The sequence below is a fragment of the Ascaphus truei genome, chromosome 21, assembly GCF_040206685.1.
Source record: "Ascaphus truei isolate aAscTru1 chromosome 21, aAscTru1.hap1, whole genome shotgun sequence".
NCBI classification, from domain to species: Eukaryota; Metazoa; Chordata; class Amphibia; order Anura; family Ascaphidae; genus Ascaphus; species Ascaphus truei.
Window position 1 is genome coordinate 12746315 of NC_134503.1, and position 62200 is coordinate 12808514.

The following is a 62200-nucleotide window of genomic DNA, read 5'->3' on the forward strand; positions in this document are numbered from 1 at the left end:
TGGCCCCCTCCCTCCCTCCCACCCAAGTGCCCCTGGCCCCCTCTCCAGTCACTCACATCCGTCGTTGCCTGTAATTCACTGTTTGTGTCTGTGTGGGTATAGGGGAGAGCGAGTGTGTGTGGGTATAGGGGAGAGCGAGTGTGTGTGTGTGTGTATCTGTGTGGCTGCGTGTGTGTCAGTGGCTGCGTGTGTGTCAGTGGCTGCGTGTGTGTGTGTCAGTGGCTGCGTGTGTGTGTGTCAGTGGCTGCGTGTTTGTGTCAGTGGCTGCGTGTGTGTGTCAGTGGCTGCGTGTGTGTGTATCAGAGGCTGTGTGTATGTATCAGTGTGTGTGTCAGTGGCTGCGTGTCTGTCAGTGGCTGTGTGTGTATCAGTGGCTGTGTGTGTGTGTATCAGTGGCTGTGTGTGTGTCTGTGCAGGCCCTATAGGCGATAAAATTTTTAGTGGGTCACGAAGGAGAAGTTCAAAAAATAACCGGGTCACGGAAAAAAAAGTTTGGGAAACCCTGGTCTAGATAGATGGTTGATATAACACAGCAATGCAAAAAAGGACATGTACAGTAAATAGGTCAGGGGTTAGTGCAAGGGTGGGCAACTCCAGTCCTCATGGGTCACCAACAGGTCAGGTTTTAAGGATATTCCTGCTTCAGTAGAGGTGGCTCAGTCTTCAGCTGAGCCATTAATTGAGCTACCTCTGCTGAAGCAGGGATATGTTTGTGGCCATTGTGCTGGAGCTGCCCACCCCTGGGTTAGAGTGAAGATGTGATGTGTAAAGAGCAGGAGTTTATACAAGTACATTCAGTAATTACCAAAGTATATTGTATTTATATTTCAGTAATAAAGTAATGGTAGAATTCCTACTGGTGCCATATTTTTTTTTGCTTTTTATTCCAGGTGACTGCAGCATTAAATAAACACAAAGGTGTACTGTACTTGGCAGTTCACACGCTCCTAATTACAGAAATGAATGAAGCTTGAATAATCCTTTAATCCGTGAATTTCAACACTGGAAACTATTATTTGATTGTTGAGTGGACAAGAAGATAATTACAAAGGCTTTTTTTAAATAAAGGTTACAATGCATTCCGATTACACGCCAGACGGGTTTTGAGATCACTTTTATTTCTCTATACTGTAATCTTCCAGGAATCACCCGGGCTGATTTACCTCTGAGCAAAGTTTTAGGCAGTTTAGTTTCTGTGAATCTCAGCAAACCTATGTGTCTGTGCTTTGCTTGTCATCTTCTGTACAACCCAGTGCAATTAGAAGAGCAAAGTAGAACGTAGACGAAGCACTCTGACCCCGAGCATTGGGTTACGAACAACTTACCTTGTTTCAAAACTGCACAATAAGGTGATGGAAAACTGCGCGGCTTATGTTTGGAGTAACGGTAGCTCCTGACTATACACGGATCTTAACGGCTGCTTATTGCTCACGGATATCAGGTTGTATAATACTCTATTGGGTCCTGCGTTGTTCATATTCTCCGGGGACTTGTTATTGCGCACCTTGCGGTGTGCGCTACCCGGGACATACTACTTACAACGTTGGTAGTGCTATTGTTCTCTCTGTGTCTTGACCTTACCGAGCTGTTTTAGGTCTCCATAGAGACTAAGTTACATCATACACAGAGTTTACTTATAGAGCAATTGCTGGTCACATTACTTTTGACACAGTGGTTTTCATTGAGTCCACAGTTATCTTTCCTCCACATTGCAATATCCATTTACTATTTAGAATACCTGTGTATGCAATATTGCAGCTTCATATATATAGCGTTTGTTTCACTATTTGCTATATATTTGGAACACAATTTGTTCACATAGTTACCATGACCAAACACATTTGGGGATTTTATCTATGCACTGTTGTGCATTTTTATAGTGTCTCGTCGTTTTTACAGCATAACTATTAAAGTCTTTTTTATTTTATAATGCGTGTGACCTTTTGGTAGTGTATCCTACATCAGGATTTGGTTAAATATCCAGCCAGTTTTCAGTAGACAATCTATCCATTTTGTCACCTACCTTGAGTGCAATTACAGGGGGCTGTTTATAATCTTTTGATTATTTGTGTGGTTTGTATTCCTACAGTTGTAAGGTTCGTAATTCTGGTGTGATTATATATTTAATGATGTGCCCCAATATATATTCAACGAACCCAAAACTGATCTTCTTTTTTTAAAGAGAGCATGGAAGGAACGATGACTCACAGAGTAAACTTGTGTAAGTAAACATGCCGCAGGGGTTAGATGGCGCTGGAGAATTTAGTCAAATTCTTTATTTTTAGTTACAGCAAATGAAACAATATATATATATATATATATATATATATATATATATATATATATATATATATAAAGAAGAAAAAAAGCGCAGATTCCTAGTGCATTACTGTGCAAAAAAATATTTCATTTCCCAAAAAGGCTCATAAAATGAACAGGCAGATCTGCTGGAAAATCCTAGCCCGTTTGTCATTTACATCTACCGGGTGACGTTACTTGCAGTCCCACCACATCTATCGTCCCCGGAGGGAACCAAAGTTCATCTGTTGGTGTGTGACCGGGGAGAGGAGTTGCGGTGAGCCCGACTTCGTGAGTTCCTGCTGGCGGTGAACAACGAGGGCAAGATCTGACACGGTGGAGCCACGGAGCAGTTTAGCAGTGAAGCGGCGGTTGCTGATCCTTTGGAGCATGAGTATTATCTCATAACATGCTTTTCATTCATCTATGTTTGTGAGTTCATTTTATGAGCCTTTTTGGGAAATTAAATATTTTTTTGCACAGTAATGCACTAGGAATCGGCGCTTTTTTTCTTCTTTTTTTCTATGCAGGTGGAGAGGGAGGTCGTTGCACCCTCGTTGAGAAGCTGCCTGCTTCCTGATAGTGCTTGGTTTTATTCCCCTTCATTGGACATTGTTTTTGGACTCAAAAGGACAGCTTGTATTGTGCATTCATAGGAGGTTCCACAGCACCGTATATGTATTTATTAATGTATTATGGTTTAGATATCTCTTGGTCATGCTATATTAGTGTATATATTGGATAACATATATACGGTATTTATATCAATAATACATACATTATTTATATATTTATATATTTTTTTATTTTTGATTCAACCTCGTTCTCTGACATCTCCACACAGGCGCAGATCTTTATTGTATATAATTATATATATATATATATATATATATATATATATATATATATATGTATATATATATATATATATATATATATATTTATATATATATATATATAAAACTTGATATAAAATGAGACAGACAATATACGATCCATTGTACCTTTGTAAGGTAAATAAAAAAACTATTCTGTGACCGTTTTCCAAATTTTTGAATAAATTATAACAATAGTATAATAATTAAAAATTAACAAGGCAACTGAAATTAAAGTGAATTAATTAAAATGAACTACCATATGTTTCAAATTAGAATAAGGTACATTTTAATTGGGGTTGTGACGTCGGAGGGACCGCCCAAACTATCTAGGAACTGTCCCCGCCATGGACACATTTGATACATGGAAGAAATAGGTGTGATGGGGAAGTCAAGTTCATGTCAAATGCAGAAGAGAAGGCAGCAGTCACATGGGCGTTTTTTAGGGTGTTTATTGCTTTGGATCAGCGTTGGGGCCCCACAGAGGGACATATTGAGAAAGGCCCATGTGCGGGACCAAAATGTTAACCCACGGCAGTAAACGTCCTGAAAAACATCCAGCGTTGTCTCTTTTTAACATATACAGGGTTTAATGCAGGGGTGGCCAACCCCAGTCCGCAAGGGCCACTAACAGGTATTCAGGATATCCTTGCTTCAGCACATGTAGTCCAATCAGTCTAACCCACTGATTGACCCACCTGTGCTAAAGCAGGGATATCTTTTAAACCAGCGGGGCGCAAAAGGGGGGAGCAAGATTGTTCGGGGGGGGGGTTTGCGGCGGTTGCAGAGGCCCCGTGCTCTTCCCACAAGGCATTTAAATTAATGCCGGGGGATCGCGTGAGGCCTCTGCAATGGCACTAACCTTCTCTTTGGCGACCGCCATGGCAACGCGGCATCAAATGACACTGCGGGTCATGTGACGTCACGTTGGCATGAAAACATGACGTCACGTGACCCTGCCGCATCATTTGACGCCGGAGAGAAGAGGGGGGGGCGCGGGCAGAGAGGGAAGCAGGAAGAGGGGCGCACGCTGGAAAGATTGCGCACTGCTGCATTAAACCTTACCTGTTGGTGGCCCTTGAGGACTGAAGTTGGCCAGTCCTGGTTTAGTACTTTATGTGAAAACCACTCCACGTTACAGGAGTGTCGCAAATGCATTTTCCTGCGCCTGTACCAGGTTTAATTTGTACAATTGAGAATTCTCAAGACATTATTAACATTTGTAATTAAAGAGGCATTATATTTCCATATGGTTGTGTCTTTTATCAGTGATGTAAACGGTAGGTTTGGTTGCTTAGCCTTTCTGATGTGCTGCAGACCCGCAATATTACTGGAAACCTCTAGTTTTTCTCCATAAGCTTTTAAAACAAAGTGAACTGATGTTTGAATGACTTTCCTTGGATTGACTATCATTTTATGATTATTGTAGACATTGGGCTGCTCTGGTTCATAGTAAATATGTTGCAAAATATTGTCTCCTGATATATTTGTAGGAAATGACATACGGAACGTAGAGTCTTTGATGTTTAAAGGAAAGTAGTGGTTTTCAATCAGGAAGACTTCTTTGCTTGGATATTGCTTCTTAAGACTTTCCATCATTCCTTTCCAGTCTTTGTGTTTTTTCGGCAAAATGATTTCATCAATGTCGTTGAATGCTACATATTTACTTCTGTACATGTTTCTATACATACAATCGTTCAGTGCCGCAAGTTGTCCAAAGTAGCCAATTTCATTGTTGTCGTCCATGTAATGATGCCAGGAATCCGATGTCAGCAGGTATGAATCAATGGGCCAATGTATGATCTCTACCATCCCTTCCGATATGTAATAGTCTAAAACTTTTCCCATGGCAACGCTGCAGCTGTTCTTATAGATGACGACTCGTCGTGCTCCAAGAAGTCTGTACATTTCTATTGCCTGGATAAACTGCAAAACATTGCTAGAGTTCCCAAACATAGTAGAGATGCAGACTGTGAAATCGACAGAAAGGGGCCCAGGCTCGCTATTCTTTATTTCAAACACGGGAATATGATGTCGATCTCTTGTGGTGGACCAGTGGATGGAGACATATTTTGGATCACAGTTTAGGGGTTCTCTACAGAGCAGATCTGTCGTAGCATAAGGGAATCCAAATCTGTCTGAATGCACATCTATTTGTGCCCTGACAGGCATATAGTCGTCCTTATGTGTACAGTGAAACCAACAATAAAGTTCTGTCACTTCTTGAACGTGAAGAATTGCAATGACACGAACGCTGTTTGATTCTCTGTTGTCGTAATAGGCTGATATGATAAAGGTTCTGTTATCTTCCAGTGCTGTGATGCTGCCAATGGCTGTTTTTAATGGTTTGGGCTTTTCCAAGATGGTTTGGGCTTTTAGTAGATGATGATAATAGGTAGAGATCAGGGCTATAGAAGTAAAGTAAAAAGCAGCCAGACACTTCTTATAATAAACCTTGTTGAAAAGCCTGAAGCCCAGGTCCATCTTCTCTTTCTCCTGCAAAAGAAAACAAGAAACAAATCTAATATTATTCATTTTTAACTTGATCCCTGTACTACTCCTATATAATTTGCCTATCATAAGTGACGTTGACCAAATGGACTGCTCCTGCACCGTGCTACAATCAATTTGGTAAATAGTTTCCTGTTATAATTTGTTCCACTTGCTATTGTACAGTATCTTAGATAAAGTTCACGCATGCGCGAAACACGTCAGAGGTCTCTGCTTGTTCTTTGGTTTTAGCATGTTGCTGATAGCCCAATAAATCGTTTTTCTATTTTTGAGCGATCCAGCCTCCATCGTTTTCCTTCGCAGTGGACCGCTTATTCTTTCCCCCCATGGGATACCACTTCCTGTATTGTACTACAGTATATCAACTATCGATAGTTAACAGTTCTCCAAGTGGACAGTGTTTAACAGTCGCTAATGGCTTTAGCACTCATGTTTCAGTCTCACCGGTCATTTATCAAAGTTTGCAGACTAGAAAACTAGTGAAAAAACGACATCAAATTTATGAAGTAAAAGCATTGACTGTAAATCGATGAGTAAAGAAGGGTGGGTAGTCCTGTTTGTCCTTTCTTCCATATACTGTAGTAACAAAGGGGGGAGAGAGAGTAGCGGGTATGTGTAAGAAGTCCAATTCAACGATAATTATATTGCAATGTGTGCATCCGAGTGTCAGATTATGCAGTATAATTCTTATGTTTTTTATACATATTATATCTGATTTGCAAAGGTTCTTTCTTAATTGGTATATATATTGGGATATTGTCAGTTACCATACATTGGGGATTTATATTAAGGGTACATCTGTCTCTAAAATGTCTCTATAGAGAAGCCCTGTTTAGGTTGACACTGAGTGATTATTTACAACGGTAGGTCCTAAAAATAGGTAGGTAACCTAAAATAGGTTACTAGGCAGAATATACTAACCATTCCTTGATTCTTAAACCAATCATCTTACAGATCATTAAAACCTGGTTAAAACTGGATTAACGGAGCTCTCTATAGGAACCAGGTACTTTCTGATACTAGGAATGTGGATGTAAACTACAGACACAGTCGTAAATCTACTGTGAGCAAAACACATTCAAACCACACACTCATTCTTACACACAAAATGGAGACTGAAAACATAACAGACAAAATGGAAACAGAACATCGCCTTCAATCCTTCTCCAGAGACCCCCCCAGTCCATTTCAGTAATATATTAATTTCAACAGTATACTGATTTCAGCAATATTACTTAATTAGTCCCTTCTCTAATACTTTTCGAAATCTTCAGTGAGAAATGTATAACTTTATTCTTGGAAAACACGGTATCCTTTCCTGGTAGAGGGTATTTACTTGATGTAACCCTTGGTCCGGTACCTCAATCCCTTGGAGTCTCACCCGCTCCATATCCATTCACAATTGTCTTTCCCTCTCCTGCATTTATTTGTCATTGGATCACATCAGGAGGGTATTGTTACATAAGAGCGGTTTCTGTCTGTTCTTCATATACATCTTCTTGGAGGGGCATGGAGGAAAGACTTGAGATAACAATGAATATGACAACAAAAACACATACACGTAGAATCAGTTCTTGCACCAGTTTCGCTCCCAGTGGTTCAAACCATGTGCCTAATCCCAAATCCCAAATCCCAGCTAGATGTTATTTTCAAAGAGTCTTCCAATTTTGACACAATTTTTTCCCGTAGTATATCATGGGTGACATTAGCCACATAAGTACAACACTCTTCTCCCACTATTGCACAAACATTTCTGCTCTTATAGTTACATTAGTTTTTACTGTACAGGATCCTGCCTTTCCTGGACTGGGAATAAAATCTCCTGAGCTATTGTAAAAATTCTGTAATTGCCCAATAGTATTAAAAAGATCACAATACATAGTGTAATTGCAATTGATATGCCTACATATATCATAGTCAAGTCTGGGTACCTTGACTTGAGTAACCTGAACAACCAAAATGAACCCCTCACATATATCATAACAAAATATTTCTTTGCTATTTCATTGTTAAATATATGGAAATCCTCGACGGAATAAGTATACTTTTCACACATACTATCTCTCTGATTTTACGTTTGATGTGTATATATGTACGCATCTTCTGAATAGATATACGGTACTATATTGAGGGGTCTATCTAACTGTAACTTATATAAAACCATTGCCAGTTCAGCTTTTCTATATAAATGTTATAAACACATTGAATCTTGACATAGCCTTTAATATTAATAGGTACAGTGGTCGACAAATCCGGTCACCCGATCGCCAGGGGCGAATGGATTTTGCCCGCAGGCAATTGGCCCAAGCAGCGCACATGGTTCTGTTTAATTTCCCTTCCTTTTAAATCGTGATCCTGTGTGAGCAAGTAAGAACTTTCCCATGCCCCTCCCCTGCCTCTCTGATGCCCCCCATGCCTCTCTGATGCCCCTCCTGCCTCTCTGATGCCCCCCATCCCTCTCTGATGCCCCCCATGCCTCTCTGATGCCCCTCATGCCTCTCCGATGCCCCCCCCCCCACGCCTCTTCGATGCCCCCCATACCCCTCCGATCCCCCCATGGTTCTCCGATGTCCCTATTGGGTATGGTGATCGGGACCTGAAGCGGGACTCCCAGCGCCGGTTCCGCTTAGTCTTGTGGGATTTGGAGCGCTTCCTCACCCGCTCGTTCTCCATTTCTTGTTGTGTTTGGGCCCCCCTTGTCTCCTGTGAGTGTTTGTGTGAGTTTGTGAGTGTGAGAATGTGTGAGTGAGTGAGAGGAGTGTGAGAGGAGTGTGAGGTGAGTGTATGAGAGGAGTGTGAGACTGTGTGAGAATGTGAGTGTGAGAATGTGTGAGTGTGAGAGGAGTGTGAGTGTGTGAGAGGAGTGTGAGTGTGTGAGAGGAGTGTGAGAGTGTCAATACATCCATTTAAACCCTCTGGTATTAAATTGTTTAATTTAAAAATACAAAATGTCTCTATATCACAGGGATCTAAACCTGTCACCACCTAAAAGGGACGCAGGGCTATACTCCCATCCCATGACAGTTAGACTGTCCACATTTATGTTGTGGCAGCACGATCCAGACGAGGAACAACCGGAGCACTAAGAGAACAAGTGAGAGGGGGCTACGAACCTGGTATGATTAAAATGTCCTTTATTGATCCAGCGACATCAGAGGAAAAATATGCACAGCTCGGGAGGCAGCTACCTTCAAAGTCTTTAAGTGCTTTATTACTTGAAAGGGGTGAAAAAGAATAGAAGAAGAGAGGGGGGGAGAGGAAAGGGTAAGAAGGGAGGGGGGGAGACAAGGGAAAGAGATCGTCCCCTTTATCTCCCCAGCATCGGTTCCGGTATTAGGTTTTACCTTTGGTTGAGATAGATTCCGAGGCTCTATTCTTCTAGTTCTCAGGCCATGCGTCCCAGACCTTATAATGCTGGTCTGTTTTCTGGGCTAGGAGGGCTGAGAGGAGCTCCATCATTCTAACCTCCTTAATTCTGCGGATAACCGTTTGCTTTGACGGGGCTTTCAGTTTTTTCCATGCAGCTGCTGTTGAGCTCAGCCTACTCTGGGTTAGGTACCATTGAAATAGTATTTTATATATATTTTCTATTATAGTAGTACAAATTGAAGTTTTTGCTGCCGATTCCCAGATATCCTCCCAGTCATCTTTATCTATTTCCGTATTGAGGTCCTCAGCCCATTTTTTCATATATCTGTGATTGACGGCTACTATTGGCAGTGATATTCCTGAGTAGATCTCCGATATCAGACCCTTCTTATATATACCGCTTGTACATAACTTTTCACATTTTGTTGGTTCTGTAAATTTAGTTTTTTGGGATATAGCTAATATAAAATGTCTGATCTGAAAGCTAAATAGCGGAAAGTGGTGGGGATGGAATTTCTGTTGAAGATCTTGGAATGATATTATTGAGCCTTTCTCTATTAAGTCCGCCACCTTTATTACGGGTTTTTAATATTTAAAAAAAATGTTATGTTTTATATTGGCACCATAAATCAGGATATTTACCTACGGGGGTAATTTAGATTTCTCAGATGACTTATCTGTTGGGATTACTCATGTTATGTAGAGCCACTGAGACTGCCAAGGACCTTTGGGTTTGATCTTTCATTATTTGCTATTGACCGGATTGGAACTCTTGCTGATTTTTGGACATTGAGCACTTGTGAGTTATTGCTCTGTTTTGCTGGACATCTGATTATCCATGACTGTGGGTTTGGCTGGCTAATTACTGGTTGGGGAAAGAGGGAAAAGAGAAGTACCTTACTTTTTGGACCAGAGGGAACGGGCCTGAAGAAGGGTTATCCACCTTGAAACGTTATTTACCTCGAGCTCTATTACCCAGTGTGAGACATCTCTCCAAGTTACTGCTATCTTGTGTTTACATCAAATAAAATTATTTTCAGTTTGGCTTATTCCCTGGTTATATTATATTTCTTCTAGAGTCAGTGAGTTGTTCCATATATGGTTACCATAGGTAGCTGTCTGTATAACTGACAGACTCTGTTCCAGCTGCTAAAATATGTACCAGAAAGGCAGCCACACCAGAGCCCACCTTCCCACACGGTACCCATCCTCCCACAGCCAGAACGCCTTTCCGGTACGTATTTTAGCAGCTGGAACAGTGTCTGGCAGTTATAAAGACACCCCCCCCCCTCTCTCCACTACCCCCGCTCCCAACCCCGAGCCCCCCTCCCGACTAAACCTTGGTCTCTCGGTGCCCTGCTAGAAGCCCCGATAGACCTACAGTAACATGGAAGTTGGACCTAACACAGAAGTTGGGCCCAACATCCGCAATTGCCGCCTGGGAGGAGCCTCTCTGCCGTGCACGTGCCGCATGTAAGATCCAGAGGGAGGGGATGGGGGGAATTTTTTTTAACTTGAACCAGGGCCCACAGTTCCCTAGTTCTGCCCCTGCCTCCAAGCTTGATGGGGGGATCTAACAAACGGCTGTGCTTGCTTATGCCATAGTGCGATCTCTGGACTATTTGTAATAAATCTTGTATAGCGGGGAAATGGTTAAATCACAAAGCACAGAAAAACAATGCCATGCTCGTTTTACTCACATTTCTAATAAACCTGTTCTAAAAAAAAAAAGTGGTCTGTGTGCTAAAAAAACATATTGAGTTACAATCCCATGGCCAAATTCAACTGGCTGTGAATATTCCTGGATTATGGCCAGATTGCACAAATAATTATCCCCCAATCCGTGAACTCATGTCTAGTTCAACTGCAAATATTAGGTTTTGTAGTGTTAGTGTGGTGTTAATGTAATTGTGTTTATCTGCCTGCCTATATAAATAAAAAGGAATTATACAGTATTACTTGAGTTAAGGAAGGCGTACTAGCGGTAGGGCAATCTACTTACTTTTTGAGTGGCGAAGTAGGTACCGCGATAGGAGTAGATGCCAAGCAGTACATTGCCAAATAATGAATGCTAAAAAAAAAATCTGTATGTTTGCCCACAAAGCTTAGAGCTGAATTAATAATACAGGATTTTGTCATTGACAAAAAATTACATGTTTTCTTGTTAGTCACTTTCAACTATTTGATGCTTTATTAAGTAAGGGCTGTTATATAGTGGCCGCGCGTGCTCCGCCATGCGCATGCGCGGCACTTATAATTGGCTGTTGTTTGTCAGCCTTTCTATAATGGTGCCGCGCGTGCGCACACGGCAGTGAGCGTGGAGCCGGCTGATAGGGATGAAGACAGGAAAAAGAAAGATATTGCGCCGCTACCGCCGCTGTAATGTATGTATGTTTGAGCGACAAATGGATATCTGTCCCTTATTACCTGATAGACCTCCCGTGTCTGGCCTCATTGCATTCATCTCCTTGCCTCGATTCAGAAAGCTCTGTTCCCCTGCCAAACTCATACGGGAAGTGCATCTCCCCGAGCGGTAGCACTCCTGCTCAAACACATCGAGCGGGAGATGAAAAACAGCTCCAACTCGCGTTTTTTTTATAAAATAACCCTATTCTGGTATCTGTGATGAGATCATCGAGGCACTCAGCTAGCGAGCTCCTTGCACATTTCATCTATGCCACCACAAGGGCGGCGAGATGGGATTTGCGAGTAGGATTAGAATTTTTTTATTGCATCTGATTGAAGCCGGGAGTCTTCGGAGCTGATACACATTAATGTACCAGCTCCGGAGACCCCCCGCTTCCATCCTATGTAATAGAAATACATTTACAGTCATTACCTTGATGGTGCTTGTTTTTTTTAATTGTTGTGTATTTTTGGTGCTTAAAAGAAAAGAATGGTGTATATAGCGCTAAAAATAAAATAGTAATAATGACAATATAGTGCAAAATTATAAAATTACAAACCACAATGTGAAGTGTCATATAAAATATTAACTAAATATGGTACGGCTGCCAGGAAAAAACTAACCCAAACACAGTTAGTGAAAAGCACAGAAAAAACAACAATACAGACCAGCTCCTCAATGTCCAAATGGAAAATAATGAGTCCAAAGATGTGCTGCAATGTCCAGTAAAGGTGAACTCTACCAGGAGCAGACCCCTGCAGATATTCTCAGTCTCAGACGGCAGGAGAGGCAAGTGCGGCAAGCGGCTCCGCCTAGCGGGTGACGTCATTCCGGTCACAGACGGGAGACATCGCGAGAAGTGGCCTGCAGTGACGCCCGGCCTGATAGTGATCAGAAGAGGCACCTGCGGCCATTACGGGAGCACCACGCGCTCAAGATCAGCTGCTACCGGACAGAGCCTCTTTTATACAACTGCCTGTTATCTCTGGATTCCTACTGCTGTCTAACAACTGGATCACCTTTACTGGACATTGCAGCACATCTTTGGACTCATTATTTTCCATTTGGACATTGAGGCGCCGGTCTGTATTGTTGTTTTTTCTGTATTTTTGGTGCTTGTTTTTTTTTCATTTTTGTGTATTTTTTATGCTTGTTTTCTTTAATTGTTGTGTATTTTTTATGCCTGTTTTTTTTAATTGTTGTGTATTTTTCGTGCTTGTTTTGTTTGGTTGCCCAATGACTGCCATAGTGGCAAATCATACCCATATTATATGGGCATGGTGTACTAATGTGCCAATCAATGGGTACAGGGTGGGGTAGTTGCCCTGGGGAGGGTGGTTAGGTGGGGGGAGGGGGTTAACCCCTTAATTACTGTAGCTATTACTAACCACTAAGGTGATTAAGGGTTTAGTGGCCATTCATTTGTTTTTTGATTGTACTGTTGCAGCTCACGGAGGACATGGACGCGGAGGACGGTGATGAGGACGGCCTTCATCCTGGCAGGGGTAAGTATAACTTTTATTTACTTTATGCTGGCTGGATAATGTTTTATTTGTAATGGGCAAATGAGCTATGATCCAGATCTGGATAATAGTAATTTTGCCCATTATTGTAGTGTATGTGTTGAGGGGGGTTGTTGGGGGTAGGGGAGGTGGGTAGTAGGGTTATTGTATTTTAATGTTTCTTGGGGCAGAGGGATTGGGTGAAGGGGGTTGTTGCCCCAAGGGTGGGTGGTTAAGCCTCTTTGGTGAGTAGCGGGAGTGGTTAACCCCTTAATTACAATATCGGTTACCACTGCTATGGTAGTGAAGGGGTAAACTCCTAATGCGACCTTCCCGGCAGGCCTAACCACCAACCCTGGGGCAACTACCCCCTTTATCAACCCCCTGTACCCTCAACAAACCGGGTACTCAGGTTTAACTCCTTCATTGTCTTAGCGGCTAGCCGCTAAAGTAATGAAGCTGTTTTTATTTACATTTTAATACTAGTGTTACGGGAGCAGGGCATCTCCGTTCCTGAACCACATTGATTTCCGCTCCGGAGACACCCTGCATCCCGAATTACAGGCCCCGATATGGGGTCCCCGGGGCTGAAATCAATGCGTTTCAGCTCCTGAGACCTCCTGCTACAATACACTGTTATTAAAATGTAAATAATAACACTGCGATCGCCTGTGAGAGCTCTGCAGGGAGAAGCATCTCTCTCTGTGCAGCTCTTACAGACGGGGTGTGGAAGTTAAAGGGGAGCGCAATTAATTCAGTGGTGGATATGTGGAATGAAAAATAAATACAATAGTGCAACACAGTCTCTATAGATGTATCTCCAATTTCAGTAGACTTCTATAAATTCAGAATTCACATTTTATCTGAAATAAACCAGCATGTAACCCAAACTCAAGTGGGTAATGAATGATGTAGTGTATTCGTGTAGATCCTCTCTCTCTCTGTATCTTAGGGTTCTTGGGGATATCTGGATGTCACTTAGAATGATGTGATGGCAGCCGTATATACATGAGAAAACGGAAAGCCAAACATAGGGGTCTATGCAGTAAGCAGCGGAAAAAACCATTCGCCAGTTTTTCAACAAGCCATGTTTTTGGCGTGTTAAAATCGCTGTATGCTGTAAGGGCTGAATCCCTGGCGAATGAATGCGCCACCACCATTTGATAAAATGGCGAGTAACCGGTGGCGAGATGGCTGCCTGGCGAGAAGCTGCCGAGAAGCCGTCCCCTGCCGAGATATGTCTGCAGCAGAGAGAGATCCGCCACTCTTTCTGCGCAAAGTTCGGCATATTAAAAATTATTTTATAAACCATTTTTATTCATAGTGTACATGTGCAGGGGGTCTCCGGAGCTGAACCGCATTGGTTTCAGGTCCGGGGACCCCCTGCTTCCCGAGATACAGGCCCCTTTATGAGGTGCCGGTATCCCTCTGCATTTAAAGTTCCCGATCACGTGACCATGGAATGTAAACAAAGCAGAGGGATACTGGCACCCCCTAAAGGGGTCTGTATCTCAGGAAGCAGGGGGTCCCCGGACCTAAAACCAAAGCGGTTCAGCTCCGGAGACCCTCTGCACATCTACACTATGAATAAAACACACATATCAATACACATCAGTCTATCCCTACTCTGATTGGCTCTAGTACCATGTGACAGGCTTTCAATGACGTCACATCCGTTCTTCCCCAAGCCTCTGTCACATGGTATACTAGAGCCAATCAGAGTTGGGATGAAGTTCCCATGCTCTGATTGGCTACCGTACCATGTGAGGCCGGCCATGTTTCTTTTAATGACGTCATCTTAAAGGCAATTGAAGCAAAGCCATTCTGATTGGCTGTGCTTTCATTGCCTTTAAGTGACGTCATCATTTTTTTTTTTCTCGGCCAAAACACATAATTTTCACGGCCCAATCAGGGCCGTGGGAACCATGACGAAAATGTGACGTCATAGACCTTTAAAAGCCTATGTCGTTTCATTTTGAAGGCAGACGCCGAGGAGGAAGGACCTCCTACAGAAGAAGAAGACCAGGGCGTGGCCGTAGAAGACATGAAGACCCCGGAAGAGAGCCGCAGATAGAAGAAAGAAGAATACAGATGAAGATGGATTACAAATAGAAGACCCGTGGATTGTTTTGGATTTTTATTTTAATGTTTATTATTTTATGGTTTTTTATTTTATGGGTTCCTGTGCGTGGTGGATTGGTTCGAGAGTAAGCTGTTCAACGGGAGTCTGTGAGTGGGTCAAGTAATGGTAAGTGAACTAAATAAATGTATTTTATTTAACTTGTTCTTTTTTTTTAAAGCTTTTTTACATGTGTATTTATTTATTTTTGGTATATCATTTCTTGCCACTGTATGTATTTATGTATGTATGTATGTCTAGATCGATATATACATACAGGGTAAGAAAGGATGTTGTTTTAAAAGCTTGATTTGCTGTGTTTTAAAATATTTTGGCTATGCTGCTATGCATAAATGTGTGTGTCATGTATTTTAAAATTAGATAGTTGTAATTTTTGCTATTGTATAATGTACTTTAGGTCAGGGTGAGGCTTGCTTTTGTATATTTTATTTTTTGGTGTCCTTCTATTTTGTATGATGGTAACTTGTTCTCTTTAACGGTTGCTATAATTAATTGTGTAATTGGTATTGATGCTATTTTAATTGTTTGGGGATGTAATTAATGTCTGCAAATTGATTGATGGTTACTGGATTGGTTTAAATAGTATACTTGTTTGGATGTATTGGTATTTTGTTTGGAATATGTTATTGTTAACATTCATTTGCAGAATGTATATGGTGCGTAGATTGTATGCATCATGTATACAATGTAAATGCAATGTTTTCAGTGGCATTTGTGGCTTTTGATTGGCATTTGAGGATTTTGATTGGAAGATCAGATTGGATTATTAAAGGAAATTGATTTTATTGTAGTGTGTCTGTATGGAGAAGTGGTATTTGTAGTACAGCATGTTTTTGATAACCTTTCTACATTTATTTGTATATTGGTTCATCATGTGTGTGTATATCTCTCTCTCCCTCTCTCTCTCTCTCTCTCTCTCTCTGTATTATATATATATAGTTGCATGATGAAGCCACTGTACAAATGAATGGGTGAAGGGTGGGTATCGTGCCAGTGTGGCTTAACCCCTTAATTAAGTTTGCGGTTATTATCCGATAAGGTGTTTAAGGGGTTAATTGATATCTGAATGTAATGGGCAACGAAAGACAAGGATGTTGCTGGCGACGGGGGCTTCTTATTGATAAGGTCAGTAGTACTTTATTTATTTTAATATGCTAGTTAATGTGTTTAATAATGGGCAAATAATCTATTATGCCTATCTGGATAATAGTTATTTTGCACATTATTGTACTGTAGGTGTTGGGGGGGGGATATGTATGTATTGAATGTATAGGCCAGGTTTATTTTTTTTACATTCAGGGTTTGTTCCTTGGTTCTGCATGAGACCTCTGGAGACCACCTGCGGTCTCCTCGGGTATCTCACGGGTATCAGGCTGGTGGTTCCACGGGTGACACCTGCGGGGATGAAGCGGTGGTCCCACATCTGTGGGGGCACCACGGACCCGTAGTCTGCGGGGAAGAACCGGTGGTCCCACATCCGTGGTGGCACCGCAGACCCGTAGGTGCGGGGATGAACCGGTGGTCCCACATCCGTGGGGGCACCGCGGACCCATAGTGAGCACTCGTGAGTTCCCCAGACCCCCGTGAGAAACACCCGAGGCCCCGCAGACAGCTGTGGGTCTGACCCGGGGCTCCCAGACATCCGCGGACCTACTGTGGGGACCCAATTGTGGCCCACGGTGACCCAAGGAGACGGGGGCCATGGCGCTTGGTGGGACCCACCAACAGGCCTCCGGAACCTGTGTGAAACAAGTTGCTGGTACCCTGTAGGTCTGTCAGGTGACCCGCCAGCCCGCCGGGGACTCGCGTGGGGCTGGGGTATGAACCCTGTATGTAAAAGGATAAATCATGTATTTATGGGGGGGGGCACAGGGGGTGGGTAATGTATTTAATAAATAGAATGATGTTTAATGTGGGGCTGTGTATTGTTTTTATTGTGGGTACTTGGGGTGGGGGGAGGGGGTATTGGCACCAAGGGAATGTGGGTAGGCCTCCCTTGTGGGTAGTGGGTGTGGGTGGTTAGGCCTCACGGGGTGGGGGGTTAGTGTGGGAGGGTATGTAGGCCTCCCGAGTGGTGGGTGAGGGTGGGTTAACCCCTTAATGACTGTAGCGGTTAATAACCGCTATGGTGATTAAGGGGTTAGGGGACATTACATTGGGTGTTTTTATTCTTGTTTCTGTTTTTCAGAAGCGGATGGGGCATTAGCAAGATGAAAATTAGGATGGCCTTCATCGTGGCAGCCGGACAAGGGTGAGTGCAATATGTATTTAATGTATTTATTGTTCTTTATGTATTTTAAATGGACAACTGCACTATTATCCATTTGTGGATAATAGTAATTTTGCCCATTACTGTTGTAACCCTTCTCCCCCCCCCCTAGACTCATCTGACATATCTAGGGTGTGTGAGGGCGGATTACATGTACTGGGTGGTGCGTACCTGTGTGGAACAGGAGGGCCTGAGTCTCCCGCGGTGGTGTGGGGGATAACAGGACCAGGCTTCTGGGGTAGTAGCCTCCATGGTTTCAGTGGTGGTGCAGCGCCTCCATCCTCTATACCTTCCCAGGGTATGGGGTAGGACCCGTATAGAAGAGTGACCCCTGGTCCCAGGGTGAATGCTCCAGATCACACACATTCTTTTGTAAAACAGCAGCAGCTCTCTTTATTGTACTGTGATGGATTGGATAAAATGCCTATTTCTTCATCTGTAATACTTTGCTATGATTCCTTACTCAAAATGGCTACCGCAGTTACCCCTCCCTTCAAGTAAGGAAGATGGCACCGAGGAATTCCCCTCAAATGCTGATGTGTCCAAGAAAACCTACAATAACAAGACCATAAATCATAACAACAAGACCATACAAGGACTGAGACCTAACAAAGAACCACTGAGACAGCTCTTTTGCATACAAACCCCCTCCCATACAGCCCCTGTATATGAACGCAGGCTCTGTAGGAATAAAGTCAGACATTATCATACTGAACGTGTGTCAGCGTGATTTTTTCTCAGTGCACGCATTACCTACGTAGGAAACTAATCAGGACGGGGACAGATACTCTGCAGACGATTGTTCTGATCCAAATCAGTTGGCGCCCAACGTGGGGCTCTGGGTTTTGAACCAACGGACAGCTGTGCGCAGAGGGACCGAGGTGGACCAAATGCGGACGCGGCAGGAGACTGATCACCTCTGGAGTACGGTAAGATAACATTTATTATCTACCGATACGCACTGTCTCCGCTGTTGGTCTATTTCTGTGTCTCATACGGCTCTCCGAAGGTCACCTAAAGACAGGTAGATATCTTGCCCAGAGCCCGTTTTAAACTCAAACCTGTTACCTAGACTATCTGTCACCCGGTATATGTTTACATGTTGTATGTGTTAGTCAGTGCCGCAAGTGGGAGCCCGGAGTGGAGTGGGATTTTTGTCGGCTGACTAGAGGTCGTGTCATTGTACGTTGTAAACTTGGTGGAAGGAGGGGTAAAGGGGGAGTAAGGTATAGTCGGTTCAGAGAGGAAACACGGGAATCCCGGTAGTGACTGTGCGGTTTGGTGCTTTGCGAGGGAAGGAGTGTTTAGCGCGTTACGGTTGGTAACTGCGCGGAATCCTGCCGATTTGATCCCTGAACAACCTTTCTCTCTCTCGTAATCAAGTTGTATGTTATGTCCAAAATGTGTTTGTGTATTAGTGTTGAGAATTCATGAGGACGGGTGGGGATTGTTGAGAGTAGAAGAGATAGCCCATAGGTGCTTGGGCGATAACCCCTAGACGTTAAACTGCCCGAACTCCTGTTTTTTCCACGTTAAGGTACGCTTTGCAGTAGGAAAAAGAAAGTGAATAGGAAAGAAAAGGCAAGTGAATTTGCTGATAGATAATCAAGGCATATGATTGTGTTGTGAAAGTAAGTATTGAGGGTTATTTTTATGAAAGGTTTATATGCAGGAATTGGGACACAATTAGATACTGTGTATATTATTTGGAAGGGAAATAAAGTGTTATAAGTCAAGGGAAAGAAGAGGAAAAAAAAAAAAAAAAAAAGCAGGGCATTTTTGCTAGTAATTGCAGTATAGAGAGAAAAAAAAAAAAAAAAAGGTGCAGTTTTAACATTTGAGCACAGGCAAGTAAGACAGGGAAAGGAGTCTTAGCCTGCCACCTAGTGGCCGATTGAGAGAACAGAACGGAAAAGAATGGGACAGCCCTGGTAACATTTATTTTTTGAAAGATTTGTTCGTTCTGGCCACACGAATGGGTCTTTTAAAACCAGAAAATATTCTTTTTCCTTCTGTTCTAATGGCAACTAGAAAGAGGGGTCTTTTTCTGTGGGAGGGAGAAGTTCAGGGAGCGCAGTCTTGTGTGTTTTTTGAATCCCACAGGGAAACATACCTTACGTTAGTATGAGTCAAAATAATTCTGTTGAGGGACAGAAGGGTCCCTGCTGCATTTATTTTATCATTGCCAGGACAGAAGTTAATATAATAAAGTAAAAAAAGAAAGCAAATAAGCTGTTTAAAGTATGTAGTATTACTGAAGCAGAAGGCAGGTTACAACCAGAAGTGTGGCAAAAGATATTGAAAGAAAAGAGAGGAATTTTGAATGATAAAAACCTGCTGAAGATAGCAGAAGCCTGGTTTAATGTTACCAAGGCTGTCCAGAGAAAAATGGACCGAGCAGGAGATAGAAAAGGGAGGGAAGATTGTTTTAATTGTGGTGTGACTGATTTATCTATGCTCACTCCTTTGTTACCTTCGCTCCCAGCTCCAGCAGCACCCCCACCTATACAACCCACTACCCCGCCCACGAATGACAAACCAATTTTGACTGTTTATGTAGCACAACTATATCCTGTGATGCAGGCGGACGGTTCCTATTACACCCCGACTGTGCCCCTAATGCCAGCCCTTTCACCCCAAACAATCACTGCCCCAGCGTTAGGGATTCAAGTCTACCCTGACACAACAATAGCACACACACCCAGCAGCAGTGTCCACTACAGTGCGCCCTATAGTTTTGACTCAGATAGTGAGTCACAGGCCGTTGCACAGGAGGCAAACATGACCTGGAATACTAACCCCAGACACCCCCCAGTACCTGACCGCTGCCCAAGGTTATGTGGGCAGACGCCCAAGCAGGTAGAAGGCGCCCCAATAATGTATGTCACCTCACCCCCTTCCTGGTAGACACAGGTGCAGCCAGGAGTGTAATTAGAGCTGCAGACATACCTGACCCTTCCTATTTGTCTGATATTGATGTTTTATGTGTGGGGGTAGATGGCACTCCGCGCTCTAGCCCATTAACACGACCCCTACAGATAGGTCCCTACCCTGAACTATTTGCACGATTTGTAGTTTCCTCTACTTGCCCGCTTAATCTGTTTGGCGCTGATGTTTTATCCAGGTTACAGGCCTCCATAATATTCTCCGAGGACGGCACCATTGATGTAACCTCCCTGCTCTGGGAGTCAGATGTCTCTGCCCTTTGTTCCCTTCCAAATACTTTTGGCATTAGCGGACAAACCCTCAGCTGCCAGTATACCGCCCGCTGTCATGGATAGGATCCCGTCCAAATTATGATCCACCGGCCCTGAGGATATGGGGCACCTAAGGGTACCACCCATTGTTGTACAGCTCAAATAAGGGGCCCCGCTTCCCCGTAAACTGCAATACCCCTCTTTTCCCTGTGAAGAAACGCACCGCGAAGGGTGAACCTGATAAGTATAGAATGGTTCAAGATCCTCAAGCAGTAAAAGATGCAACCATTGTACGATGTTTTAACAACAAATCTTTTCCAGATGACCCCAGAGGCTTCCAAGAATTTCACTGTTCTCAAACACTGCCTTGGGCCTCCCAGACTATGATTTACCCTTTAAGCTTTTCGTATCAGAACGAAATGGACATGCAACTGGAGTGTTAACACAGCCACACGCGGGCCGATGTCGACCTATTGGTTATTACTCCAGCCGTCTCGATGCTGTGGCTCGTGGTGGACAGTCCTGTCTTCGTGCTGTCTTTGCTGCTCAAGCACTGCTGGATAAAACTTCAGACATTGTTCTAGGGCATGACCTCATTCTTCTGGCACCACATGACATTGCTGCTATTCTCAATCAGACACCTCAGGTTGCAATGCTTGCTTCTTATTCCAGACAATGTCACCCTTCTCTGGTGCCAAGTGCTTAACCCCTCCACTCTTCTTCCACTTCCCGAGGGGGGAGATGTGCAGGGACACGAACAAGAACAAAGCACAGCTGGAGTCGACCTACCCCATGATTGCTTCGAACTCATGAAGCTAGAAACAGCTCATCTGCACACGGTGAGTGAAAAGCCGATACAGAACCCAGATCTAATCCTGTTTGTGGATGGTTCTCGATATGCTGATCAACAAGGCACCTACTATACGGGTTATGCTGTCACCACAGACACTGTGGTCCTACTGGCAAGCACACTACCGTCAACAGCATCTGCACAAGAGGCTGAACTACAAGCCCTCACTGCAGCGTGTAAACTGGCAGAAGGACAAACGGCGAACATCTACACTGACTCTAGATATGCCTTTGGTGTAGCACATGATTTTGGCGTCATTTGGCAAACCAGGGGATTTCTGACAGCAGCAGGAACATCAGTGAAACACAGCTCAGCCATACAAGCTCTGATGGACGCCCCACTCCTTCCAATCCATGTGGCCATCCTGAAGGTAAAGCCTATGGGAAACTGAACACAGAAGAAGCCAGAGGAAACCATCTGGCGGATGCTGCGGCAAAACAAGCTGCCAGCGGGATACGAGAAGTGGAAGATCGAGTGGACACGACAAGGATGGTTCCGTTAATGCAGAACCTCCCAGTAAATCGAGAATATCTGAAGAAGTTGCAAGAATCTGCAACAAAGGAAGAAAAGGAAAGCTGGAAGAAAAGAGGTGCATCGCCCCAAGAAGGAATTTATGAGTACAAAAAGAAACTTTGTCTGCCACGTGCACTGTATCCTGCTGTGGTACAATGGGCACATGGAGCAGCACATCTCTCAAAGACTTTTATGAATGCACTGATCGACAAATACTATGTGGCGCCTGGAATTACCCCAATGACTAGTAATTTCTGCAAATTATGTACAATTTGTGCAAAGTGTAACCCAGGATGTGTGAAAAAACCACCGCAGAAAAATCTTGCAAGGCCCCGCTTTCACTGCTACGTTAGCTAAAGAAATTTGGTCCGCGCTAGGGACCACCCTTGCTTTCCACACCCCATACCATCCCCAGAGTAGCGGAAAGGTAGAAGAATGAATGGCACACTGAAAACTAGAATGTTGAAAATGGCCCAGGAAACAAATATGCCCTGGCCAGATAGTCTACCCATTGTTTTGTTCAGTGTTCGATACACCCCATGAGGGGAATATGCTCTATCCCCATTTGAGATACTGTTTGGTACTGCCCCCAAACTTGGTTGTTACTACCCACAGCAGTTACAGATGCAGTCTGATGTTTTGACCAAATATGTAACTGCCCTAGCGCAAGAACTAACCAATATGCATGGTCGAGTGTTTTCTTCTATTCCAGATCCAGATCTAGATACCGGGACTCATAAACTCGTGCCCGGAGACTGGGTGCTTGTGAAGAAATTTGTAAGGAAACATTCCCTAGAGCCCAGATATGATGGTCCTTTCCAAGTTCTGTTGACCACAGCGACATCAGTCAAACTAGCTGGCAAGAACACCTGGATACACGCCTCTCATTGCAAGAAGGTTCCAGCTCCCAACGAGGACACCTCAGAAGGAAAATGATGCTATATATCCTTTGCTTGTTGGGTCTAGGGGGGGCACAAGAGATTGCTATCACCCAACATGAAGGGGTAGTCACGTTTTGGTATAATTCATCCAATACTCATGTAGCTACCTTCTCCTTTGATTATTGTAATATAGTCCGCTGCCCCTCAACACATTGGCAATGTGTTCTATACAGCAATTCCGGTTTCAGGTCTACTTATATATGCGTAACGGATTTCTACTGGGGAAAGGAATGTGATTACTGGGGAGCAGTAGGATGGAACACAGGAACAGATTGGGGATACCGACCACAAAATGGTCTAGCAAGGAAAGACGGGATAGCAAAAGATTCTTGCCCAAATAGGCATCGCAATAGTTATTATTTTTGTTTTGTTTGTGATTATTGTCTGCTGTGTTCTCCCATGTTTTAAAAAGTTCATGACCAAAGCTGTTGACAATAGCACTCCTACCTTTTTTCTGCAGTCAGATAATAATACTCCACTCTTGGAAGATGGTCCATTTACTCCGTTACAGTCCCTCCCAGTTAAGTACAATAGTATAAATCCATAGGGACAGCATCTGACTTCCTTATGTGCAAAGTCTGTGGCAAGGGGGGTCATGGACAAGCCATGACTCGTCTAACGTACAGCACAAAAGAGTTCCCAGGCACATCTGGACAGATGAGTTAGTATACATCTAGGGACAGACTCAGAAATAGACATTTCAAGGGGGGACTGTGATGGATTGGATAAAATGCCTATTTCTTCATCTGTAATACTTTGCTATGATTCCTTACTCAAAATGGCTACCGCAGTTACCCCTCCCTTCAAGTAAGGAAGATGGCACCGAGGAATTCCCCTCAAATGCTGATGTGTCCAAGAAAACCTACAATAACAAGACCATAAATCATAACAACAAGACCATACAAGGACTGAGACCTAACAAAGAACCACTGAGACAGCTCTTTTGCATACAAACCCCCTCCCATACAGCCCCTGTATATGAACGCAGGCTCTGTAGGAATAAAGTCAGACATTATCATACTGAACGTGTGTCAGCGTGATTTTTTCTCAGTGCACGCATTACCTACGTAGGAAACTAATCAGGACGGGGACAGATACTCTGCAGACGATTGTTCTGATCCAAATCAGTTGGCGCCCAACGTGGGGCTCTGGGTTTTGAACCAACGGACAGCTGTGCGCAGAGGGACCGAGGTGGACCAAATGCGGACGCGGCAGGAGACTGATCACCTCTGGAGTACGGTAAGATAACATTTATTATCTACCGATACGCACTGTCTCCGCTGTTGGTCTATTTCTGTGTCTCATACGGCTCTCCGAAGGTCACCTAAAGACAGGTAGATATCTTGCCCAGAGCCCGTTTTAAACTCAAACCTGTTACCTAGACTATCTGTCACCCGGTATATGTTTACATGTTGTATGTGTTAGTCAGTGCCGCAAGTGGGAGCCCGGAGTGGAGTGGGATTTTTGTCGGCTGACTAGAGGTCGTGTCATTGTACGTTGTAAACTTGGTGGAAGGAGGGGTAAAGGGGGAGTAAGGTATAGTCGGTTCAGAGAGGAAACACGGGAATCCCGGTAGTGACTGTGCGGTTTGGCGCTTTGCGAGGGAAGGAGTGTTTAGCGCGTTACGGTTGGTAACTGCGCGGAATCCTGCCGATTTGATCCCTGAACAACCTTTCTCTCTCTCGTAATCAAGTTGTATGTTATGTCCAAAATGTGTTTGTGTATTAGTGTTGAGAATTCATGAGGACGGGTGGGGATTGTTGAGAGTAGAAGAGATAGCCCATAGGTGCTTGGGCGATAACCCCTAGACGTTAAACTGCCCGAACTCCTGTTTTTTCCACGTTAAGGTACGCTTTGCAGTAGGAAAAAGAAAGTGAATAGGAAAGAAAAGGCAAGTGAATTTGCTGATAGATAATCAAGGCATATGATTGTGTTGTGAAAGTAAGTATTGAGGGTTATTTTTATGAAAGGTTTATATGCAGGAATTGGGATACAATTAGATACTGTGTATATTATTTGGAAGGGAAATAAAGTGTTATAAGTCAAGGGAAAGAAGAGGAAAAAAAAAAAAAAAAAAAAAAAAAGCAGGGCATTTTTGCTAGTAATTGCAGTATAGAGAGAAAAAAAAAAAAAAAAAGGTGCAGTTTTAACATTTGAGCACAGGCAAGTAAGACAGGGAAAGGAGTCTTAGCCTGCCACCTAGTGGCCGATTGAGAGAACAGAACGGAAAAGAATGGGACAGCCCTGGTAACATTTATTTTTTGAAAGATTTGTTCGTTCTGGCCACACGAATGGGTCTTTTAAAACCAGAAAATATTCTTTTTCCTTCTGTTCTAATGGCAACTAGAAAGAGGGGTCTTTTTCTGTGGGAGGGAGAAGTTCAGGGAGCGCAGTCTTGTGTGTTTTTTGAATCCCACAGGGAAACATACCTTACGTTAGTATGAGTCAAAATAATTCTGTTGAGGGACAGAAGGGTCCCTGCTGCATTTATTTTATCATTGCCAGGACAGAAGCTAATATAATAAAGTAAAAAAAGAAAGCAAATAAGCTGTTTAAAGTATGTAGTATTACTGAAGCAGAAGGCAGGTTACAACCAGAAGTGTGGCAAAAGATATTGAAAGAAAAGAGAGGAATTTTGAATGATAAAAACCTGCTGAAGATAGCAGAAGCCTGGTTTAATGTTACCAAGGCTGTCCAGAGAAAAATGGACCGAGCAGGAGATAGAAAAGGGAGGGAAGATTGTTTTAATTGTGGTGTGACTGATTTATCTATGCTCACTCCTTTGTTACCTTCGCTCCCAGCTCCAGCAGCACCCCCACCTATACAACCCACTACCCCGCCCACGAATGACAAACCAATTTTGACTGTTTATGTAGCACAACTATATCCTGTGATGCAGGCGGATGGTTCCTATTACACCCCGACTGTGCCCCTAATGCCAGCCCTTTCACCCCAAACAATCACTGCCCCAGCGTTAGGGATTCAAGTCTACCCTGACACAACAATAGCACACACACCCAGCAGCAGTGTCCACTACAGTGCGCCCTATAGTTTTGACTCAGATAGTGAGTCACAGGCCGTTGCACAGGAGGCAAACATGACCTGGAATACTAACCCCAGACACCCCCCAGTACCTGACCGCTGCCCAAGGTTATGTGGGCAGACGCCCAAGCAGGTAGAAGGCGCCCCAATAATGTATGTCACCTCACCCCCTTCCTGGTAGACACAGGTGCAGCCAGGAGTGTAATTAGAGCTGCAGACATACCTGACCCTTCCTATTTGTCTGATATTGATGTTTTATGTGTGGGGGTAGATGGCACTCCGCGCTCTAGCCCATTAACACGACCCCTACAGATAGGTCCCTACCCTGAACTATTTGCACGATTTGTAGTTTCCTCTACTTGCCCGCTTAATCTGTTTGGCGCTGATGTTTTATCCAGGTTACAGGCCTCCATAATATTCTCCGAGGACGGCACCATTGATGTAACCTCCCTGCTCTGGGAGTCAGATGTCTCTGCCCTTTGTTCCCTTCCAAATACTTTTGGCATTAGCGGACAAACCCTCAGCTGCCAGTATACCGCCCGCTGTCATGGATAGGATCCCGTCCAAATTATGATCCACCGGCCCTGAGGATATGGGGCACCTAAGGGTACCACCCATTGTTGTACAGCTCAAATAAGGGGCCCCGCTTCCCCGTAAACTGCAATACCCCTCTTTTCCCTGTGAAGAAACGCACCGCGAAGGGTGAACCTGATAAGTATAGAATGGTTCAAGATCCTCAAGCAGTAAAAGATGCAACCATTGTACGATGTTTTAACAACAAATCTTTTCCAGATGACCCCAGAGGCTTCCAAGAATTTCACTGTTCTCAAACACTGCCTTGGGCCTCCCAGACTATGATTTACCCTTTAAGCTTTTCGTATCAGAACGAAATGGACATGCAACTGGAGTGTTAACACAGCCACACGCGGGCCGATGTCGACCTATTGGTTATTACTCCAGCCGTCTCGATGCTGTGGCTCGTGGTGGACAGTCCTGTCTTCGTGCTGTCTTTGCTGCTCAAGCACTGCTGGATAAAACTTCAGACATTGTTCTAGGGCATGACCTCATTCTTCTGGCACCACATGACATTGCTGCTATTCTCAATCAGACACCTCAGGTTGCAATGCTTGCTTCTTATTCCAGACAATGTCACCCTTCTCTGGTGCCAAGTGCTTAACCCCTCCACTCTTCTTCCACTTCCCGAGGGGGGAGATGTGCAGGGACACGAACAAGAACAAAGCACAGCTGGAGTCGACCTACCCCATGATTGCTTCGAACTCATGAAGCTAGAAACAGCTCATCTGCCCACGGTGAGTGAAAAGCCGATACAGAACCCAGATCTAATCCTGTTTGTGGATGGTTCTCGATATGCTGATCAACAAGGCACCTACTATACGGGTTATGCTGTCACCACAGACACTGTGGTCCTACTGGCAAGCACACTACCGTCAACAGCATCTGCACAAGAGGCTGAACTACAAGCCCTCACTGCAGCGTGTAAACTGGCAGAAGGACAAACGGCGAACATCTACACTGACTCTAGATATGCCTTTGGTGTAGCACATGATTTTGGCGTCATTTGGCAAACCAGGGGATTTCTGACAGCAGCAGGAACATCAGTGAAACACAGCTCAGCCATACAAGCTCTGATGGACGCCCCACTCCTTCCAATCCATGTGGCCATCCTGAAGGTAAAGCCTATGGGAAACTGAACACAGAAGAAGCCAGAGGAAACCATCTGGCGGATGCTGCGGCAAAACAAGCTGCCAGCGGGATACGAGAAGTGGAAGATCGAGTGGACACGACAAGGATGGTTCCGTTAATGCAGAACCTCCCAGTAAATCGAGAATATCTGAAGAAGTTGCAAGAATCTGCAACAAAGGAAGAAAAGGAAAGCTGGAAGAAAAGAGGTGCATCGCCCCAAGAAGGAATTTATGAGTACAAAAAGAAACTTTGTCTGCCACGTGCACTGTATCCTGCTGTGGTACAATGGGCACATGGAGCAGCACATCTCTCAAAGACTTTTATGAATGCACTGATCGACAAATACTATGTGGCGCCTGGAATTACCCCAATGACTAGTAATTTCTGCAAATTATGTACAATTTGTGCAAAGTGTAACCCAGGATGTGTGAAAAAACCACCGCAGAAAAATCTTGCAAGGCCCCGCTTTCACTGCTACGTTAGCTAAAGAAATTTGGTCCGCGCTAGGGACCACCCTTGCTTTCCACACCCCATACCATCCCCAGAGTAGCGGAAAGGTAGAAGAATGAATGGCACACTGAAAACTAGAATGTTGAAAATGGCCCAGGAAACAAATATGCCCTGGCCAGATAGTCTACCCATTGTTTTGTTCAGTGTTCGATACACCCCATGAGGGGAATATGCTCTATCCCCATTTGAGATACTGTTTGGTACTGCCCCCAAACTTGGTTGTTACTACCCACAGCAGTTACAGATGCAGTCTGATGTTTTGACCAAATATGTAACTGCCCTAGCGCAAGAACTAACCAATATGCATGGTCGAGTGTTTTCTTCTATTCCAGATCCAGATCTAGATACCGGGACTCATAAACTCGTGCCCGGAGACTGGGTGCTTGTGAAGAAATTTGTAAGGAAACATTCCCTAGAGCCCAGATATGATGGTCCTTTCCAAGTTCTGTTGACCACAGCGACATCAGTCAAACTAGCTGGCAAGAACACCTGGATACACGCCTCTCATTGCAAGAAGGTTCCAGCTCCCAACGAGGACACCTCAGAAGGAAAATGATGCTATATATCCTTTGCTTGTTGGGTCTAGGGGGGGCACAAGAGATTGCTATCACCCAACATGAAGGGGTAGTCACGTTTTGGTATAATTCATCCAATACTCATGTAGCTACCTTCTCCTTTGATTATTGTAATATAGTCCGCTGCCCCTCAACACATTGGCAATGTGTTCTATACAGCAATTCCGGTTTCAGGTCTACTTATATATGCGTAACGGATTTCTACTGGGGAAAGGAATGTGATTACTGGGGAGCAGTAGGATGGAACACAGGAACAGATTGGGGATACCGACCACAAAATGGTCTAGCAAGGAAAGACGGGATAGCAAAAGATTCTTGCCCAAATAGGCATCGCAATAGTTATTATTTTTGTTTTGTTTGTGATTATTGTCTGCTGTGTTCTCCCATGTTTTAAAAAGTTCATGACCAAAGCTGTTGACAATAGCACTCCTACCTTTTTTCTGCAGTCAGATAATAATACTCCACTCTTGGAAGATGGTCCATTTACTCCGTTACAGTCCCTCCCAGTTAAGTACAATAGTATAAATCCATAGGGACAGCATCTGACTTCCTTATGTGCAAAGTCTGTGGCAAGGGGGGTCATGGACAAGCCATGACTCGTCTAACGTACAGCACAAAAGAGTTCCCAGGCACATCTGGACAGATGAGTTAGTATACATCTAGGGACAGACTCAGAAATAGACATTTCAAGGGGGGACTGTGATGGATTGGATAAAATGCCTATTTCTTCATCTGTAATACTTTGCTATGATTCCTTACTCAAAATGGCTACCGCAGTTACCCCTCCCTTCAAGTAAGGAAGATGGCACCGAGGAATTCCCCTCAAATGCTGATGTGTCCAAGAAAACCTACAATAACAAGACCATAAATCATAACAACAAGACCATACAAGGACTGAGACCTAACAAAGAACCACTGAGACAGCTCTTTTGCATACAAACCCCCTCCCATACAGCCCCTGTATATGAACGCAGGCTCTGTAGGAATAAAGTCAGACATTATCATACTGAACGTGTGTCAGCGTGATTTTTTCTCAGTGCACGCATTACCTACGTAGGAAACTAATCAGGACGGGGACAGATACTCTGCAGACGATTGTTCTGATCCAAATCAGTTGGCGCCCAACGTGGGGCTCTGGGTTTTGAACCAACGGACAGCTGTGCGCAGAGGGACCGAGGTGGACCAAATGCGGACGCGGCAGGAGACTGATCACCTCTGGAGTACGGTAAGATAACATTTATTATCTACCGATACGCACTGTCTCCGCTGTTGGTCTATTTCTGTGTCTCATACGGCTCTCCGAAGGTCACCTAAAGACAGGTAGATATCTTGCCCAGAGCCCGTTTTAAACTCAAACCTGTTACCTAGACTATCTGTCACCCGGTATATGTTTACATGTTGTATGTGTTAGTCAGTGCCGCAAGTGGGAGCCCGGAGTGGAGTGGGATTTTTGTCGGCTGACTAGAGGTCGTGTCATTGTACGTTGTAAACTTGGTGGAAGGAGGGGTAAAGGGGGAGTAAGGTATAGTCGGTTCAGAGAGGAAACACGGGAATCCCGGTAGTGACTGTGCGGTTTGGCGCTTTGCGAGGGAAGGAGTGTTTAGCGCGTTACGGTTGGTAACTGCGCGGAATCCTGCCGATTTGATCCCTGAACAACCTTTCTCTCTCTCGTAATCAAGTTGTATGTTATGTCCAAAATGTGTTTGTGTATTAGTGTTGAGAATTCATGAGGACGGGTGGGGATTGTTGAGAGTAGAAGAGATAGCCCATAGGTGCTTGGGCGATAACCCCTAGACGTTAAACTGCCCGAACTCCTGTTTTTTCCACGTTAAGGTACGCTTTGCAGTAGGAAAAAGAAAGTGAATAGGAAAGAAAAGGCAAGTGAATTTGCTGATAGATAATCAAGGCATATGATTGTGTTGTGAAAGTAAGTATTGAGGGTTATTTTTATGAAAGGTTTATATGCAGGAATTGGGATACAATTAGATACTGTGTATATTATTTGGAAGGGAAATAAAGTGTTATAAGTCAAGGGAAAGAAGAGGAAAAAAAAAAAAAAAAAAAAAAAAAGCAGGGCATTTTTGCTAGTAATTGCAGTATAGAGAGAAAAAAAAAAAAAAAAAGGTGCAGTTTTAACATTTGAGCACAGGCAAGTAAGACAGGGAAAGGAGTCTTAGCCTGCCACCTAGTGGCCGATTGAGAGAACAGAACGGAAAAGAATGGGACAGCCCTGGTAACATTTATTTTTTGAAAGATTTGTTCGTTCTGGCCACACGAATGGGTCTTTTAAAACCAGAAAATATTCTTTTTCCTTCTGTTCTAATGGCAACTAGAAAGAGGGGTCTTTTTCTGTGGGAGGGAGAAGTTCAGGGAGCGCAGTCTTGTGTGTTTTTTGAATCCCACAGGGAAACATACCTTACGTTAGTATGAGTCAAAATAATTCTGTTGAGGGACAGAAGGGTCCCTGCTGCATTTATTTTATCATTGCCAGGACAGAAGCTAATATAATAAAGTAAAAAAAGAAAGCAAATAAGCTGTTTAAAGTATGTAGTATTACTGAAGCAGAAGGCAGGTTACAACCAGAAGTGTGGCAAAAGATATTGAAAGAAAAGAGAGGAATTTTGAATGATAAAAACCTGCTGAAGATAGCAGAAGCCTGGTTTAATGTTACCAAGGCTGTCCAGAGAAAAATGGACCGAGCAGGAGATAGAAAAGGGAGGGAAGATTGTTTTAATTGTGGTGTGACTGATTTATCTATGCTCACTCCTTTGTTACCTTCGCTCCCAGCTCCAGCAGCACCCCCACCTATACAACCCACTACCCCGCCCACGAATGACAAACCAATTTTGACTGTTTATGTAGCACAACTATATCCTGTGATGCAGGCGGATGGTTCCTATTACACCCCGACTGTGCCCCTAATGCCAGCCCTTTCACCCCAAACAATCACTGCCCCAGCGTTAGGGATTCAAGTCTACCCTGACACAACAATAGCACACACACCCAGCAGCAGTGTCCACTACAGTGCGCCCTATAGTTTTGACTCAGATAGTGAGTCACAGGCCGTTGCACAGGAGGCAAACATGACCTGGAATACTAACCCCAGACACCCCCCAGTACCTGACCGCTGCCCAAGGTTATGTGGGCAGACGCCCAAGCAGGTAGAAGGCGCCCCAATAATGTATGTCACCTCACCCCCTTCCTGGTAGACACAGGTGCAGCCAGGAGTGTAATTAGAGCTGCAGACATACCTGACCCTTCCTATTTGTCTGATATTGATGTTTTATGTGTGGGGGTAGATGGCACTCCGCGCTCTAGCCCATTAACACGACCCCTACAGATAGGTCCCTACCCTGAACTATTTGCACGATTTGTAGTTTCCTCTACTTGCCCGCTTAATCTGTTTGGCGCTGATGTTTTATCCAGGTTACAGGCCTCCATAATATTCTCCGAGGACGGCACCATTGATGTAACCTCCCTGCTCTGGGAGTCAGATGTCTCTGCCCTTTGTTCCCTTCCAAATACTTTTGGCATTAGCGGACAAACCCTCAGCTGCCAGTATACCGCCCGCTGTCATGGATAGGATCCCGTCCAAATTATGATCCACCGGCCCTGAGGATATGGGGCACCTAAGGGTACCACCCATTGTTGTACAGCTCAAATAAGGGGCCCCGCTTCCCCGTAAACTGCAATACCCCTCTTTTCCCTGTGAAGAAACGCACCGCGAAGGGTGAACCTGATAAGTATAGAATGGTTCAAGATCCTCAAGCAGTAAAAGATGCAACCATTGTACGATGTTTTAACAACAAATCTTTTCCAGATGACCCCAGAGGCTTCCAAGAATTTCACTGTTCTCAAACACTGCCTTGGGCCTCCCAGACTATGATTTACCCTTTAAGCTTTTCGTATCAGAACGAAATGGACATGCAACTGGAGTGTTAACACAGCCACACGCGGGCCGATGTCGACCTATTGGTTATTACTCCAGCCGTCTCGATGCTGTGGCTCGTGGTGGACAGTCCTGTCTTCGTGCTGTCTTTGCTGCTCAAGCACTGCTGGATAAAACTTCAGACATTGTTCTAGGGCATGACCTCATTCTTCTGGCACCACATGACATTGCTGCTATTCTCAATCAGACACCTCAGGTTGCAATGCTTGCTTCTTATTCCAGACAATGTCACCCTTCTCTGGTGCCAAGTGCTTAACCCCTCCACTCTTCTTCCACTTCCCGAGGGGGGAGATGTGCAGGGACACGAACAAGAACAAAGCACAGCTGGAGTCGACCTACCCCATGATTGCTTCGAACTCATGAAGCTAGAAACAGCTCATCTGCCCACGGTGAGTGAAAAGCCGATACAGAACCCAGATCTAATCCTGTTTGTGGATGGTTCTCGATATGCTGATCAACAAGGCACCTACTATACGGGTTATGCTGTCACCACAGACACTGTGGTCCTACTGGCAAGCACACTACCGTCAACAGCATCTGCACAAGAGGCTGAACTACAAGCCCTCACTGCAGCGTGTAAACTGGCAGAAGGACAAACGGCGAACATCTACACTGACTCTAGATATGCCTTTGGTGTAGCACATGATTTTGGCGTCATTTGGCAAACCAGGGGATTTCTGACAGCAGCAGGAACATCAGTGAAACACAGCTCAGCCATACAAGCTCTGATGGACGCCCCACTCCTTCCAATCCATGTGGCCATCCTGAAGGTAAAGCCTATGGGAAACTGAACACAGAAGAAGCCAGAGGAAACCATCTGGCGGATGCTGCGGCAAAACAAGCTGCCAGCGGGATACGAGAAGTGGAAGATCGAGTGGACACGACAAGGATGGTTCCGTTAATGCAGAACCTCCCAGTAAATCGAGAATATCTGAAGAAGTTGCAAGAATCTGCAACAAAGGAAGAAAAGGAAAGCTGGAAGAAAAGAGGTGCATCGCCCCAAGAAGGAATTTATGAGTACAAAAAGAAACTTTGTCTGCCACGTGCACTGTATCCTGCTGTGGTACAATGGGCACATGGAGCAGCACATCTCTCAAAGACTTTTATGAATGCACTGATCGACAAATACTATGTGGCGCCTGGAATTACCCCAATGACTAGTAATTTCTGCAAATTATGTACAATTTGTGCAAAGTGTAACCCAGGATGTGTGAAAAAACCACCGCAGAAAAATCTTGCAAGGCCCCGCTTTCACTGCTACGTTAGCTAAAGAAATTTGGTCCGCGCTAGGGACCACCCTTGCTTTCCACACCCCATACCATCCCCAGAGTAGCGGAAAGGTAGAAGAATGAATGGCACACTGAAAACTAGAATGTTGAAAATGGCCCAGGAAACAAATATGCCCTGGCCAGATAGTCTACCCATTGTTTTGTTCAGTGTTCGATACACCCCATGAGGGGAATATGCTCTATCCCCATTTGAGATACTGTTTGGTACTGCCCCCAAACTTGGTTGTTACTACCCACAGCAGTTACAGATGCAGTCTGATGTTTTGACCAAATATGTAACTGCCCTAGCGCAAGAACTAACCAATATGCATGGTCGAGTGTTTTCTTCTATTCCAGATCCAGATCTAGATACCGGGACTCATAAACTCGTGCCCGGAGACTGGGTGCTTGTGAAGAAATTTGTAAGGAAACATTCCCTAGAGCCCAGATATGATGGTCCTTTCCAAGTTCTGTTGACCACAGCGACATCAGTCAAACTAGCTGGCAAGAACACCTGGATACACGCCTCTCATTGCAAGAAGGTTCCAGCTCCCAACGAGGACACCTCAGAAGGAAAATGATGCTATATATCCTTTGCTTGTTGGGTCTAGGGGGGGCACAAGAGATTGCTATCACCCAACATGAAGGGGTAGTCACGTTTTGGTATAATTCATCCAATACTCATGTAGCTACCTTCTCCTTTGATTATTGTAATATAGTCCGCTGCCCCTCAACACATTGGCAATGTGTTCTATACAGCAATTCCGGTTTCAGGTCTACTTATATATGCGTAACGGATTTCTACTGGGGAAAGGAATGTGATTACTGGGGAGCAGTAGGATGGAACACAGGAACAGATTGGGGATACCGACCACAAAATGGTCTAGCAAGGAAAGACGGGATAGCAAAAGATTCTTGCCCAAATAGGCATCGCAATAGTTATTATTTTTGTTTTGTTTGTGATTATTGTCTGCTGTGTTCTCCCATGTTTTAAAAAGTTCATGACCAAAGCTGTTGACAATAGCACTCCTACCTTTTTTCTGCAGTCAGATAATAATACTCCACTCTTGGAAGATGGTCCATTTACTCCGTTACAGTCCCTCCCAGTTAAGTACAATAGTATAAATCCATAGGGACAGCATCTGACTTCCTTATGTGCAAAGTCTGTGGCAAGGGGGGTCATGGACAAGCCATGACTCGTCTAACGTACAGCACAAAAGAGTTCCCAGGCACATCTGGACAGATGAGTTAGTATACATCTAGGGACAGACTCAGAAATAGACATTTCAAGGGGGGACTGTGATGGATTGGATAAAATGCCTATTTCTTCATCTGTAATACTTTGCTATGATTCCTTACTCAAAATGGCTACCGCAGTTACCCCTCCCTTCAAGTAAGGAAGATGGCACCGAGGAATTCCCCTCAAATGCTGATGTGTCCAAGAAAACCTACAATAACAAGACCATAAATCATAACAACAAGACCATACAAGGACTGAGACCTAACAAAGAACCACTGAGACAGCTCTTTTGCATACAAACCCCCTCCCATACAGCCCCTGTATATGAACGCAGGCTCTGTAGGAATAAAGTCAGACATTATCATACTGAACGTGTGTCAGCGTGATTTTTTCTCAGTGCACGCATTACCTACGTAGGAAACTAATCAGGACGGGGACAGATACTCTGCAGACGATTGTTCTGATCCAAATCAGTACTCACAGATCAGTAGCAGCACACAGCAGTCAGCAGCAGCAGTAATACAGGTACAGGTCTTTTCCCTTCTTCTCCTTTCCCTCCAGACGTACACCCGCAGGATGGGCTGTCTGGATCTCTCTGTATCACTGCCACCACCCCAAGCCGCAGGCACTCAGGGTGGGGCTAGCTCTTCCCTCACCCCCTAGGCAGGGTGAGAGGCACTGGTCCACCTCTTGCTAACTAGGCCCTACTCCTCTGGAACCTAGCTAACTCACGCAGTCTGACTGTCCAGTCAGACACTCCAACACTAACTGCCACTTACAGGAATGGGCTGCTAAATAGGCTTAGCCCCACCCCTCATGATGTCAGCAGGACCTCCTCTCTGTCTCATGCCTGCAGTAGAGTCAGGGGCCTGCATCTATCACTCAGGGCAGGGCTTGAAGGGGGAAAACCCATGATCACTACTGGTGCCTGCCCTTAACAGGACTTACCACAGTAGGAGGAAGATATGTATAGCCTGTGCTGTTTACAGGGGGCTACGCTGTATTGTATGTTGTGTATTGCAATGTTTATTGGGGGCAATTGTCCCCAATAAACATGCTATTATGCGTTAACCACTTAATTGCCTTAGCGGCTATCCGCTATGGTAATGAAGCAGCATTAATGTATTTCACAATCATTCCTTTTTTTCTCGTCAAAATACATGGTTTTCACGGCCCAATCAGGGCCGTGGGAACCATGACGAAAATGTGACGTCATAGGCCTTTAAAAGCCTATGTCGTGTCATTTTGAAGGCAGACGCCGAGGAGGAAGGACCTCCTACAGAAGAAGAAGGCCAGGGCGTGGCCGTAGAAGACATGAAGACCCCGAAAGAGAGCTGCAGATAGAAGAAAGAAGAAAACAGATGAAGATGGATTACAAATAGAAGACCCGTGGATTGTTTTGGATTTTTATTTTAATGTTTATTATTTTATGGTTTTTTATTTTATGGGTTCCTGTGCGTGGTGGATTGGTTCGAGTACAGCATGTTTTTAATAACCCTTCTACATTTATTTGTATATTGGTTCAACATGTGTGTGTATCTCTCTCTCTCTCTCTCTCTCTCTCTCTCTCTCTCTCTCTCTCTCTCTCTCTCTCTCTCTCTCTCTCTCTCTCTCTCTCTCTGTATTATATATATATATAGTTGCATGATGAAGCCACTGTACAAATGAATGGGTGAAGGGTGGGTATCGGGCCAGTGTGGCTTAACTCCTTAATTACCTTTGCGGTTATTATCTGATAAGGTGTTTAAGGGGTTAATTGATATCTGAATGTAATTGCAATGTATTGGCTATGTATTGGCTATGTATTTTGTGGGCAACGAAAGACAAGGATGTTGCTGGCGATGGGGGCTTCTTATTGATGAGGTCAGTAGTACTTTATTTATTTTAATATGCTAGTTAATGTGTTTAATAATGGGCAAATAATCTATTATCCCTATCTGGATAATAGTTATTTTGCACATTATTGTACTGTAGGTGTTGGGGGGGGGGGGGAGATGTATGTATTGAATGTATATGCCAGGTTTATTTTTTTTACATTCAAGGTTTGTTCCTTGGTTCTGCGTGAGACCTCTGGAGACCACCTGCGGTCTCCTCGGGTATCAGGCTGGTGGTTCCACGGGTGACACCTGCGGGGATGAAGCGGTAGTCCCACATCTGTGGTGGCACCGCGGACCCGTAGTCTGCGGGGAAGAACCGGTGGTCCCACATCCATGTATTATTTTTTTTTTATTCTCGCCACTTTCTCGCCCCTTACTGAATAGGGGTAGGCATTTTTGGCGTGAAACTGGCGTGAAGTGCCTTTTCGCCGCTTACTGCATGAGGCCCATAGTGTGTACCGTATAAAATGACAATTTTAATCTCTAAAAAACCATATAGGTGTATGCTTACATCAATAAAACATGTACTGGGCACATAAGAAAAGCGATCTCTGCTTCCCAATTCTCACCCCCTCTGCATGAATCTCCCGTCGCGTCACTTCCGGTTTGCCGGCGTTTTCGTTTCCGGTATCGCGGCGCGGGTGAGTTCACCGAATGAAGGGGATCCCAGGTGCAGACCAGTGGAGGTGAGTGGCGTCAGCAGGGCGTTTCCGACTCAACGCGTTTTGCTGTTGTCGCTTCGTCAGATCGTACGGGAGAACTTTGAGAGTGGCTGAGATACCATCGCTGTGGTCTCCTACGGTATTGGCATTTTCCTACCTCATGGTTTGACACTTGTGGAATTGGTTTCAGATTCTTTCTGAATACCGTGATAACACAAATGACAAACCGTTCGATGGGGTTATGCCAAATCCTTCGAGGTGGCAGCAAAGTTATCGAAGCTACTAGAATAGGCCCATATCAGTCCTAAAACTAGGCCTGACCAAGGGGTAAAACATTTCTTTGTATTTTTCAAATCAAACTGTAGCTACATTAATCCCTGAAGCATCAGATTGATTAAAATACCTAATATCTCATGATGTTATCATGACACACCCTATTACAATATGTTACACGTGGTGATCTGATGAAAGGGCTGCTCTATGGGTTCGTCGCGCGGTGAGTGCTGGATCTTCCTGCAACTTCTCTGCTGTATGCTCCGCTCTGAATGAAAACTCCCACTCTACGCGTTTCAAAAGCAACTGCTTTCTTCCTCAGGAGTGTCACTAATGCAGTGTGATATGCCCGTACTTTAATGTTAGAATGTGAGTATAATATTTTATTGTTATAAAGCTATTTTATCTCGAGTGATCTGTGCTATGCCAGTTTTTCTCTCAACATTGGGGTACGTGATCCTGGGGACCCGATCCACTCTGATGACAACTGCATCATCCACTTACCTGTGACTGTTTGAGTCAACCTTGCCTATTTGACTCTTACATCTTGTAAGTAGTCAATTCATTAGAGCCAAGTCATTTGAAGGCTTTTTTCCACGTTGCCTTTTTTTGCTGCACTTAAATTTATTTTTGTTTCCTCCCCATGCTCCCCGTGGATTTTGTGTGTTTTGCTGTTACTGTGGGGGAAGAGTGAAGACTACCCCTTCCAGTGGGTTCCAGAGCAGGAGGTGAAGCTGTATTCATTTAAATTTTATCACATTATCACCTATTTAAGATTTTGATTAGTCACTTATTATTAGTGTTCACTTTTTATTTGTTTGCGCCTTATTTCACTTTACCACTACTCAATTGCCCCTATGGACTAACTTGAAATGTCTCCGTCTGGGGTATTAGCGTAAATAATGGGAATTGTGGAGTGAGTGAGAGGCTGGACACCGGAGATCCGATTAACAGAAATCGTGGTTTTATTCCCAGAAAACAATATTGTCCATCATGCGGAGGAGAAGCTAGAGAGGAGGTGAGCATGCGGGGGAGAATCTGGAGAGGAGAGCATGTGGGGAAGAAGCTGGAGAGGAGGGGACCATGTGGGGGAGTAGCTGGAGAGGAGGGGAGCATGTGGGGAAGAAGCTGGTGAGAAGGGCAGCATGCGGGGGAGAAGCTGGTGAGGAGGGGGGCATGTGGGGGAGAAGCTGGAGAAGAGGGGAGCATGTAGATGAGAAGCTGGTGAGGAGGGCAGCATGCAGAGGAGAAGCTGGTGAGGAGGGGAACATGTGGAGGAGAAGCTGGAGAGGAGGGGAGCATGTGGAGGAGAAGATAGTCAGGAGGGGAGCATGTAGAGGAGAAGCTGGTGAGGAGGGGAGCATGTGGGGGAGAAGCTGGGCAGGAGGGCAGCATGTGGGGGAGAAGCTGGTGAGGAGGGGAGCATGTGGGGGAGAAGCTGGTGAGGAGGGGAGCATGTGGAGGAGAAGCTGGAGAGGAGGGGAGCATGTGGAGGAGAAGCTGGAGAGGAAGGGAGCATGTGGGGGAGAAGCTGGAGAGGAGGGCAGCATGTGAGGGAGAAGCTGGAGAGGAGCCATGTGGAGGAGCATGTGGAGGAGAAGCTGGTGAGGAGGGGAGCATGTGGAGGAGAAGCTGGGGAGGAAATGAACATGTGCAGAAGCTGGAGAGGAGAGGAACATGTGGGGGAGAAGCTGGTGAGCAGAGGAACATGTGGGGAGAAGCTGGAGAGGAGAAGAACATGTGGGGGAGAAGCTGGTGAGGAGGGGAGCATGTAGAGGAGAAGCTGGAGAGGAGGGCAGCATGTGGGGGAGAAGCTGGAGAGGAGGGGAGCATGTGGAGGAGAAGCTGGTGAGGAGGGGAGCATGTGGAGGAGAAGCTGGGGAGGAAATGAACATGTGGAGGAGAAGCTGGAGAGGAGAGGAACATGTGGGGGAGAAGCTGGTGAGGAGTGGAACATGTGGGGAGAAGCTGGAGAGGAGAAGAACATGTGGGGAGAAGCTGGAGAAGAGGGGAGCATGTAGAGGAGAAGCTGGAGAGGAGGGGAGCATGAAGAGGAGAATCTGGAGAGGACCATGAACTTAAGAATGTCTTAAAAAGGCGACTCTTGTATGAAATAGTTCTAAGGGTGTACAGTTCAGTATAGCTGATTTTTCCTGTATTATCTATGATTGTCCAGTACTATAAAACAGAGTTCTGGTAGAATGCCTTATACTGTATTTCTTACCTGCAGGGAGCAAATGGGATTCATGCTTCCACTGTTCTTCCCGTATCCAGTCTGTGTGTGCCAGTGCAGTGCTTGGTGATGAATGGCAATAATATCCTCCCTTTGCAAGATTTAAAACACTGCAGGATATGAACCAATCTGCGACTGCTGGCATACAAAACTGTGTATACTTTCTATCCACAAGAAAGTGGGCATTAAGTAGCAGTCAGTTTGTGCAGTCGGCCGTGTTAGTGAAATCTGGCATGAGTGACCGAGTAGCAACTATTTAAACATCAATACCGAAATTGCTGTATACTTGTTACCAAAGGAACAACATTCCTCTTTTGCAAGAATTTAAACACTACAGGATATAAACCAAACTGTAAATGCTAATTAAGGTTCAGCTACTTCACTAGCACATAACCCCACCACAATTGATTTTTGGGTTGTAGTTACATTACCAATGTATGTTTTGTAGCCTCTTTTACATTAAGTTCTGTGTACCGTGTACCGTTCCAACGTTGCTTCTTGACTTCTTAGTGATTTAGTGCCCAGAGATATATTTATTACCTCTGGGTTTTAATAAATAGTAAAAATATCAATACCATACATCGGACCAATTTAAACGTGAGAAATTGGGCCAGCCTATGTTCCAAGGAATATATGATCATATTAATGACATGCTATAAGAAGTAAATGTATGGATTACATAGGGTACAAATAGAAAAAAGCGGCAAATAAGCATTTATATATATGCTAAATTTTATATGTATGTGGTTTAGGGGATTGGTCATGGAATTATAAACACCAAGTCCCTCTTTACAAAATTATTTTAGACTATTTACCAGTAAAAGGGTTTTATTTCGACTCATTTTCACTACACTGGTTACTGCGAGTGCATTCATTAGGGAACTTTTGTTTGTGTTTCTACTGCCATTCACCCCTGAACTGACGAAGCCTTTAAAGTGAAACATGTAGGGTGATTAGAGAGAGAGAGAGAGCGCCCAGCTGCAAGCTAAGGCCAGGTCGCCGCTGGCTACTGCAGCACCCGCGGGGACGCTGCAGGGACAGGAGCCGCCCCACAATGGGGCCGGACCCGCTGCGCGATGGGGGGCCGCCGCACTGCGCTGACAGTTTCTCCTGCTCTCAAGAGAATTGAGATCAGGGCTCGCGGTTCAGCCAATGAGGGCGAACCTGCCGGGTGACGTCACGGACGCACCGTGTCACTCCCCCGTCACGCCCCTCCTGTCTTTCCCCCTGCAGCTCACGGCAGGAAGGGGGTCTCGGCTGCACGCGCCACCAGCCTCGCAGGCGCGCGTGCAGCGCAGCCGTAGCCTAAGCAGGTATTACAGCTGATCAATCCAAGTAACCCAAAAGGAGACCTTCTAAGTCCTCGTCCAGGGTAGAAGCGACCGTGCTGACAGCTGAGCGCCGTTACGTCAGGCGCTCGTGCTGATCAGGCGATTCCTGGTCAGCTACTTGCATGCGTATGGGGGATGGGGGGGGGCGTGCCTGTGACGTCACGTGAGAGGTTCACCCTTATTGTCTGAACTGCGCACGTGACCAGGGCAAGCGCGACAAATACAAAAATATTTGTCTCGCCAAGCATCGCGCCTCTGCACGCTCACGCGCAGCATGGACCCCGCAATTTACATTTCATTATTTTGTTTGCTCACTATCCGCCTGGACGCGGCTCAACACTTGACGCGGAAGTGGATTCGGGCTGTGAGCCGTGCACGCCGGAGCGTGTGTACTGGACAGAAGAGAGAGTGAGAAAGACATACCTCCGCCAGAGCTTAGAGTTGGGCGAACTCTCAGACCGCGCAAAACAACTTTTATATCTGTCAGTGCACTGTGCATTGGTTTTTATAATTTTTGAAGTGAAACTTCCTTAGTGGCACCTCATTCGTGATGGGGTAAAAAAGAATTGTGGAGACAGAAATGAAACGGATGTGACGTCAGTGCTGGCAGTTGAGGCCGGGCTGTGTTCTGGCTCAGCCCGACCCCAACACTGACATCACACCCGCTCCACAAATCAGATGCGGCGGCAGCGGCGATAGCCGCCGGCGCCGCTCCTAACGGCCGCCATTCCCCCCGCACATCCGCTGCCAAGCCGCGCATGCTCAGTAATCATGGGGACTGGAGGAAAGCCACGCATGCGCAGAAGCGGTTGGCAGCGGCGCCGTTCCCCGCCCGCTGCCACGGCTGTAAACATGTGTTGCCGTTCCCCGTCTGCTGCCCGGGACAGCAGAGACCGCCCGACCGGGACAGCCCCCCCCCCCCACCCTTTCCTAACCCGAATGGGACCTCCCTCCCAGCCCACCCATGTGCCCGCCTAACTTCCACTACCGCTGCCATGCCGCGCATGCGCAGAAGCAGCTGGCAGCGGCGCCATTCAGCCCTCCAGTGACGCGGGCGTTTGCGGGCCCCCCAGGAAGCGGTGGTACAAAAATCTGGGCGCAACCCGCGCGGACCCCCCCCCGGACCTCCCACACACTGACGGACCCCCCCGGACCCCCCACACACTGACGGACCCCCCCAGACCCCCACACACACTGACTGACCCCCCCTGGACCCCGCCACACACTGACAGATCCCCCCAGACCCCCACACACACTGACTGACCCCCCCAGAACCCCACACACACTGACTGACCCCCCCAGACCCCCACACACTGACTGACCCCCCCAAACCCCCACACATACTGACTGACCACCCCAGACCCCCACACACACTGACTGACGCCCCAGACCCCCAAACACACTGACTGACCACCCCAGACCCCCACACACACTGACTGACCCCCCAGAGACCCACACACACTGACTGAACCCCCAGACCCCCACACACACTGACTGACCCCCCCAGATCCCCACACACACTGACTGACCCCCCCAGACCCCCACACACACTGACTGACCCCCCCAGACCCCCACACACACTGACTGACCCCCCCAGACCCCCACACACACTGACTAACCCCCCAGACCCCCACACACACTGACTGAACCCCCAGACCCCCACACACACTGACTGAACCCCCCAGACCCCCACACACACTGACTGAACCCCCCAGACCCCCACACACACTGCCTGACCCCCCCAGACCCCCACACACACTGACTGACCCCCCCCCCAGACCCCCAAACACACTGACTGACCACCCCAGACCCCCACACACACTGACCCCCAGAGACCCACACACACTGACTGAACCCCCCAGACCCCCACACACACTGACTGACCCCCCCAGACCCCCACACACACTAACTGACACCCCCAGACCCCCCACACACTGACCCCCCAGACCCCCACACACACTCACAGTCACACGCACACTCAGTCACACTCACACGCACACTCACAGTCACACGTACACTCAGTCACACTCACACTCAGTCACACTCACAGTCAGACGCACTCAGTCACACTCACAGTCAGACGCACACGCACAGTCACACGCACACGCATAGTCACACGCACAGTCACACGCACACGCATAGTCACACGCACAGTCACACGCACACGCTCAGTCACACGCACACTCTGTCACACGCGCACTCTGTCACACGCGCACTCTGTCACACGCGCACTCTGTCACACGCGCACTCTCTGTCACACGCGCACTCTCTGTCACACGCGCACTCTCAGTCACACGCGCACTCTCAGTCACACGCGCACTCTCAGTCACACGCGCACTCTCAGTCACACGCGCACTCTCAGTCACACGCGCACTCTCAGTCACACGCGCACTCTGTCACACGTGCACTCTGTCATACGCGCACTCTCAGTCATACGCGCACTCTCAGTCACACGCGCACACTCTCAGTCACACGCGCACACTCTCAGTCACACACGCACACTCTCAGTCACACGCGCACACTCTCAGTCACACGCGCACACTCTCAGTCACACGCGCACTCTCAGTCACACGCACACTCTCAGTCACACGCACACTCTCAGTCACACGCACACTCTCAGTCACACGCACACTCTCAGTCACACGCACACTCTCAGTCACACGCGGAATTCACACTTAGTGCAAATAGCTAATACAGGGGATGTGTGCCGAGCACGCGCATTCTAAGTCAAATTTATTTGCGTTTTGTCATTGAGATTGTATTTTGATTTTTAATTAAAACATCACCAACACCAACACAAATACAATTTCTGTGACAAAAGTCAAAGAAGTTTCACTTACTATGCGCGTGCACAGCACACACAGCTTTTTTTTTTATTAAAGTGAATTACGTTTGGTTTCCACAATTCTCCATGACACATGGAAACCTAACCACGCGGGAGATCGAGCTCCAAATATAGGAAGTAGAGGATATCCCATCCTGTGGTTGTTGGTTCTCTAAGCACCTCCTTAATAATAAACCCCAAACGTATTAGCTCCCAGGCTAGTGGAAACCGGTGTCCCGGGAGTTAGGCCTACCCTAGAGGCTCTGGGGGTGGCAGATATTGACTTGCCTGGGCACAGACCGGGATCTCTGGCAGTGAGGTACCCCGTAACACGACATCATCACTTAAATTATTTTTACATTCCCACGACGTGTTTTTTATAGCTAATTTTCGTCTTTTGTCCGAATACACATACCTTTTATCCTTTGACAGCGAGTGCCCCAGGACAACTACCACCACTTATTCCTCTTCGGATATTAAATTAGGGGGTAGACTGCTTTAGCATTTGTTCTTCGCAGTATAACCAATAGGGTCGCTAGATTTTTATCCTAGACCACTCCTACAGCATCACGTTCCAGAAACCTGTTACACACGTTTTATTTGTTTGCTTTGAAAACAGAATCTCAGACAATGCGGACAAAACAGGTCAAAGGTGTTCAATGTGATTAATACTGTTATGTACACTGAAAACGCTTCTTTATCTCTCACATTGTGAAGCCGCCTAAAATGACAGGTGCAGAAGGTAACCTCCTCTATTGTGGAAAACACATTTATATGTTAATTTTGACATTCTCTGTACTGATCGCCTGTCTTACCATGCAGCAGCAATCAAGAGAACACTTCAGGTCATTAAAAAAAAATTTGCTGTTAGTTTACACTATAGGGCGTAATTGCCTTGTTGCCTAATGATTCAATTCTTTTTTTAGTTTTCAATGTGTGCTTTAAGTGCTAATAATAATAATAGCATGTTCTTGTATAGCGCTGCTAGTTTTACGCAGAGCTTTAGAGACATTTTGCAGGCACAGGTCCCTGCCCCGTGGAGCTTACAAACTATGTTTTTGGTGCCTGAGGCACAGGGAGATAAAGTGACTTGCCCAAGGTCACAAGGAGCCGACACCAGGAATTGAACCAGGTTCCCCTGCTTCAAACTCAGTGCCAGTCAGTGTCTTTACTCACTGAGCCGCTCCTTCTCTCTAAGTGCTCAACATGTGATTTTTGACCTTAGCTACCTTGTATTCCTATGAGCTATGTGTGTGATGTCCGTAGGGAAATTGTTCACCCTTAGGGTGGCCAGGTGTCCGGTTGTCAACCGAACAGGCCGGTAATTCTGATGCCTGTCCGGTAGAAAATCGGAGGTAATACCGGACACATATTTGTCCGATATTACCATGTTGCGGGCAGATGTCGGCAGCGGCGAGCGCGTAGGGGGTATTTTTTATATGTATTCGGGGGCATGGTGGTATTTTTTAGATGTGTTCGGGGGCGTGAGGGTATTTTTTAGATGTGTTTGGGGGCGTGAGGGTATTTTTTAGATGTGTTCGGGGGGCGTGGGGGTATTTTGTATATGTATTCGGGGGCATGGTGGTATTTTTTAGATGTGTTCGTGGTGTGTGGGGGTATTTTTTAGATGTGTTCGGGGGCGTGAGGGTATTTTTTAGATGTGTTCGGGGGGCGTGGGGGTATTTTGTATATGTATTCGGGGGCATGGTGGTATTTTCTGGATGTGTTCGGGGGGCGTGAGGGTATTTTTTAGATGTGTTCGGGGTGTGTGGGGGTATTTTTTAGATGTGTTTGGGGGCGTGGTGGTATTTTTTAGATGTGTTCGGGGTGTGTGGGGGTATTTTTTAGATGTGTTCAGGGTGTGTGAGGGTATTTTTTAGATGTGTTTGGGGGCGTGAGGGTATTTTTTAGATGTGTTTGGGGGCGTGGGGGTATTTTTTAGATGTGTTTGGGGGGCGTGGGGGTATTTTTTAGATGTGTTCGGGGTGAGTGGGGGTATTTTTTAGATGTGTTTGGGGGGCGTGGGGGTATTTTTTAGATGTGTTCGGGGTGTGTGAGGGTATTTTTTAGATGTGTTCGGGGTGTGTGGGGGTATTTTTTAGATGTGTTTGGGGGCGTGGGGGTATTTTTTAGATGTGTTCGGGGTGTGTGGTGGTATTTTTTAGATGTGTTCGGGGTGAGTGGGGGTATTTTTTAGATGTGTTCGGGGGGCGTGGGGGTATTTTTTAGATGTGTTCGGGGTGCGTGGGGGTATTTTTTAGATGTGTTCGGGGTGAGTGGGGGTATTTTTTAGATGTGTTCAGGGTGTGTGAGGGTATTTTTTAGATGTGTTCGGGGTGTGTGGGGGTATTTTTTAGATGTGTTTGGGGGCGTGGGGGTATTTTTTAGATGTGTTCGGGGTGTGTGGTAGTATTTTTTAGATGTGTTCGGGGTGAGTGGGGGTATTTTTTAGATGTGTTCGGGGTGAGTGGGGGTATTTTTTAGATGTGTTCAGGGTGTGTGAGGGTATTTTTTAGATGTGTTCGGGGTGTGTGGGGGTATTTTTTAGATGTGTTCGGGGGGCGTGGGGGTATTTTTTAGATGTGTTCGGGGTGTGTGGGGGTATTTTTTAGATGTGTTCGGGGTGTGTGGGGGTATTTTTTAGATGTGTTCGGGGTGTGTGGGGGTATTTTTTAGATGTGTTCGGGGTGCGTGGGGGTATTTTTTAGATGTGTTCGGGGTGCGTGAGGGTATTTTTTAGATGTGTTCGGGGTGTGTGGGGGTATTTTTTAGATGTGTTCGGGGGGCGTGGGGGTATTTTTTAGATGTGTTCGGGGTGTGTGGGGGTATTTTTTAGATGTGTTCGGGGTGCGTGGGGGTATTTTTTAGATGTGTTCGGGGTGTGTGGGGGTATTTTTTAGATGTGTTCGGGGTGCGTGGGGGTATTTTTTAGATGTGTTCGGGGGGCGTGGGGGTATTTTTTAGATGTGTTCGGGGTGTGTGGGGGTATTTTTTAGATGTGTTCGGGGGGCGTGAGGGTATTTTTTAGATGTGTTCGGGGTGTGTGGGGGTATTTTTTAGATGTGTTTGGGGGCGTGGTGGTATTTTTTAGATGTGTTCGGGGTGTGTGGGGGTATTTTTTAGATGTGTTCGGGGTGTGTGGGGGTATTTTTTAGATGTGTTCGGGGTGTGTGGGGGTATTTTTTAGATGTGTTCGGGGGGTGTGGGGGTATTTTTTAGATGTGTTCGGGGGGCGTGAGGGTATTTTTTTTAGATGTGTTTGGGGGCGTGAGGGTATTTTTTAGATGTGTTCGGGGGGCGTGGGGGTATTTTTTAGATGTGTTCGGGGGGCGTGAGGGTATTTTTTAGATGTGTTCGGGGTGAGTGGGGGTATTTTTTGATGTGTTTGGGGGGCGTGGGGGTATTTTTTAGATGTGTTCGGGGGGCGTGAGGGTATTTTTTAGATGTGTTCGGGGTGAGTGGGGGTATTTTTTAGATGTGTTCGGGGTGAGTGGGGGTATTTTTTAGATGTGTTCGGGGGGTGTGGGGGTATTTTTTAGATGTGTTCGGGGGCGTGGGGGTATTTTTTAGATGTGTTCGGGGTGCGTGGGGGTATTTTTTAGATGTGTTCGGGGTGCGTGGGGGTATTTTTTAGATGTGTTCGGGGTGCGTGGGGGTATTTTTTAGATGTGTTCGGGGTGTGTGGGGGTATTTTTTAGATGTGTTTGGGGGCGTGGGGGTATTTTTTAGATGTGTTCGGGGTGTGTGGGGGTATTTTTTAGATGTGTTCGGGGTGTGTGGGGGTATTTTTTAGATGTGTTCGGGGTGAGTGAGGGTATTTTTTAGATGTGTTCGGGGTGTGTGGGGGTATTTTTTAGATGTGTTCGGGGGGTGTGGGGGTATTTTTTAGATGTGTTCGGGGGGCGTGGGGGTATTTTTTTTAGATGTGTTTGGGGGCGTGAGGGTATTTTTTAGATGTGTTCGGGGGGCGTGGGGGTATTTTTTAGATGTGTTCGGGTCCGTGGGGGTATTTTTTAGATGTGTTCGGGGTGTGTGGGGGTATTTTTTAGATGTGTTCGGGGTGAGTGGGGGTATTTTTTAGATGTGTTCGGGGGCGTGGGGGTATTTTTTAGATGTGTTCGGGGTGCGTGGGGGTATTTTTTAGATGTGTTCGGGGTGTGTGGGGGTATTTTTTAGATGTGTTCGGGTGCGTGGGGGTATTTTTTAGATGTGTTCGGGGTGAGTGGGGGTATTTTTTATATGTGTTCGGGGGGTGTGGGGGTATTTTTTAGATGTGTTCGGGGGCGTGGGGGTATTTTTTAGATGTGTTCGGGGTGCGTGGGGGTATTTTTTAGATGTGTTCGGGGTGCGTGGGGGTATTTTTTAGATGTGTTCGGGGTGCGTGGGGGTATTTTTTAGATGTGTTCGGGGTGTGTGGGGGTATTTTTTAGATGTGTTTGGGGGCGTGGGGGTATTTTTTAGATGTGTTCGGGGTGTGTGGGGGTATTTTTTAGATGTGTTCGGGGTGTGTGGGGGTATTTTTTAGATGTGTTCGGGGTGAGTGAGGGTATTTTTTAGATGTGTTCGGGGTGTGTGGGGGTATTTTTTAGATGTGTTCGGGGGGTGTGGGGGTATTTTTTAGATGTGTTCGGGGGGCGTGGGGGTATTTTTTTTAGATGTGTTTGGGGGCGTGAGGGTATTTTTTAGATGTGTTCGGGGGGCGTGGGGGTATTTTTTAGATGTGTTCGGGTCCGTGGGGGTATTTTTTAGATGTGTTCGGGGTGTGTGGGGGTATTTTTTAGATGTGTTCGGGGTGAGTGGGGGTATTTTTTAGATGTGTTTGGGGGGCGTGGGGGTATTTTTTAGATGTGTTCGGGGGGCGTGAGGGTATTTTTTAGATGTGTTCGGGGTGAGTGGGGGTATTTTTTAGATGTGTTCGGGGGGTGTGGGGGTATTTTTTAGATGTGTTCGGGGGCGTGGGGGTATTTTTTAGATGTGTTCGGGGTGCGTGGGGGTATTTTTTAGATGTGTTCGGGGTGCGTGGGGGTATTTTTTAGATGTGTTCGGGTGCGTGGGGGTATTTTTTAGATGTGTTCGGGGTGAGTGGGGGTATTTTTTATATGTGTTCGGGGTGTGTGGGGGTATTTTTTAGATGTGTTCGGGGTGAGTGGGGGTATTTTTTAGATGTGTTTGGGGGCGTGAGGGTATTTTTTAGATGTGTTCGGGGTGTGTGGGGGTATTTTTTAGATGTGTTCGGGTCCGTGGGGGTATTTTTTAGATGTGTTCGGGGTGTGTGGGGGTATTTTTTAGATGTGTTCGGGGTGTGTGGGGGTATTTTTTAGATGTGTTTGGGGGCGTGGTGGTATTTTTTAGATGTGTTTGGGGGCGTGGGGGTATTTTTTAGATGTGTTCGGGGTGTGTGGGGGTATTTTTTAGATGTGTTTGGGGGCGTGAGGGTATTTTTTAGATGTGTTCGGGGTGTGGGGGTATTTTTTAGATGTGTTCGGGGGGCGCGAGGGTATTTTTTAGATGTGTTCGGGGTGTGTGGGGGTATTTTTTAGATGTGTTCGGGGTGAGTGGGGGTATTTTTTAGATGTGTTCGGGGTGAGTGGGGGTATTTCTTAGATGTGTTTGGGGGGCGTGAGGGTATTTTTTAGATGTGTTCGGGGGTGTGGGGGTATTTTTTAGATGTGTTCGGGGTGTGTGGGGGTATTTTTTAGATGTGTTCGGGGTGTGTGGGGGTATTTTTTAGATGTGTTCGGGGGGCGTGGGGGTATTTTTTAGATGTGTTCGGGGTGCGTGGGGGTATTTTTTAGATGTGTTCGGGGTGTGTGGGGGTATTTTTTAGATGTGTTCGGGGTGTGTGGGGGTATTTTTTTGATGTGTTCGGGTGCGTGGGGGTATTTTTTAGATGTGTTCGGGGTGAGTGGGGGTATTTTTTATATGTGTTCGGGGTGTGTGGGGGTATTTTTTAGATGTGTTCGGGGTGTGTGGGGGTATTTTTTAGATGTGTTCGGGGGGTGTGGGGGTATTTTTTAGATGTGTTCGGGGTGCGTGAGGGTATTTTTTTTAGATGTGTTTGGGGGCGTGAGGGTATTTTTTAGATGTGTTTGGGGGCGTGGGGGTATTTTTTAGATGTGTTCGGGGTGAGTGGGGGTATTTTTTAGATGTGTTCGGGGTGAGTGGGGGTATTTTTTAGATGTGTTCGGGGTGAGTGGGGGTATTTTTTAGATGTGTTCGGGGTGAGTGGGGGTATTTTTTAGATGTGTTCGGGGTGAGTGGGGGTATTTTTTAGATGTGTTCGGGGTGAGTGGGGGTATTTTTTAGATGTGTTCGGGGGGCGTGGGGGTATTTTTTAGATGTGTTCGGGGTGTGTGGGGGTATTTTTTAGATGTGTTCGGGGTGCGTGGGGGTATTTTTTAGATGTGTTCGGGGTGAGTGGGGGTATTTTTTAGATGTGTTCGGGGTGAGTGGGGGTATTTTTTAGATGTGTTCGGTGTGCGTGAGGGTATTTTTTAGATGTGTTCGGGGTGTGTGGGGGTATTTTTTAGATGTGTTCGGGGTGTGTGGGGGTATTTTTTAGATGTGTTTGGGGGCGTGGGGGTATTTTTTAGATGTGTTCGGGGTGTGTGGGGGTATTTTTTAGATGTGTTTGGGGGCGTGAGGGTATTTTTTAGATGTGTTTGGGGGCGTGAGGGTATTTTTTAGATGTGTTCGGGGTGTGTGGGGGTATTTTTTAGATGTGTTTGGGGGCGTGAGGGTATTTTTTAGATGTGTTTGGGGGCGTGAGGGTATTTTTTAGATGTGTTCGGGGTGTGTGGGGGTATTTTTTAGATGTGTTTGGGGGCGTGAGGGTATTTTTTAGATGTGTTTGGGGGCGTGAGGGTATTTTTTAGATGTGTTCGGGGTGTGTGGGGGTATTTTTTAGATGTGTTCGGGGTGAGTGGGGGTATTTTTTAGATGTGTTCGGGGTGAGTGGGGGTATTTTTTAGATGTGTTCGGGGGGCGTGAGGGTATTTTTTAGATGTGTTCGGGGTGTGTGGGGGTATTTTTTAGATGTGTTTGGGGTGTGTGGGGGTATTTTTTAGATGTGTTTGGGGGCGTGAGGGTATTTTTTGTAGATGTGTTTGGGGGCGTGAGGGTATTTTTTAGATGTGTTTGGGGGCGTGAGGGTATTTTTTAGATGTGTTTGGGGGCGTGAGGGTATTTTTTAGATGTGTTCGGGGTGTGTGGGGGTATTTTTTAGATGTGTTTGGGGGCGTGAGGGTATTTTTTAGATGTGTTCGGGGTGTGTGGGGGTATTTTTTAGATGTGTTCGGGGGGTGTGGGGGTATTTTTTAGATGTGTTCGGGGTGTGTGGGGGTATTTTTTAGATGTGTTCGGGGTGTGTGGGGGTATTTTTTAGATGTGTTCGGGGGGCGTGGGGGTATTTTTTAGATGTGTTCGGGGTGCGTGGGGGTATTTTTTAGATGTGTTCGGGGGGCGTGGGGGTATTTTTTAGATGTGTTCGGGGTGTGTGGGGGTATTTTTTAGATGTGTTCGGGGGGCGTGGGGGTATTTTTTAGATGTGTTCGGGGTGAGTGGGGGTATTTTTTAGATGTGTTCGGGGGCGTGGGGGTATTTTTTAGATGTGTTCGGGGGCGTGGGGGTATTTTTTAGATGTGTTCGGGTCCGTGGGGGTATTTTTTAGATTTGTTCGGGGGCGTGGGGGTATATTTTAGATGTGTTCGGGGTGCGTGGGGGTATATTTTAGATGTGTTCGGGGTGCGTGGGGGTATTTTTTAGATGTGTTCGGGGGGCGTGGGGGTATTTTTTAGATGTGTTCGGGGTGTGTGGGGGTATTTTTTAGATGTGTTCGGGGTGAGTGGGGGTATTTTTTAGATGTGTTCGGGGTGAGTGGGGGTATTTTTTAGATGTGTTCGGGGTGAGTGGGGGTATTTTTTAGATGTGTTCGGGGGGCGTGGGGGTATTTTTTAGATGTGTTCGGGGTGAGTGGGGGTATTTTTTAGATGTGTTTGGGGGCGTGGGGGTATTTTTTAGATGTGTTCGGGGGGCGTGGGGGTATTTTTTAGATGTGTTCGGGGTGTGTGGGGGTATTTTTTAGATGTGTTCGGGGTGTGTGGGGGTATTTTTTAGATGTGTTCGGGGTGTGTGGGGGTATTTTTTAGATGTGTTCGGGGTGAGTGGGGGTATTTTTTAGATGTGTTCGGGGTGAGTGGGGGTATTTTTTAGATGTGTTCGGGGTGAGTGGGGGTATTTTTTAGATGTGTTCGGGGTGAGTGGGGGTATTTTTTAGATGTGTTCGGGGTGAGTGGGGGTATTTTTTAGATGTGTTCGGGTGAGTGGGGGTATTTCTTAGATGTGTTCGGGGTGCGTGGGGGTATTTTTTAGATGTGTTCGGGGGGCGCGAGGGTATTTTTTAGATGTGTTTGGGGTGAGTGGGGGTATTTCTTAGATGTTTGGGTTTTCAAAACAAAATGAAAGTGGGCATTGTGTTAAAAATAATGACCTCAAATGGTTAGAAACATACAGGTATGCTGGTATGTCATTATTCCTTTTCCTATATACGGTGTCCAGTTAAATTATATGCCCATAAATATGTCACAGGTTGTAATGAAATCTAATTCAAAAGTACATAAATTATGAAGATATATATTTATTTATTTTACCATTAATCAAATGCATAGTTATATAGTTACATTTAGAGGAAGTTGAAAAAAATATACAGTATGTCTTTCAAGTCCTATGCTTAATTTAGATGACAGATACGTATCCTATATTTGTACTATGTATAATGATCCAGAGGAAGGCAAAAAAAAAAAAAAAAAACCCAGTGACACATCATCTAATGATATCTCATAAGGGGGGAAATAAATTCCTTCCTGACTCCAATATTGGCAATCTGATTACTCCCTGGATCAAAATCCTTCCCATGTTTACTTATTAGGTATAACCCTGTATACCTTTCCTTTCTAAAAAGTTGTCTAACCTTTTTTTGAAGATCTCTACTGTATCTGCCATCACAGTCTCCATGGGTAATGAATTCCACATTGTAACTGCCCTTACTGTAAACAACTGTGTTGCTGGTGAAATCTCCTTTCCTCCAACCTTAATCAATTATATACATTGGTGGCTGATAAACCGTTAACAAAGCGACTATGCTGTTGATACTTATGTATTCACCAAAAAATGTTTGCGTCTACTTCCATGTTCGCTCCAATACAAACTTAACAAACTATTTTGCTGCATTTATAGCGCACACAACAGGCGCATGCGTAGGGTGACCACCCGTCCCCCTTTTGCCGGTACAGTCCCGGTTTTTCGGGAGCTGTACCGCTTTTCTGTGTGTACCGGAAATGTCCCGGATTTTCCTCAATGTGTCCCCATTTATTTATTTTTTGTCGCCGGCGGTGCGCGAGTAAGCTGCGGTGCACTGTGCGCTGTGTGCGAGTCTGCGGCGGCGGCGCGGAGGAGGAGACTGCAGCAGCCCCGGCTGGTAAGTATTTTTTTTTTTTAATGCCAACCCCCCCTCCCCCCCTCGGCAGTTTCCTACCTTGTTGGCCAATCCCCAGCGTCCCGGCATTAAGCCCCGCCCCCCGGCATCATCCTTCACCAAGGACCGGCATGTGGAATGGATGGAAGGAAGGGTGCCTGGGGGCGGGGCTTCCGCTTCCTGCGGCAGAGCACACGTGGTGTGTGTCTCTGCCTGCGGCTCCTGGCTCTTCTGCGCGGTGTCTCCCCCCCTCTGCCCGCCCGGGGGGATAGGAGGTGGGTTTTTTATCCTTTGCCTCCTGTCCTGGCACTCCCTCCCCCCCCCTGTCCCCTTGGTTCGGGAGATGGGCGCGGGGGCTGGCAGTGGTGGCTGCGCGGTGTTCCCCCATTCTGCCCCGGGAGCCCGTGGCTGCCCTCCGGGGGAGGGGGGCAGCAGTTTACCTTTGTGTCCCGGCGCTCCTACCCCCCTCCCCCTAGGTGCGGGAGATGGGCGCGGGGGGAGGCGGAGAGCCACCTGCTCGTGGCTGCCTCTGTCTGTACTCCAGTCTGTGTGTGTGTGTGTGTGTGTGTGTGTGTGTGTGTGTGTGTGTGTGTGTACCAGTGTCTGTGTGTGTGTGTGTGTGTGTGTGTGTGTGTGTGTGTGTGTGTACCAGTGTGTGTGTGTGTGTACCAGTGTGTGTGTGTGTGTGTGTGTGTGTGTGTGTACCAGTGTGTGTGTGTACGTACCAGTGTGTGTGTGTGTGTGTGTACCAGTGTGTGTACCAGTGTGTGTGTACCAGTGTGTGTGTGTGTGTGTGTGTGTGTGTGTGTGTGTGTGTACCAGTGTGTACCAGTGTGCGTGTGTGTACCAGAGTGTGTGTGTGTGTGTGTGTGTGTGTGTGTGTGTGTACCAGTGTGTGTGTGTGTGTGTGTGTGTACCAGTGTGTGTGTGTACCAGTGTGTGTGTGTACCAGTGTGTGTGTGTGTGTGTGTGTGTACCAGTGTGTGTGTGTGTGTGTGTACCAGTGTGTGTGTGTGTGTACCAGTGTGTGTGTGTGTGTACCAGTGTGTGTGTGTGTGTGTACCAGTGTGTGTGTGTACCAGTGTGTGTGTGTGCCAGTGTGTGTGTGTGTACCCGTGTCTGTCTCCCCCTGTCCCTCTCCCTCCCCCTCTCTCTCCCCCTCTCTCCCTCACCCTCTCACCCTCCCCCTCTCTCTCTGTCCCTCTCCCTCTCTGTCCCTCTCCCTCTCTGTCCCTCTCTCTCTCTCTCTCTCTCTCTGTCTCTCTCTGTCACCTTCTCTCTGTCACCCTCTCTCTCTCTGTCACCCTCTCTCTCTCTGTCACCTTCTCTCTCTCTCTGTGTCACCCTCTCTCTCTCTGTGTCACCCTCTCTCTCTCTCTGTCACCCTCTCTCTCTCTCTCTCTCTCTCTCTCTCTCTCTCTCTCTCTCTGTGTCACCCTCTCTCTCTCTCTGTGTCACCCTCTCTCTCTCTGTGTCACCCTCTCTCTCTCTCTGTGTCACCCTCTCTCTCTCTCTGTGTCACCCTCTCTCTCTCTCTCTGTGTCACCCTCTCTCTCTCTCTGTCACCCTCTCTCTCTCTCTCTCTCTCTCTCTCTCTCTCTCTGTCACCCTCTCTCTCTCTCTGTGTCACCCTCTCTCTCTCTCTGTGTCACCCTCTCTCTCTCTGTGTGTCACCCTCTCTCTCTCTCTGTGTCACCCTCTCTCTCTCTCTGTGTGTCACCCTCTCTCTCTCTCTGTGTCACCCTCTCTCTCTCTCTGTGTCACCCTCTCTCTCTCTGTGTCACCCTCTCTCTCTCTCTCTCTCTCTGTGTCACCCTCTCTCTCTCTCTGTGTCACCCTCTCTCTCTCTGTGTCACCCTCTCTCTCTCTGTGTGTCACCCTCTCTCTCTCTCCGTGTCACCCTCTCTCTCTCTCTGTCACCCTCTCTCTCTCTGTGTGTCACCCTCTCTCTCTCTGTCACCCTCTCTCTCTCTGTGTGTCACCCTCTCTCTCTCTCTGTGTCACCCTCTCTCTCTCTCTCTCTCTCTCTCTCTCTCTCTCTCTCTCTCTCTCTCTCTGTGTCACCCTCTCTCTCTCTCTGTGTCACCCTCTCTCTCTCTCTGTGTCACCCTCTCTCTCTCTGTGTCACCCTCTCTCTCTCTCTGTGTCACCCTCTCTCTCTCTCTGTGTCACCCTCTCTCTCTCTCTCTGTGTCACCCTCTCTCTCTCTCTGTCACCCTCTCTCTCTCTCTCTCTCTCTCTCTCTCTCTGTCACCCTCTCTCTCTCTCTGTGTCACCCTCTCTCTCTCTCTGTGTCACCCTCTCTCTCTCTGTGTGTCACCCTCTCTCTCTCTCTGTGTCACCCTCTCTCTCTCTCTGTGTGTCACCCTCTCTCTCTCTCTGTGTCACCCTCTCTCTCTCTCTGTGTCACCCTCTCTCTCTCTGTGTCACCCTCTCTCTCTCTCTCTCTCTCTGTGTCACCCTCTCTCTCTCTCTGTGTCACCCTCTCTCTCTCTGTGTCACCCTCTCTCTCTCTGTGTGTCACCCTCTCTCTCTCTCCGTGTCACCCTCTCTCTCTCTCTGTCACCCTCTCTCTCTCTGTGTGTCACCCTCTCTCTCTCTGTCACCCTCTCTCTCTCTGTGTGTCACCCTCTCTCTCTCTCTGTGTCACCCTCTCTCTCTCTCTCTCTCTCTCTCTCTCTCTCTCTCTCTCTCTCTGTGTCACCCTCTCTCTCTCTCTGTGTCACCCTCTCTCTCTCTCTCTCTGTGTCACCCTCTCTCTCTCTCTGTGTCACCCCTCTCTCTCTCTCTGTGTCACCCCCTCTCTCTCTCTGTGTCACCCTCTCTCTCTCTCTGTGTGTCACCCTCTCTCTCTCTCTGTGTCACCCTCTCTCTCTCTCTGTGTCACCCTCTCTCTCTCTCTGTGTCACCCTCTCTCTCTCTCTGTGTCACCCTCTCTCTCTCTCTGTGTCACCCTCTCTCTCTCTCTGTGTCACCCTCTCTCTTTCTCTGTGTCACCCTCTCTCTCTCTCTGTGTCACCCTATCTCTCTCTCTGTGTCACCCTTTCTCTCTCTGTCACCCTCTCTCTCTCTCTGTGTCACCCTCTCTCTCTCTCTGTGTCACCCTCTCTCTCTCTCTCTGTGTCACCCTCTCTCTCTCTCTGTCACCCTCTCTCTCTCTCTCTGTCACCCTCTCTCTCTCTCTCTGTCACCCTCTCTCTCTCTGTCACCCTCTCTCTCTCTGTCACCCTCTCTCTCTCTGTCACCCTCTCTCTCTCTGTCACCCTCTCTCTCTCTGTCACCCTCTCTCTCTCTCTCTGTCACCCTCTCTCTCTCTCTCTGTCACCCTCTCTCTCACCTGTCACCTCTCGCTCTCTCTCACCTCTCGCTCTCTCTCACCTCTCGCTCTCTCTCACCTCTCGCGCTCTCTCACCTCTCGCTCTCTCTCACCTCTCGCTCTCTCTCACCCTCTGTCTCTCTCACCCTCTGTCTCTCTCACCCTCTGTCTCTGTCTCTCTCACCCTCTCTCTCTCTCTCACCCTCTCTCTCACCCTCTCTCTGTCTCTCTCCCTCTCTGTCTCTCTCACCCTCTCTCTCTCTCTGTCTCTCTCACCCTCTCTCTCTCTCTGTCTCTCTCACCCTCCCTGTCTTATTTTAACTGCCGTATACCTACACCGAAGTAACCTACCCTTCTTTCTTCCAGATCTGACTCAAGTTTCACACGGGAGACCTCTGAAGACAGGTAGGGAACACCTCCCCTCCAGTATAGTACCTTGAGGGACTGCGGATCAGGTAAGATCCCAGGCGGGATTGCTGCTTTAGAAATTGTGAAGAGGGGGCATCCAGACACTGGTTAAGGGGTTCAGAATCATTCACATCTGGTTTTTTTTGTTCGATTAGTGAGGTCAACACACACACACAAAACTATGTAACAAAGACTAATGGTCGTAAGTATAAGTGTACTACAATAAATAAACTGTTATGTAAAAAAAAAAATGTCCCGGTTTTTCATTTTCAAAATCTGGTCACCCTACGCATGCGTGTACTTTAATATGATATATTTACCTACATGCGCCTCAAACCACATCCAAACTCCTCCTCTAACTCAACCCACATAATTTTCTTCTTCACAAAAATATTAAAGGAGCAATCCAAGTCAGTGTTTTTTTCTTTGTTTTTACAGAGGATTGAAGCAGGGGGTCTCCGGAGCCAAATCCCATTCATTTCAGCTCTGGGGACTCCCTGCTTCCGGAGATACTTACCTCTCTAGTAGATGATGGTAGCCGCTCTAGCTGAGCTAGCTGGGCTTTAAAGTTTAAAGATCCTGCGTCACGTTGGCCAATAGGAAGCCAAACTTGATGACATCACGGCTTTCTATTGGCCCGCAGGGCACAGGAGCTTTGAACTGCAGCCATTACCTGCAAGCTAGCTGAGCAGAGTGGCTACCGGCACCTACTATGAAGGTAAATATCTTCGGAAGCAGAGGGTCCCCGGGGCGGAAATTAATAGAGTTCAGCTCTGGAGACGCCCGGCTTTAATCCTGGGTAACAAAAAAAAAAAAACTTTGCAAAACAAATCGCCGGCTCTAATTGTCAATTTAACGCACCACGCACCAAAACTGGTTTTATACATTAGCGCACGGAGACACATTACCCCTTTTTGGTGGCCCAAGACATAGCCCTTAAGTCATGGAGTCTGGCACTCCCGGGGCGCCGTGACGTCATGCCCTTATTGTGCCCGTTTTCTAGGGAGCGCAGAACGTGAGCTGAAACGCCGGGAGATGGAAGAGGACTTCTCTGCCCTTCCCGGGTTTAGGGTCGCCAGGAGGAGAGGTCACAAGATCGAGATTTGCCGAGGGTTAACCTCGGCGCGTCTGTTTTACAACAAAACCACTAATAGCAACTCTTTACAGAGCCCCTGCTGTTTTCAAAATGATTCAGTTGTAATGTCCTAATTTTGCTGCTGATTTGGCTGATGACCAGAAAATCTATACGTTTAAATAAAAACTGCTCGCTAATTACCTTGAAAACAGTACTCACGCTATGCATTGTATAGAGCTTAAACATATTGATCTAGTATTTCTATGCTTGGTGTTGACCTGTTTATAACAGTTGGTCATTAGTTGTCTCTAATGGTTCAAGTTGCCAAGTAACAATGGTTTAAGTTGCCAATAGCTAACAAAGTGTGTGTGTGTGCAAGGTTTTATCTCACAAAGCGGCTCCCACCCAACCCCCCCCCTCCCCCAGGAACTGCCTGAGAATGTAACCGTTTTCTTTAGGAAAATGACTAGCTACAGTGACTCTCAGATTAGCTTCAAACATCATGCTTTATCGAAGCATTCAGAATTTAGGGAGTCATTTAGTAAAGTCTCCGACCTGTAAAAGAAGAAAAGGGGTAACACTGACCATGTATGTATGTAGGTATGTCTTTATTTGTATAGCGCCATAAAATGTACATAGCGCTTCACAGTAGTAATACATGTCATATAAATAACATAATATAAATAACAGATCATGGGAATAAGTGCTTCAGACATACTGTAAAAGTAACATTAAGGAAGGAGTCCCTGCTCCGAGGAGCTTACAATCGAATTGGTAGGTAGGGAGAACGTACAGAGACAGTAGGAGGGAATACTAGTAAGTGCGTCTGCAGGGGGCCAAGCTTTGTGTCATGTGTCCATGATTATCCAGTGCTACTCATATGCTTCTTTAAGCAGATGTGTCTTAAGGTGGGTCTTAAAGGTGGATAGCGAGGGGGCTAGTCGGGTATTGAGGGGAAGGGCATTCCAGAGGTGTGGGGCAGAAAGTGAGAAAGGTTTAAGGCGGGAGAGAGCTTTAGATACAAAGGGGGTAGAAAGAAGACATCCTTGAGAAGAACGCAAGAGTCGTGATGGTGCATAGCGAGAAATTAGGGCTGAGATGTAATGAGGGGCAGAAGAATGTAAAGCTTTAAAAGTGAGCAGTAGAATTGAGTGTGAGATACGCGATTTAATCGGAAGCCAGGAGAGGGATTTCAGCAGGGGAGACGCTGAGACAGATTTAGGAAAGAGTAGAGTGATTCTGGCAGCAGTGTTTAGGATAGATTGTAGGGGAGACAGGAGAGAGGTAGGAAGGCCGGACAGCAGGAGGTTGCAGTAATCGAGACGTGAGAGAATGAGGGCCTGAGTCAGAGTTTTGGCAGTTGAGTAACAGAGGAAAGGGCGTATCTTTGTGATATTGCGGAGGAAAAAGCGACAAGTTTTAGAAACGTTTTGAATATGAGAGGAGAATGAGAGAGAGGAATCAAGTGTGACCCCCTAGGCAGCGTGCTTGGGCTACTGGGTGAATGATCGTATTTCCAATAGCAATGTGTAAGGATGTAGTAGGGCCAGGTTTGGGAGGTAGTATAAGGAGCTCTGTTTTTGCCATGTTAAGTTTCAGTCGGCGGATGGCCATCCAGGATGATATTCCAGAGAGGCATTCAGAAACTTTGGTCTGTATAGCAGGTGTAAGGTCAGGGGTTGAAAGGTAAATTTGTGTGTCGTCAGCATAGAGGTGATATTTAAACCCAAAAGATGTGATTAGGTCACCTAGAGAGAGTGTGTAGAGAGAAAAGAGAAGGGGTCCCAGGACAGAGCCCTGGGGTACCCCCACAGAGAGATCAATAGAGGAGGAGGTGTTAGCAAAAGAGACACTGAAGGTACGATGGGAGAGGTAAGAGGAGATCCAGGATAAAGCTTTGTTCCGAATACCAAGAGTATGGAGAATGTGAAGGAGAAGAGGGTGGTCCACGGTGTCGAATGCTGCAGAGAGGTCGAGTAATATGAGCAGAGTGTAATGACCTCTGTCTTTGGCAGCGTGGAGGTCGTCAGTTATTTTAGTGAGGGCTGTTTCAGTAGAGTGAGCAGTGCGGAAGCCAGATTGTAGAGGGTCTAGTACAGAATAGGTGTTGAGAAAGTGTAGCAATCGAGAGAATACAAGACGTTCAAGGAGTTTGGAGGCAAAAGGCAGGAGGGAGACAGGTCGATAGTTAGAAGGACAGGTAGGGTCAAGCTTGCTGTTTTTGAGTAATGGTATAACGGTTGCATGCTTGAAGGATGAAGGAAAGGTACCAGAGTAGAGGGAAGAGTTAAAGATCTGTGTGAGCATAGGGATTATAGAAGGAGCAAGAGGTTTTAGGAGATGGGAGGGAATGGGATCAAGAGGGCAAGTGGTAGAGGGAGAAGAGGAGATCAGCAGTGATACATCCTCCTCCGAGATAGCAGAAAAAGAGTCAAGAAAGACAGGAGGAGAGTTGGGAAGCATTGTGGGATGGGAGGAGGCAACAGATGGGATGTTCTGCCGTATGGACTCCACCATGGACCATAAAACAATGTACTGTACCAGATTTATAAAACAAGAAATTCCCATTTGTTTTAATAGGAATGTTTTTCCTGAGTGTGATAAATAACCCAAACGAGCACAAATTCCTAATGCTTTTCAGGCCTGACAGAGCTTCATCATTTTAGGAAGGAGGAAGGAGTAATGGTTGAGCTCACAGGTAATTTCACTGACTTTGGCTAAATCGGCCGATTTTCCCAATGGCACCAAAATTAGTTTGTACTACAGAGCATGGACTCCAAAGTTTGATGTACAGCACTGTCAGCGCTATATAAGAAAAAAATAATATTATAATTTATGAAGAAGCCTATGTACTAAGATCATAGATGTCATATTTTTTTGTGCGTCAAATTTTTAGTTTAAGAAAGTAGTACAGTACTAACCTTCATAAATTGTGCGTGGTTTGTGTGAAGGTCGTTGGGTGATATAGTACATGGGATGCCCGGTGCTCTGTGGTTCAGGGAAAAAACCTGTCTGGTGTAATTTCAAAGTATATGAACAAAGTGAAGGCTCCAGGGCACTACGGGTTTGTAGAAGAGAAATTTATTCTAGGTACACACAACGTTTGGAGCTGTACAAAGCTCTTTCTCAACTTGAGAAAGCTTTGTACAGCTCCAAACGTTGTGTGTGCCTAGAATAAATTTCTCTTCTACAAATCCGTAGTGCCCTGGATCCTTCACTTTGTTTTATAGCTGTACCATTACCCACTAGAACCGTTCTCGCTACGGAACCGCGGTGCTGAAACGTACAATACTATAGTACATTCACCCAGCTGGGAGAATCACTCCACTGCCATCTGAGTGCAGATGCATTATAAGGAACCCCAACCCTCTCTAATAGCGTGTCTGAGATCAGATGCATTGTAAGGAACTCCGAACCTCTCTAATAGCGTGTCTGAGGTCAGATGCATTGTAAGGAACTCCGAACCTCTCTAATAGCGCGTCTGAGATCAGGTACATGGTAAGGAACCTCAACCCTCTCTATTAGCGCATCTGAGATCAGATTCATTGTAAGGAACCCCAACCCGCTCT

The 62200-nt window shown here is 46.2% G+C and overlaps 1 protein-coding gene across 2 annotated transcripts; it reads right to left on the minus strand.

Annotated features, from left to right (window-relative positions):
• Positions 1–3118: 3118 nt before the first annotated feature.
• LOC142472157 (glycosyltransferase family 92 protein F13G3.3-like) lies at positions 3119–44833 on the minus strand. Of its 2 annotated transcripts, none has more exons than XM_075579005.1 (2): positions 44776–44833; positions 3119–5669 (listed from the first exon to the last, which is right to left on the minus strand). In XM_075579005.1, the coding sequence occupies exon 2, from the start codon at positions 5655–5657 to the stop codon at positions 4353–4355; it is 1305 nt and encodes a 434-aa protein (XP_075435120.1). In that variant the 5' UTR covers positions 5658–5669; positions 44776–44833; the 3' UTR covers positions 3119–4352. The 2 variants fall into 2 exon arrangements, with proteins under 2 accessions (XP_075435120.1, XP_075435119.1); XM_075579004.1 differs by lacking the exon at positions 44776–44833 and adding an exon at positions 40197–40378.
• Between the last annotated feature and the right edge of the window lie 17367 nt (positions 44834–62200).

Excerpts from the sequence above, each read along its gene's own strand:
- LOC142472157 (XM_075579004.1), bottom strand. The coding sequence starts at position 40,220 with ATGAATCCCATTTGCTCCCTGCAG. Across the intron at positions 5,670-40,196 it reads ATCCCATTTGCTCCCTGCAG|GAGAAAGAGAAGATGGACCT; the intron begins GTAAGAAATACA and ends TTTCTTTTGCAG.